The following is a 72,089-nucleotide window of genomic DNA, read 5'->3' as shown; positions in this document are numbered from 1 at the left end:
ACTTCTTTCTTTTCAAAAACGTTTGTTTCAGAAGTTTTATGAGAGGAAAAAGTGTTGGCCTCATATTTCACTTTCATCTCATAAAACGAATCTGATAACTTTTTGTACTCAATGGACATTTCATTGAGTGCATTAGTTAACTCTTTGTTTGTAAATTCTGGTGTAGAGACATCATTTACCTTAGATTGGTCGTCTGCCATCAAGCATGTAACAACTTCAGTCTCTTTTTCAACAGGAGACTCCTATGAATCGTTATCAGCCCATTTGGATTTGTTTTCAACACACATGAAAACTTTCTGATCCTTCTTTGCTTGAATGTTTCTACCATAGATCTGAGTTAGCTTATCCAATATTTCTTTAGTAGAGGAACATGACTTGATTTCATAGAATACGTTCATGTTGATCGATTGATACATAATGTTCCTGGCCACATTATCCAGGTTGTTGGTCATCTTGTCATCAGTAGTCCATTCACTTCTTGACTTCGAAATCTTTATGGGGCCATCAGTAATGACGCTCCACATATCGCAATCAAAAGCAGCCATGTGAGCTTGCATTCTCATCATCCAATATTCACAGTTGTCTCTTGACAGAATAGGGATCTCATTGATGATAGACATGATTCAGGTTCTGAAAGCTTGTGAATAGAAACAGAGCTCTGATACCAATTGATAGGATCGGCTTAATCAATAGAGACGGGGGTCTGGTAATTGATGAAGGATTAGGAAAAATGGTTTGATAGAAATCTTGTTAGGGATTTAATTCACTTTCTATTCTACACAAACCCTTGTAAACACTTGAAACAGAATCAAGTGAAAAATGTTTACTTAGGTTTGAAGCTTAGGATAAAGAATGAGAAGATGACAAAAAGGAACAACACAGCAGTTTGTTTATGGATGTTCGGAGCAAACTCTCCTACGACACCCCTTCTTCCAACCACCGGAAGGATTCATTATAATATGCTTTGAATCAAATACAGTTTGCACGAATAGTTCACTATTGAACAAAACAGACTCTGTTCAACATTCACTATGATGAATATCACTCAGCTAAAACAGTGTTTTGATTCTAACTCTCTCTTGATTAACACATAGTAAATCAGGAAAACATCTAACAGTTTGAATATTCAAAAGCTTGATTTCTCAGTAATTTCAGAGATTCTTCTTAGAATGCGAGCGAGAGATCTAGAGATTGTCCGTTGTCCTTGAGATTCTTTAAATAAGGAACAGGTACCAACGGTCGAATCTTCATAATGACACGTGGAGAACTTCCATTGGAACGCCTCCATAGTACACAGCAGACTCTAAATACAAGGATCATGGTCGTACACAACTGGTAGTGCGCCGAATAGTCTTCAGAGATGTACCTGTAAAACAAGTAATGTGAAGGATATTCGCTTGAGTGGCATTGGTTGATTGGTTGTAGCTGGTTGTCGTACTAATCTTCACTAGAAAGTGGAGCAGGAGTAGCGTACAGTTAGAGCACGTAGGTAGGCGGGTGTTAGCTTCAAGCAACTGCCTAAGCATGACATTAGACGTATTTCAATTAGACGACCTCGTCTAATGAAATCAGACATCCCCGTCTAATAATAGAATCCATTAGACCACCTGGTCTAATGGGATTAGACTTACGTCTAATTACAATCACTTTAGACTAATCTGAAGGAGTTAGACTGCACGTCTAACTTTCTTCAGTTAGACTGCACGTCTAACTTTCATATTCCATTAGACTCAACGTCTAATTACGGTTCCACTTCAGACTAGTCTGAAGGAGTTAGACTACACGTCTAACTTTCTCTTTCCATTAGACTCAACATCTAATTCAACTGGTTAGACTGCACGTCTAACTCCGTGTGTTAGACTGCACGTCTAACTCAACTAGTTAGACTGTACGTCTAACTCCGCTAGTTAGACTGCACGTCTAACTCAACCAGTTAGACTGCACGTCTAACTCCGCTAGTTAGACTGCACGTCTAACTCGGCCAGTTAGACTGCACGTCTAACTCCGCTAGTTAGACTGAACGTCTAACTCAACCATTTAGACTGCACATTTAACTCCGCTAGTTAGACTACACGTCTAACTTAACCAGTTAGAATGTACGTCTAACTCCATGCATCTAATGCTGAATCGGTCTAATGAACCTCATTAGGACCAAGTCAAATAAATTCTTATTATGATGCACCTACACCAAAGACAATTAGACGCATAGATATCCATTCATCATCAAATTTCCAATAGTCAAACTATTTCGACACTTAGTCAAAATAATTTGACCCAACATACTATGTTTTTCCCTATGTAGTTTCTCACAACTACATTTTCTCATTTCTTAATACAATTTTCCTCTACTTCAGTAAGCAATTTAAATTCAAATAGAGAATTCAGTACCTCCACTTTTGTTTGTGTATTGCCCAAGCAGATTTTCCTTTTGTAGGCATGATCTTTTGTATTTTTTGCATTGTGTTCTTCCAGACTTCATTAGTTTTCCATACCGAGTTGCTCCTAATAGTATATGACTTAGATTTGAGAGTTTTCATCGGATCCTTCATTGTAACAATTGATCATTGAACAATTTTTTCATATACTTATTTTTCAGTAGATTCTAGTTTTGAAGATAGTGGAGTTGAATTGTAATATGTTGTGCTTTCTCCTTATTAATGACAATTTCTTCCATTTTTTAATTCATAAGGAGCTTTGTAATCTAATTTTTGAGCCCAAATAGATTAGCTCTTTCATTATTGTGTATCTTCGAAACTCCTTCATTATCACCTGTTTTCTTGCATTATTTTCTATAGGAATTTTCCTAGTAGTAGTTGTAGTAGATTTCTTACTTATGTTGTTACCTTATATTCTTTGTTTGTGTTGTTACCCTGTTGTTCATAGTTGACTTCTTCAACAACTCTTTAAATTTCATTGACTACTACTTCTTTAATTCCTTCTAGCACAAACTCTCTAACATTTTTAAATTTATTACTTTTGTTCTTCCCTTCCCAATAATAGTAAAAATAGAGTAATTGAAGAAACTCTAAGAAATGATCACAGATAAACCGCAATCGATGATAAATTTCAGCAACGCTTACAAATGCACAAAAAACCCTAGACTAGCGACACTTAATTACTGACTTACGGTACAAGACAATATCGGGTCGTCCGTTTCGATCGTGATGTGTCGCATGTGCCTATCATGCCGTCCGTACCGATCGTGTTGTGTCGTCTGTGCCAATCACGCTTCCTTCGATCAATGGTAATTCCGATGTTGATTTGATGACTAACAACGTAACACAATATTGTGTCGTACGTCTCGCCCGTGTTCATCGTCCCATGCCGCCTGTGTCTATCGTGTTATACCACCTGTATCGATCGCGTTTTCTTTGATCTATGCTACTTCCAGCGTCTGATCTCTAGAGATTTTCTCTATAAGGTTAAAAAAATGGTTTTAATGTATCCTTGATTGGTCTTCTATATAATTTTGTTTGAATCTTGTTGTTTTCTTTTCATAAATTGTAAACATATATTGTGTTTAATGTTTGAGCCCATGAAAATTTAGATTTATGAGTCATTTGGCAATCTTTCGGTTAAAAGTAGGAATTTTCGGTCACTTGACCGAAAAATCTAGCCAAGCAACCAAGAAATTAAGAACAACGACCGAGACAAGAACCCAACATTTTTGTAGGTGTATCCGACTGAGAAATTCAGTGTAGCAACCGAAAAATCTAGTGTAGCGACTAAATTATGGCTTCAGTACACAACCAAGAACAGTAGCGGAGCATCCGCTTCCCCAATGCTTAAGCGAGGATCCCAACGTTTTCCTAACACATTTAGCAACGCTTCTTTCGCTTCATTTAGTTGTGCAGACGAGCAACCAAAGATTGTCGTCAAATGACCGAGAAATCAAGCCACCACTTGAGAAATCCAATGTAAGAGTTGATTCCTCTTCAGCGTCCAATTGAGAGAACGAACGATGAGTTCCCGACGCTTACAGTGTTTCCGTGCATCCTTGTTTTTGATCAACATCCGACCGAGAGCTGCTTCACATGTGACTGAATTTTCTCGGTCGCGACCCTATTTTCTGTTTTGTATATTTTGCTTCATTTTTCCTGTCATGTTTTGGTCTCTTAGGTTTATCTATGTCTTTAGTTTTTTATGGGCTGCTATTTGTAAATTTAATTTTTGCTTGATTCTAGATTAGTCTCTAAATCAAAATACAATTTAAAACTCTACAAAAAACTAAAAACTAAAATATAAAAAGTGTAAAACTTTAAAACAAAAATCTAAAAAATCCTTTTTTTTAAATTATTCATTTAATAAAAATCGTTTAAGCACAACGATAAAGCATGACATGAAAAAAAAAGTTTATGTACAAATTGATTACAATAGAATAATTAATTGACTCGAAAATCTTCAAGAAGGGAAATAAGATCTCTACACGAATCCACAAATTTTCCGGATCTAATCTCCCAATAGCCACTAACATCTTCCAGTATAACCCATTGTATTCCAGTTAAATTCCATAAAAGACTCCATATACTTGCAACAACGTGACAATGTAAAAGTAGATGAGAAGTTGTCTCAAACTCTTTATAACACATGCGACAACGACTCACAATAATCATGTTTTTTCATAAATCTATCGTTAGTGAGAATTCCGTCGTGAATAACACTCCAACCAAAAAAAGAGATTTTAGTAGGCATCTTAGACTCCTATAAATTTTCCTAACAAAGATTAATCGGGCTAACCTTATTGAACAAAGTGTAACAATGTCCCACATTAAAGTTATTCAGATCACGCCACCGCATAGAATCTCGAGAAGACGGGTTTAACCCTTTAATTCTAACCATTAACAAAAGTCTATCATTGGACATGCTTTCCTCATTGTTCAATCTTTTTCTATATCTAATATGATTAGTAAAACCACTAGACCGAATGTCAAACATATCTTTGACCGATGAATCTCTACAAATAGAGATAGAAGCAAGTTCGGGGAAAACCTTCGCCAAACATATACCACCACACCAAGTGTCGTCCCAAAAACTAATCAAACTTCCATCACTCACAATAAAAATCGAATGCTCCCGATAAACCTTCTACATGGCATAAATACCACTCCAAATGTTGCAACCCACGGGTCTATAAGAATTTTTGGTGAACCAAACAGACTTATCTTAACCATATTTACATTTAATCAATTTAGCTCAAATACTATCTTGCTCAGTTACAAATCTACTACACCATTTAGATAATAAGTCTTTATTAAAGGAAACAAGATCGAGGATTCTCATCCCCCCTACTCTTTTATTAATTTAACCTTATTCTAACTCACTAAATGAGAAAATGAGAAATCAGACGATCCCCATAAGAATTTACACATAATTCTCTTTATCTTCACGACCACAGACTTAGGGATGACAAATAGAGACATCATATTAGTTGGAATTAAAGAAAGAGCACTCTTGATAAGAACTAATCGACCTCCCTTAGAAATCATCTTACTTTTCCATATGAGGAGCTTCATTTTTATCTTACTTGTGATCGGGTCCCAAGAAGTTTTAGAGGTAGCTTTAGCCCTTAGAGGAATCCCGGGATATATAGATGGAAAAGTTCCAATTTTAAATCTCATAATACAAGCCAATCTAATCTTTCTCTTATACGAAACTGAATAAGAGAAGAAGATATCAGACTTATCCAAATTAACACGCAGTCCTGAACACGCTCTAAATAACTAAAAAATATCACAAAAGTGTTTGACATTTCTCTCAATAGCCTGAATCATGCAAAGAGTGTCATCTACAAATAATAAATGAGACACAAAGAACGGAGATCGTCTCGCACCGCACTCCACCCCACAAAACAAACCCACATCCTCAACAAACGACATCATTCTAGAAAGGCCTTCCATGACAATAATAAATAAGAAAGGGGATAAAGGGTCCCCTTGTCTTAAACCTCTTGAACTCTCAAAGAAACCATGAGAACTCCCATTTATGATAATAGAGAATTTCACCGTCGATACGCAAAATCTAATCCATCTAATCCATTTTTTTGCATACCCATTCTACCTATAATATCAAAAATGAACTCCCAATTAACATGATCATATGCTTTCTCAATATCGATTTTGACAAAAGCACATTTATCACCACTAGAGTTAGCCGAATCAATACACTCATTGGCGATTAGTGTCGCATCAAAAATTTGATGGCCTTTGATGAAAATTATTTGATTGCTAGAGACAACCGTACATAAAATTCCATGCATTCTATTTGTCAAACATCTATAGATAATCTTATAAAACGATGTAACCAAACTGATGAGTCAAAATCTTCACGTCGATAGTACTGACTGCCTTGCGAATTAGGAAAATCAACGTAGAATTCTAACTTTTCTCAAAAGATAAAAATCGATATAAGTGATTCATAGCCTCCATAATATCAGCCTTAAGGAATTCCCAAGCCTTTTTTAAAAAAAATAGAGTAAGACCGTCATTCCCGGGGTACTTATCACTACCACAGTTAATTATTGCCGCCTCCACCTCCTCGATAGAGAAATGAGCTTCTAATATGCATTTCTCATTTGAATTTATAGATGCAAAACTAGCCTAGAGGTAACAAGAGGTGGATATCACCCTAAGGTTCCGGGTTCGAGCACGTCAGGCGGCAAGTACTACGCCTAGTTAAATGGTTAAATGTGTTTATGAGTTACATGCTTAATCCGTTGTCCCATTTATAGATGTAAAACTGATGTTATTCAGCTTTGGTCTAACCTGAAATGGTTCCTGAATCTATCCGGAAATATATCCCAAAAAGACCTAAGAGTGACAAGAAAGAAGGAAAGAAAGAAAAAGGGCAAAGACAAGAGAGACGAGTCCGAAGAAATCAATCCCTATCAACTTGTTTTAGTTGATTGATTGCTAGTTTCATTCTTTATTCACTTTTAAACTTTTATTTTATCTTCGAATGTGGAAACCTTGGAGCAAAACAATGCACGATCCCCCACAAACCAACTCTTTAGCATTTTCCATAGATTTTTAAGCTTAATAAATAGTCTAGAGGATGGAGAACCAAACACGACCTCCCTCGCTCACCACCCTTCCACCTTCGAGATAAAATCATCTCTAGTAAACCACTTATTCTTAAATCTGAAAGGTCGACTAGTCGGAACCACCTCCCTTCGCTCAATGAGGATTGGACGATGATTAGAATAACACAACGGTAAGACCTTCTGAAATACATTAGATATACCATAGAAAATCAAGTTCCTCGCAAGAAATCTATCAATGTGGGATTGCACACTCCCACCATGTCCGTTACCTCTTCTAAATGTGAATTTTCCTCCTTCCAAAGGCAAATCAACGAGCTCCAAAGTTTTTATTATCTCAGAAAACTCACACATATGCCTTATGAGTCTTCGTTCCCCTTTTTTCTCGGTAGGAACTCTAACTTCATTCATATCCCCCGCAAAAATAATAGGTAGATCTTAAATATTTGTCACCTCCACAAGCTCATTGAAAAACAGGTCCGTACACTGTAGAAAATACCCAACAAAAATTATCCCCACGATTACGAAACTAATTCTAACTGAAAATTGACATATATTAACGTCAATTTTCTCAAATAAATCCTCATTCCATGTAACCAAAATTCCACTTGATGCCCCGATAGAATTAAGAGCCTCCCAACCACAAAAACTCCAATTACATAGGTCACGAATAATCCATTGATTCATGTGTTGCATCTTAGTCTCGCTGAAACAATAAATACAACAGTTCAAAGTGTCAACCAAAGACTTTATCATTTTGCGCTTTGCACTATTGTTAATCTCACAGACATTCAATGCCACAATTTTTCCAATCATTAAATAAATTAATTAGAATACGCCCTATTAGGCTTTGAAACACGTTTTCCATCAATAATATTACCATTAGGAAAAATAAGCTTCTTCATTTCACTTCGAAGATAACAATATGGAAGTGAGGGAATCTCACGAATCTCCGGCCAAACCTCATTCTCACACCTCAAAACTTCTTGCACTAGAGATCTATTCTCATTCAAAATAATATTATGAGTCGAGAACTCTACACAAACCTCCTTAATGGCATCATACTCAGGATCAGACTCAGAGGATTCTTCCTTAGAAACCTCATGAATGACCACAATCAGCTCGCCAATGGGATAAAAAAAATTTCTTGTGGTAACATTAGACGTACTAGAAAAGGAGGACCAAATATTATCCTCAACCCTTTCAACATTCTCCAAATTATCAATTAAATTTGAGGTTGGATGTGATACCGGGGGCACCCTAACATTGTATGAGACCTAATATAAATCATTTCTCATAAAGGAACTAACGAGAGAACCATGGTTAATAGTCTCAAGCATGTGTAAAAGAGGAGAAAAGTGCTCGATATTTGCCTCAACCGTGTGCATCTCAGGCAAATACTCCATAACATTGACAAGATCCTTATATGAGGCGGGACACTCATGAGAATGATGAGTCGAATATAACGGAGGAATGACCTTGGATCCAACCTCATGACCGACCTCTTCGTCTAAACACACTGTGACATCCTCGACATATAAGGCATTAAGACTCAATACCCGCTTATTATCCTCCATAACGGTTAACCATTCAACATTAGCAAGCCTAACCAAACGAATTCGATCCACATAGAAAGGATTCACCACTAATTCCTTAACACCTGCTTATAATGTCGTTGAACTCATAGGATGACTTGTCGATAAAGGTTCAATATTGGTATCATTGTTAAGATCAAAACAAGAAATATTATTCTTCGTTATTAAAATCTTAGTAGAGCGTTCTGGACAAACCATAACCTTACAATCATGTGTTCTATTATCCACAAGAAGGACTTTTGAATATTTGATGTTCAGCTCAAGAGGGGACACAAGAATTCGAACCCATCCTTCATCGTTTGTGCTTTGATAACTCTCATCACACTCAATAAACCCACCAAGATCATCCCCTGCTCTACGGAGAAGATTATAGTTTCATAATAATGTAGGCATTCCAAACAAACGAATCTTGATGTCATTTTGAGTTGAACATGGCTCAGACCTCCTAGTGACGTATTTTGTTTCATACACTTGTCTATTCATATCCACAATATTAAAAATGACACTCTTAACCTGCAATTTCTCGGTGACGATCGATTGACCATTAACAAGTCGACGAAGTCAATCATCCATCAATGGAATTACACAATTTGCAATCGACATTATAAATATTGTTTTTAACTCACGCCATAAAGTAATGTACCTTGCATGTGAAATATAGCCCGACCAAAATTCTCCATTATTAGGACCGGAACTAAGTCGCTCCTTCTTCCATGATGATGATCGAAGAGATTTATGGATCAACTTAAAGTGATTCTCATTCACTTCGATCGATATCTTTTTCCCATCTTACATTATAAAATAACCACAACTCCAGGACGATCTAATATGGTTTGAAATTCGAAACACTTACCACCGACCATTATCTTTTATGTCTAGTCCAACCATATAATGCACCTTCCTAAGCTAGCCTGAATTTCATATGACGGTGCATTGATGGTGCGGGAATTCAGCTGCGTATAGCTAGGAACTGTGTTGGTACAAAGCGGTATCTTCTCCACCTAGTATTTTCGGATTGGATGGGTTGGACGAAACCACCAAGTATTGACTCCTTCCATTCTAGCTAATAATATTTCAAATTCTTGTCTTTGATTGCTGCATATTCCCTCCAAAACCAAACCCGGTAGGTTCCCTAAGAGGTGGACGAGAAAGTTAGTTGAAGACTGACGGTTTACAAGACCCTTCAACTTCTCTTAGCCCTTTTGAGAATGCATCCTTCCTTTGGTCTCTTAAGCGAACCTGAGGTCAGTCGTCCACAAGACGGACAATGCGCCCTCCCCTACCAACCAAATATCAGTCATTCTCTTGAGTATGATTGTCGATGCGGACTCCACCCAAGAACGGTGAATTAACAGCGTCACCACTATTTCTCATAACCAATCTAAATTTATAAAAACTATAGATTCATAAACCCAACTGAATATTGACCTTACACAAAAGGTTATAATCAACTCTTTCAACGGGATGATAACTAAGATAATGAACCAAAATAAAAACTGTAGAAGAATCACTAATTCACATCATTATAAGCCAAAAAGAAGAACATTTTACCAACATGTTAGAATCTGATCTTGCAGACATTATACCAATAGATAAGGAACTGAACTAGAACGATATGAATAACAAAGTTCACATCATCAAGAACCAAAAGGAATAATCTGAAAAGAGATAAAAGAAAGAAAAACTCATCTCCAATGGCAATGTCTCTTCAGCTCCCACTTTCACTCTCTAAAAAATCAAACATGACTAGTAAAAATCTAAACACTTAATTTTGTAAACACTCATTTAAAATTTTGAAAAGATTAGTAGACTTAGTACAAATCTAAAACTTATAATCTAATCTCTATGTTTAGGATAACTTGGACCAATAAATATTAGTTCTCAAATCATCCTCATCAACCTGAATAGCATGAGAAAAAATACTATCATCAGACTTTTGTTTTTGTAAATATTCTAAAACACCTCATGTGTCCCCAACCATCATACTTTTTATTCTTTTCTAATGCAAGTAATTGATGTAATCTTCAGGAATAAAGCCTAAAAACTCATTTCCTCTCACTTGTCTCGCCATGAAATCATGAGATATTTTTGGGGGATTCCAACAATACTTGTCATCTCAATCTGTAATTTTGTCAATATAGATATTTTTCTATTACTTTTATGTATGTGTGTTTTGTTTGGACATGAAAGATGACGATTTACTCTTTTAAAAACTGCATCATAATAAACATGTCATTTGTTCGGTTACAAATATTCATTTTAGCATCACAATCAAACCTTATTTCAGAACGACTATTTTTAATAATAATTGCTCGTTATCTTTTCCCCTCTTAGATTGAGCACTAATACAGAAGACCTTATCCAATATTTTACTCAATCATCAATATGACTACTAGATCTTCTTTTGCCTAAATCGACCCTCTTAACATATGTCAAATGATAGTCATAAGCTTTTTTTCTCAAACTCTTCCTAATTGTGGTACAAAGTTTTCTATGCAAAATGAATCATTTTTGTTCAAATCTATATCAATCCCTACAAAACAATGAATAAGTTCACCTAAAACGTTGTAAGTTCAAAAAAAATATTAATATTTATCCATTGTAGTTGAATCTCAATATTATATTATAACCTTTATTGATAACATGAAAGTCATTTTCTCTATCGTATTCATTTGCTTCAAAACTCAATCGTCAATTCCTCGTAGATTCATCATCCATAAATATTATTGTTAACAAGAAAATAAATATTTTGTTGGTTAGTGAAAACCGCCTATTATGAAGGAAGAAATTCATTCAAAAAAGTAATTAATGGCCATAAACAAAAACATACGAAGATTGGATAAAAATAACATATCACAATCACAATCAGTTTCTAGTTTTTTTTCAAGTTTAATTGCAGACACAGCAGTAACGGAAGATATACCCTAAGGTTATTTCGATGGTACTTATACAGGCAGTGTTTGTATTTCACTCATAAAATGACATATATACACAAAAGTGAAGCATCACTCTCTTCATTTGTTGATTTTTTTTCTCTTTGTACAGGTGGTAGTACCTTTGTGGATACAGGCACTACATGTATTGGTAGCATCGAATTAATCTCACCTAATACGTGAATCTCACCAATTCAAACAAACAAATAAAAATAATTGATAAATACAATACAAAGAAACATACTTAATAAACATAATACCAATCAAACATATAATAAAAAGTTAGTTTTAGACTTCTAGTTACAACCAAAATAAAAATAAAAGAGATTTAGTACATAAACAAATTAGACCAAAATAAAAATAAAAGAGATTTGGTACATAAACAAATTAGACCTAGAATCCTTATAATTTGTCTTCTAACATTTTTAGAAACTAATGAAAATTAACAGACAACTATTTATACTAAATAAAGAATTTCATAATTGATGTCGGAGAGCATCGGGGCAGATTCGTTGCGATGGAGAAAGGCGGACGGATCGTTACGATGGAGAAAGGTGGATGACATGTTAATCGATTGCGACGAATAGCGGCATGCAAATCGATCACATGCGAAGATGAGGCCGGATGAACTTTTTGGAGTAAGAAAATGAGGTAAGAAGAGATTTTATTTTTTTTAGGAGATGGAGAAATAAATTTTGAATAACAATGAAATGTATAATATATACTTGCTAAAAAATTAAAATAATATAATAGATAATTTAGATTGTTAAAAAATGAAAATGTAAGTCAATTAATAAATAAAATGTTAGAATAAGAATTATTCACTAAGGGCTGGTTCTGATTGGGATTATTATTGTAACATGTAGTTTATGCAAACGAGTAATGATATAAAAACCGAGAAAAAAATTACAGTAAAAATGTAATAGTATTTTTAATTTATTCTCACATATATATTCAAATTAACCACAACTCGCGACCCGGAAATTCAGACATTTTGAAAATTAAGTATCATTATATATATAGATTAGTTAGTTAAAAATATAACTTATACTCTGCAATTCGGACACTTTGAAAATTAAACATCATATTTTATATATATATATATTATATTATAGTTAAAAAGTTGAACTTATATGGTTAAAACGTCTCGCGTTCATAAAATTTGGTGTTCAATTTAGAATATAAAGTTTTATTAGCCTAGTTGGTTAAAGGATTATACTTATTTTATTATGATACGAGTTTGAAACATACATATAGTACTTTTAATTTTATTTTAACCGTTTTAAGTTTATGGGCGGGTCAACCCATAATCCGACTCAAGTATCCATTTACTCTCACATATATATCCAAATTAACTACAGTTCTCAATTTAGTAATCCAGACACTTTGAAAATTAAGGATCATTATATATATATATATATATATATATATATATATATATATATATATATATATATATATATATATATATATATATATATATATATATATATATATATATTAATTTGAATATAATGATTGGTGATAATTTTGAGGAGATTAACAATATTTTTGATAAAAATATTTAAAAGGTATTAATATATAATAATAAAATAAAATTAATAATTTAAAATATAATGTGTTTAGTATTTTGTTTAATTAAGTTAGTGATGTTAACGGAGAAAAAAAAAAGTAAAATACTTTTTATTTTTAATTTGAATTATTTAAATAATACAAACTAAATTAGGCCAAAATTAGTAAATAATTATTATATAAAATAAATAGAAATAAAAATAAAATTGGATCATAATTGTAACATTTTCTTAAATTAAAATATAGGTATAAAAAAAATAATAATAAATTATTTTAATAAAACGACAATATCTATATAATATAAATGCACGAACAAAAATGAATATATAAATATACATAATTGAATGAGAAAACAAACTTGTACCCAACTGAAAAGGCAAAGTGCCGTACTTTGAACTATTTTCAAATATTATGAATGAACACAAATTCTAAAAAAAAAATATATTTAAAAATAGTCTAGCTTATTTTGTATTAAAATACAATAAATAAAACTGTTAGAAAAAATAAATAATTATATATCATTGATTAGAATATATATAAATAATTTTATTAATTCTCTTATAATAAAAAGTAAATATGAGACTTATAGAGATCACAAAATTAATTACACTCTTAAATTAAAATTCTTATATAAAAAATATTAATATAAGTTTAAATAAGTATTTTAAAAAACATTATCTCCAATAATACATGTTCATTCCAACTCATCGTACGGAGATCTGTGTTCAATAACACTATAATCCTCCCTGGCTGAATCAGAGTGGGTCCTGTTCTAATTCTGGCTAAAGAGAATCCCAAGCCTCACTTCAAATTAAAAATATATATTCTCCACACGAGTTACAACATTTTAATTTATTATCCTTTAACCAACTAAGGCCTTCTTTGGTTTCGTTTTTTTTTTAACTTAGAGTGAGAAAAAAAATAATGATTACTGATGATTTTGAGGAGATAATGATTATTTTTGATAAAAAAACTTAAAAGGTATTGATATATATGAATAAAATAAAAAATAATAATTTTAAATAGAGAGTATTTTAATATATTGATTAATGAAATGAGTGATGTGATTGTTGAGAAGTAATTGATTGAAAAATTGATTTTTGTTAGTTTTTTGAAAAACTGAAATAGAACCAGACGTATTACTTTTGCCTTTTAATTTAATTGAAGAGTTATTGAAATTTGAAAAATCGAATTAACTATTGTTATAAAAACATGTGTTTTATAAATTAGAGTGTTTTTACTCACAAAGCTATGATATTACTTATTAATAGAGAAAACTATCTATATTCTTTAGGAAAGATAGGATAAAAAGATAATAAATTTAAATCAAATAAGTAGAAGATTTTAGGAGATCAACCAAAAAGACTATAATATTAAGGAGTAGTGCATCCTATTTATATTTTAAAAAATAATTATATAAATAATTATATATTAAAATGTCACTATTTAAGTAAAAATATTCAACAAATAAGATAATTATATTATTACAAAATTTAACATTATCAACCCCATAATAAAACTTATTACATCCATTTCAATTGTGATAATATAATAACAATATCTATAATATATAATACAATGAATCTAAGGAATCTAAGTGTAAAACTAAATTTTAAAAAGCATATGATATGATTAAGTTGAATGGAATTACCTAAAATAATACTATTTTAGATAGAGATTTCATATGTAATAAATTTGGGTAAATTATTATGTGTTGTGTGATTTTTATAGTCGTTTTTTCAAACTCAATATCCATTTAAATTATCTTGAGAACTTTGTCATAGCGATTGACATGCATTTTTTGTCCTGTTACAAAAGTTTTAGCAATCTTCTCAAATATTCGATTTGAAATCAGAGTTTTATAAATTAATATGTCTGAGTCCTCGTCTAATTATTTTACCTATTTTATTTAATGATTAATATTTTTCTTACAGTAATATTTCCACTTGTAATTTCAAGGAGGATCACAATATTGTTAATCTATCAACCTTAAGATTATTCTATATATGTCCACACTAGAATTGATTTCAAGTTTGCTCAATACATTTATTTTAATATTCCATTCTATTGGGATAATTAAAATCTTAAATTTATTATGGCTTAATAAATAGTTGTGATAAATACACATGGTTCGTCTATATTGTTTTTGTTTTTTTTTTTTTTAGAATTTATGGGATAACTAGTATAATAAGTAATTAAGCAAATGTCATATTTAATATAAGTCAAATTAATGTGATTTAATATAAATTAAGTTTATGTCTTATGAGTGTATTTATCATTACTATAAAGTGAGAATACTTAAGTGATATTTCTAATTTCAAATTTTATGAATGACTAAACCATAATAACTGACATAATGTTTATTATTTTGTAACTGTATGGTCTCCATTTGAGAGGTATAATTAATTTTCTCTTTGTTTCCCATCAATAAAGAGATAAATTAATTTGATGTATTCATCAAATTGAAAAATTCATTCTACAACATTCAAATTTAATTTCTTATAATTTAAATTATGATCTAATTCAGATAAATCTAATCATTGGTATTAAAGTCGTCATAATTTAAATTTGTAAGAATATATATTATTTTGTGTAGATATATATATACATGGATTTATGATAATTTTAAATCATATTATTAGGTATATATATTAATTTTGATAATTTCAAACTATAAAATTATGAATATATATATATTGGTTTTGATTTTGATAATTTCAATTAATTTTAAATCATAAATCTAATTATTGGTATTAAAGTTGTCCTAATTTAATTTTGTGAGAATATATATCATTTTGTGTAGATATATATGTATGGATTTATGATAATTTTAAATCATATTATTAGGTATATATATTAATTTTGATAATTTCAAACTATAAAATTATGAATATATATATATATATATATATATATATATATATATATTGAGTTTGATTTTGATAATTTCAATTAATTTGATGAAGAATATATATATATGAAGAATATATATATATATATATATATATATATATATATATATATATATATATATATATATATATATATATATATATATATTGAGTTTGATTTTGATAATTTCAATTAATTTGATGAAGAATATATATATATATGAAGAATATATATATATATATATATATATATATATATATATATATATATTTCATTAAAATTCATATATTCTGAATTAAAATTAAATTATATAAGATTATCTATTATGAAAATTAACAATAGATTAAGAGATATTTGAATATGTATTTGAACAAGTTAAATGATTATAATTATAATTAAGATGTTAAAATTTAGGATATTTAGATTCTCTCATTAAGATTGAAATAATATATATATATATATATATATATATATATATATATATATATATATATATATATATATATATATATATATATATATATTATCAATTAAAGAGATAGTTAAGGAGTGTTTAAATTAAGAAAATATTTGAATGTACTCTTTATTTGAGAATTAAAAGATTATGTGAAAAATCATTTAATAAATTTAGAATTAATAAAGAGAAATTTAAGTTTGTATGTATATGGATATAAAAAAAATTAAAATTTGGTTAAGTAAATCTTAAATATTTATTATTTATTATTTATTTTATTCTTATATAAGTGGTAGTATATTAAGTAGTCCATTTATTTTGTGTAATTAATGTGAGACATCATAAATTTTAAATTCAAGAATTAAGATTTGGCTTAGAAGATCATTTTATTTTTTATAATAAAATAAATTTAATATTTTTTAGTAAACTATATATTATTGATTTGTGTTATACAACAATATAAAATTTAAATTAATAATATTATTGTTAATTATTTGTATTTGGATTGTATTGACTGGTACAAATAATCACCAAAGTGACAAAATTTGTTTAAATTTATTCAAGAAAATTTTGAATGGTAGTATTATTTAATTATATTATTTAACTAAAAATCTGATAATTAATTGACCGAATTGCATAAATACCTATGATTAAACATGTAATAATTGTACTGTTTATGTGAATAATTAATCCATTCAAAGATAGATCATTATTTGACATGTTTGATTATTAATGTTTGATCATTACAACAAAGTACTATTAACATTAATATTATTATCTAAAGACTTGATATTAATATTGTATTAGGTATTTTGAGATGAGATAAATCATTATTTAAATTTAGTTATTACTTAAATTTATAAGTATGAGTAGTTACTGTATTTATTTTAATGTATTTATTTTAAGTGATTAATGGCTATAATTTGTATGATGTCAAGTTAAAGATAATTTTTTTTTAGACGTGACTATATTATATTTGTGAGGATATTGAGTTTGAGGAGAAAATTTATTATCTTTGAAAATGATTTAGATCAATATTTTCTATTAAAGAATATTTGACTCATTTCTCAAGTGATTTTTTACATTGATAAGGATTTTATTCTTATTGATGATAAAGTTCAAAAATCAAGAGTAACAAGACATGTTGATCAAATTTATTAAGTACAAACTCAACAACCTCAAAATCAAGTGTTTTTGCAACAATCAAGTTTAATTGAATGACTCTTTAAGGACAATTTATGGCACTCATTGCATATTTTGATATCCAATTTCATCAAAATAGATGTTAAGATGTTTCTCAATGGAAACATTGAAAAATAATTTGGTACAAAGAATAAACTTTGCGTCGAGAGACCAAATTAATATAGTTTTCAAATTAAAGAAATTCATCTATGGACTTAAAAAAGCATCTCATCAGTGGTACCATAAATTTTACAAAATAATAATTCTCTCTTTTGGTTTTGAGGTGAATGTAATTGATCATTTATGTATCACAAGTTTAGTTGGAGTAAACACATTATGGTTTTATATGTGGGCGGCATTTTATTTGTCACAAAGTTTGGTTGACATTAAGTAGTCAAATAGTTATGAGATATTTGAAAAGAATTAAGAATTAAATGATCATTTAATTTATAGGAGGTCAGGTAGTCTTGAAATCATTGGGTATTCTAACCCCGATCTTACGGGATGCCAAAATAGTATAAAATCCACTTCGGGTACATTCTTCGCTAGTTGGTTTAGTCGTTTCTTGAAAAGTATCAAGCAAACACTTACAGCTTAATCCACTATTACAGCGGAATTTGTGACATGTTACCATGTATAGAATTATGTGATATTGACATCAAGTTTCTTGTTATGAAATAAATAATACAAAATGGATAGATTTCTATAAAATATTTATATACAAACTCTATGATTATGAACTCTTGACAATATGTTTATCGCCTAATGTCTTTCATGAGAATATTGTTCGTATGAATGTCGTAGATATCGACGATTTCTAACTTAATTTAGTGGGAGTTTTGTAGTTTGATTGTCTTTTAGTTTAGTTATTTTATATATATTTATGAAGTTTTTATTCTAATTAGAAATTAAGTATTATTCAGTTCATTACACTTTATATAATTATATTTAAAGTATGATCTCACTAAAATCAAATATGATCGGTTGAAAATTGACATGAAAAAATCACCTTACAATAAAATTTTTTTCCTTATATTCATTGTATGATTGTCAATTAATTGTATTGATTTATGTGATCACAATTGGGTTTATTTGTGCTTAAATACAACAACGAGCTCTTTGATCATATATTGATATAATTAATTCATAAAACTGTTTATACAACATATGATTGAGATGACACAAAACTTTGAGCGCATTATTATTGACACATTTATTATTTGTACATACGTGACCCAACGTGAGATTGTTAGAATTTATGGGATCACTGGTATAATAAATAATTGTGAAAATATCATATTTAATATAAGTCAAAATAATGTGATTTAATGTGAAATTAAGTTTATAGTTTATACGTGTATTTGTCATGAATATAAAATGAAAAATACTTAATTGACATTTATAATTTTATAAAGGAGCTAAATTATAAATGATCAAATAATAATAACTGACATAATGTTGGTTATTTTGTAACGGTATGGTCCCCATTTGAGGTACAATCAATTTTCTCTTTGCGTCCTCATCAATAAAGAAATAAACTAATTTGACGTACTCATCAAATTGGAAAAACCATTTCATCTAAGTAAAGTTTGAGAAAAAAGAAGATTAAAGATTATTTATATTATAAGAAAGAGAAGATTCGAAAAATGAATTATAACATTCATCTAATTTCTCACAATTTAAATTAGAATATAATTCGAATAATTATAACAATTTTTTCATATTGAAAAGATTTTAATAGGAAACTTCTTCAAATTATCTAGAATCACGCTATAATATATTACAATGTCATTCAAGCACTTACCAAATTTTGGTGGAAGTTTATAGCAGCTCTAAGAAATGTTTTTAGTAGAAATAAAATATTACACATAAAAATGGATGGTTTGACAACATTGAAATTGAAGTTTTCATATTTCTATTCTAAGAAAATTATTTTAGTAAAACTAAAAATATTACACGGAAAAATTGATGGTTTGAGAACATTGAAATTGGAGTTTTCAAATTTCTATTTTATTTCCCATCAACCCATTTTTTCCTTTTTACTTTCTTTAAAAAAACTGAAAAAAAATTGAAAAGTTATTTTTTTTACTCATCTCATAATTTTTTTTATTGGAGTGTGCCTCGTTTCTCTTTCCACAACGCAGGTTTGAGCTGTTGTTGTTATGTTTTATTTGATGTGGTATATTGTTTAGTCAGATCGAATTCTTCGTTGCGAATTTTCTAATCCAAATAATACTTTAAGCAATTGGTGAGTCATTTGAATGCTCATATATATCATTTGAAATTGTTACTCTTTTCTCAAATATATGTATTTCTCATTTTTAGCACTAAAAGATAAAATTATCGGATATTACTATTCATAATATTTTTTAAACAACATACTAAAACCACATATTAAGATTTAATAAATTAAGTTAGAAATTAAATATTGTCATTCTACCATATATGGCATTCAATTTATATTATGTGAAGCAAAGACAATTTTGGTTGGTTTTGTAGCTAAACAAACCTGAATTGTGGGCTTGAATGAGGTTTCATTTTGATTTTATTTTTAACGCTTCTTTATACTTATATGCTTGATTCTTTTGTAATCTATATAATGTTATTTCGATAAATATATATATATATATATATATATATATAATTTTTATTTGAATACATATGTAAGCATTATATTTATATTAAAATAAATTTTATGGCCTATTTATATAGTGTTCTTAAGGGTAATATCATTTTTTTATACTATGAAGTAGATAAATAAAATAGTTTTTTTTTTGAGAACGCTGGGTTCCGCTACTCCTATGGAGTGCGAGTAATCCCCACGGGTTAAGTAAATAGTCCGCAAACATACTTAACCAATTAATCAGGCGCAGAATTTGCCGCCTGACGGGCTCGAACCCAGGGCTTCATGGAGGGGGATATACACCTCTAGTTTTCTAGTTTATAAATGTCTTATTATGAATCAACTTTGTAGTCAAATAAAATACTATTCTTATTTGGTCTCTTAGACCAGCCGCAGCAGGGGAGCAAATCAGGTGTTATTTGGGTGTCAAAAGAGGAGGGTGGGAGGCAGCAGGGGGGCAAAAATGGGGATCAAATTTTGGGTGTCAAAATTTGATACGGGTGTCAAATTTTGTTTGGCCAATGAGACGCTGCCATGTGGCAGTTTAATATTTACTTTTGATTTTAATTTTCTTATTTTAAAAATACATTTTAATAATAAGTGATCAATAAAAAAAAAAAAAAATTATATCAATATTTTTTATTTTTCACGATCTATAAATAGAGACTTGGTTTGTGTCATTTGGACACCAAAAAATTTCAGAAATTTTCTACCATATTATCATCCTTGTTTGTATCACCTTTCTTTTGAAATCTTCAAACTCTTTCATGGATCTTTCACAAAACCACAACTTCTATATGTTTGTATGTTGATGAATAATATTGTTTGTGGTTAAAAAAAATAAAATTATGTATATGTTTAAATGATGTGGAAGTGAGAGAAAGTGAAAAAGTAATTTTGATACCTTGAATAACACACTGCTGTATGACATGTTAAAAAGTGGGTGTTAAAAGAGGTGTTAAGCTGACGTGGCAGGGTGTTAAATGAAAAAATTTGACACCCTGCTGTGGGTAGTCTTATAAATCAACTTTTTGGTCAATTTATAGAAACAAACAGCGTCAATCTGACATAGAAACGTATTGAGTCAATAACAGACTTCCCAGCTGTCACCCTAACTAAAAAAACAAATGGAATCTGAGCTCGTTTGATATGGATTAAGGGTTTGTTTAGGATTTTATTTAGAGCTTATTTGAGTATGGACAGATCCAGAAATTGAGTTGTTTGAGTTTCAAAATATTTGAATTCAGATGATAGTATTTTGGTTAATAAATTTAGTAATATAATTAATGAGAGTATAAACGAATAAAAATATTTGATTATAGTTAATTTTAAAAAATACAACAAAACAAGGTTATTTTAACCTTTTCTCTGTATATCACATTAATATTTTTTTAAACATCAAATAAGTCATTTCATTTATTAAATATTAAAATATTTTCATTTTATTGCTATTGAATATTGAATTGAAATATTAAATTATTTTTATTTTATTGTTATTAAAATAAAATTTTAAATACAACTTTTTTATAGTAATTAAAATTTAAATAATATATTTTTTTTCAAATAAGATTAGTTTTTAATAAAATATCATAAAAAATAGTTTTTAACTTAAAAGTATTAATTTTTTTTTTAAAAGGTCTAAGTATATTAAATATGATGAAAATCGTTTAAATATAACGATAAAAGCATAACATGAAGTAAAAATAAATAAATAATAAAAAAATAAAATTAAAAAATAAAAACGCTAGCCTATAGGTTATTGAGTTCGTAAGTTCTCGAGAAGAACGTTTAACTCCCTGACAGACTCTACCGCTACCGGTTTTTCGGAATGAATCTCAAATAACATTATAATAATATCATTAAGAATGATACATATCAAACGACTACAATTAGTGAAAATTTAACGATTTCTCTAACTTAAAAATATTAATATTTAATAAATTATATTTTTTTTTTATAAATTAATAGCTCAATTTTATAAATTTAAATTGTTAGGGGAATGAAAATTTTGAATTGTTTTTATAAGATTTTGTAACTTTGAATTAGTCTAAGGATCTATTTGAATTAATGAAACTAAAATTAGAATAAACATTTGAATTATAATTCTAATTACATTATAATTGGGATTGAATTCAATAATTCAATTTTTATGTTAAAATTATAAAATATAAAATATTAATTTGAGACAACCAATTATGATAACTCAAGTGTTCCACATTTAATTTCCTAAATTTAAAAACATAATTTCGATTTTAAGTTTTAACTTTATATATATATATATATTCAAAATATTAATTTGTTAAACTAAAAAAATATCGGTTCGAAATTTTAACATTAAAATTAAAATATATATATATATATATATATATTAATTGAACACTAATAATTATAAATTTGTTTAAAACACAAATAAAACATAAATATTAAAATTCTAATTTTAAAATTCTAATTCTAATTCTAATTCTAATTCTAATTTTAATTCTAATTATAATTATAATTATAATTATAATCTTAATCACAATCTCAATTTCAATCTCAATTTTAATTCCAATTTCAATTCTAGTTTTAATTTTAATTTTATTCCAATTTCAATTCCAATTTAACACCATAATTACCTTCTGAAACTGATATTTCATTCTAATTTATATATAACTGATTTTTATTTTCTTTTATAAAAGAATGGATGTGATTATATATATAAAAAAAATCTTATAATATATATAAACTTTTATCCGAAAAAAATATGTAAATTAAGATTTTAAAATCAAAAATATATTTTAACTATTTACTACATTTAGATTATCTAGATTTTATGAAAATAGTAACCATTTTCCATGTCTTTTTCTTCTTGGGTTCTTTGAAATTAATATGAATAATTATTATATAATTTATACCTATTATTAATTATATCATTCAATTATTAATTAAAATATTATTTATTTAAAAAATATTTATATTTCAAAAGCATTTTAAATTATATAATACACATCTCAATACCCAAAAATAAAATTATTTGAAAACCAAGTTATCCAAATACTCAAGTTATCTTAAACTAGCTAATCAAATTCCATTAAAATTAGATATTTACTACAATCCTGAGTGAATACGGTTTATTGTTTAAAATAAATGTAAATGGTTGAATTTTAATTATTTCTATCTCACATAAAAAATAACCATCCTAAATTAACAAAAAAATATCAAATGTTCTTAACTAATTTAAATTGATTTTACATGTTTTCAACTATAGTAATGTTAATTTGATTTAATAATTTTAGGTTAATAAATTTATAATGATTGTCAAACTAGTGATATTCTTTTGATTCATTAATTCAAAAATATTTTATAAAATAATTGATTTATGATTATATTGATGTTATATTGTAAGATTGTTTTATGGAAAAAAAAACTCATTTTTTAGACGTATATATTACTTAGTTTCTTAATTTTAAAATTATTATAAATGTTAATTTTCTCTATCTCTATCTCTATCTCTATCTCTATCTCTATCTCTATCTCTATCTCTATCTCTATCTCTATCTCTATCTCTATCTTAAACACATATCTTTCTTCTCTTACATCTTTCATCCCTCATCTCAATTATTCATATTCAATTTATATTTTATTAATTTGATTGTTATAATATATTTCTATATTTTATAGTATTAACAAATATTATCTTTCATTAACAATATTTAACCTTATATTTATAAATTATTTAAATTTAAACCAATTTAATTTTTTTACAATATAAAGAGCTAGTCCCAAAACTAATTTAATATTATTTCATTAAATATTATTAAATATTTTAATAAATTATTAGTTGATTACAATTTAATAAGAACATTGATCTATTAATTATTAAATTTAAATTTAATATATTTTTTAATTAGTTAAATTTTATTTTTTATTAACTATTTTCTCATTAATAATTTTCAAATAAAATTATCAAAAAAAATTATAATTATATAATATATATATATTATAATTATTATATATATTCACCCAACTTATTTATATGAGAAATGATATCTAAAGATTTTGAATAGAGAATAACGTTTCTTATCTAATTAGTTGAAAAAATAATAATTTATTTTTTTATTTTTTATTCCATTTATGTCTTTTCTTTTTCCAATTTTTAAAATAAAATAAATAAGATAAATTATATATTTTAAAAATTATTTAAAGTTAATAAATAAATACTATTAAATTATATAATTCACACATTTATATATCTAAATATATTTATATTTGTGATATATATATATATATATATATATATATATATATATATATATATATATATATATATATATATAAATGAATTAAATTTGAATAATTAAAATGAGGTAGGAGAAAAAAAGAGGTGATATAGGTAAGAATGTAGAGAAAAGATTAATAATAAATAAAATAATTTTTATAATACATGATAAATTTTTAATAATTATTATTTGTGATATAATATAATATATTATATTATATTTATATATATATAATTTTTTTTCTTATTTTATTAATAACATAAAAAGGATCTCGTGAAATATAAACAAACGCATACAAATATAAACAAAAAAAAAATTAACAAAAAAATTATAATAACATGTATTTCATGTTTAAATTTTTTAATAAATCATAAATAATATATTAAAATATAAAATATAACACTCTTATTTCACATTTTATTCATTTTGGTAAACAACTCATTTTCTTACCAATCTTATCACATAGTTTTTTCCAATGAACATTTTATCGTGTGACTTTACACTTTCACTTTAGAGTATCTTCAACCGATACCTAAACTCAAACTCAAACCACCTTTTTTCTCCAACCGACACCCAAACTCAAAATGAGTTTTTCATCATTTTCTCTTTCTTGCAAACGCATACTGTTCATCAATCTTAAAAGTTTTTTTTCTTCTAATTCAACCCCTAAACTTAATTTAAGTATGTTTTATACATTAAGCTTATTTATATAATTTTATTCATTTATATAATATTTTTTATATAACATAAATTTATAATAATGTTTAAAATTAATAATAATGTTAAAAAAATTATAATAATGTTTAAAATATTATAATAATGCTAAATCGTTTTTTTTAGTTTGTGTATGATAAATTTTGAATATTAATGACTTTTTTTTAATTAATTTACAAATAAATTTAAAACAATGTGGTGATATTAAAATATTTTAATTTAATTTATAAATTGTAAAATATACGGGTGATATTAAAAAGTTATAAAAGTTGATGTAAGGAAGAATATTATAAGAATATTCTTTTGGTTTTGAGAATGAGTTTTTCAGTTGGAGAAGAATTACTGTTGGATGAGACATTTATACCAAAATGAGTTTGAAAATGAGTTTTTCGGTTGGAGATGGTCTTAGTCAATCAAATATTTTTTAACATTTAGCATTGTGACCTCACAATTTTGTTAATCAAATATTTGATTCATATTTTTTAACCACTTTCAATTTTTACCGGTTTATTATCTCTCGACAAACCATATCTCAATCACACTTGTTTAAAATGTTGTACTTATTTTGTTAGGTTCCAAGTTCGAAACATACATATAGCATTTTTAATTTTATTTTTAACCTTTTTATATTTTTAGGCGAATCAACTCACAATTTGACTCAAATATACATTTACTCATATATATATATATCCAAATTAACCACCGCTCTCGACCCGACAATTCGGATACTTTAAAATTAAGCATCATTATATATATAAATTAGTTAGTTAAAATATTAAACTTAAATTTTTAAGAATGTCTCGCGTTTATAAAATTTGGTATTGAATTTAAAATTTAAAATCTTATTAGTCTAGTCGGTAAAAATATTGTACTTGTTTTTGTTAGATTGTAAATTTAAAATATACTTATAGTATTTTTAATTTTATTTTTAACCGTTTAAACCATCTAATTCAAAAATATCAATTTACTCTTCAAGTTAAATTTTAACCTATATATAATAATAGGTATTGTTCTTTATTAATCAAATATTTAACTAAATAATTAAAAGTTGGATATAAGTGTTTTTATAATACTTATCAATTCTTTACTATCCAATTAATATTTAGATTGAAATAAATAGTTTTTTTTTAAAAAAAAGCTAATATGTTTATTTATAGATTTTATTTTAATTTTTAGAAATTATTTTTCTATTATATTATTATCAAATTACTTAATTTATCATGTTTTATTTTATTAATTTTAAATACAAAATAATAATTTAATAATTAAATTAATTAGAACTCAAATAAAAAGTATAAAAAACCCTCAAATAACCAAAATATCAAACAAGTTTTCAATTTTTAGCTTTATTAATTAAATATAGAAACAATTAAAATAAGTGAAGTATCTTAGGCCTAAGTGTGTTTGTTAGCTCTAATTTGTATTAGAATTGAAATTGGGGTAAAATTTCAATTTTGAAGTTGGTAAACTTTTAAATATTAAGAATTAAAATTAAAATTATGAAAGAATTTTAATTTAATTTAATTTTATGGTTCTTAATTCTTTTTTTTTTTGAAATTGTAATTTCAAATTTAATTTAATTTAATTTTTTATGTTTTTTCAAACAAAATAATTTATTATTTTAATTTAAAACAAGATTTAAAATTTTAAATCTATAATTTTTTTTTAATTTAGGATGTTAAAATATAGGTGACTTTTATTTTATTTAGCCCGTTATTTTATTTTTAATTTAAAAAATAAAATATAGAACCAATATATTTATAATTTATTAAATTGATGAAGTTAACTTATTGAACAAATACTTTTAATAAAAATCAAAATTTATAATAAAAAAATTAACACTTAAACTATTTTAATTGGCTATATTAAATTAATATTTTAATAATATATATATATATATATATATATATATATTAAAATGATTTTTATTATATATATATATTTTCAAAATATAAAATTTAGAATTGATTTATAATTTTTTAAAAATAAAAATTGTATTATAATTTAATATGAATTTTTATATTGAAACAAAAATTTCATTGTCATATATTAAGGTAGCGTTGGTATGTGGTACAAATTATATAGTTGTATAGATGTATAAGTTGTATAGAGGTATAAATTATATATGATAGTATAAGTTGAATAGGTTTTTAATGTTTGATATAAATTATAAGAAAATGTATAAATTGTATGTGATTTATAATTTTGTGTTTAATATATAGTATAAGAATGTAGTATAAGTTATATAAATATAAATTTAAAATAATAATTATTATTATTTATATTATCTATATAAAAATAATATTGTTTATTATTATAAATTATTATATTGTTATTATTTAATAATTAATATAAATTTTAATTAAATTATAAAAAATTAATTATAATATATACGGTAAATTATATTTAATTAATTTGAATATTATTAATAAATTTAATAAAATAAAATTAATATATAAAATAAAACAATATTATTTATAATAAGTAAATATATAAAATAATAATTAATAAAATTAACATTATAAAAATAAATATATATTTTTTAATTAAAATATTGAATTATTTAAAAAAATATATTAAATATAATTATGTATAATAATAATATTAAAACTAAATAAAATATATTTTATATTTTATATAATAATAAGTTATATATAATATGTTAGGATCTAGGTCGCGGCTGGAGGACCGGGGTCTGGGCCGGTTAGCGCGTCTCACTCAAAGGGTGGTGATTAATCCGGTTAGAGATTAACACCGGGGTTTCAATACTACACAAACTGTCACAAACCCTTGAACCAGGTTCAAGCGCGGAAGAGGTTTGTTTCAGGTTGAAGCAGCACACTTACAGGATAGACAGAACCGGTTTTTAGATAAGACAGGTTTAGAAGTTGCTGGGTCGGTTTTTGGATCTTGGTGATTCGATTTAGGTAATGTAGAGTCGGTTATAGCGGTGTAAATGAGTTAGTACAGGTCGGTTAAAATGTAGAACCGACAGAAAGTAAATAGCAAGACAGGTTTTTATGGATGTTTAGAGATAAAACTCCTACGTCACCCCTTCCTCTCGAAACCGCGAGAAGAATATTCACTAAGGAATACAAATACAATCCGATCGAGACTTATTTCCTGCTCGATAACACCCGTACAATTTACACCGAAATTGTAAATACACACTTCAACTTAGCACTTAAGCTTTTCTAGAGATAGAATACAATCTTATCACTTGTAAATTAATTGTCCACTGTGTCCCGCCTTTACTCCTCTTCAGCTGCTCCTTTTATAGGTGAAATATGTCAAAGGACATATTTCATTTCCTTGAATTTGATTGGTTGAGCAGAGGTTCAGTGATTCAGACCTGGCGGTCAACTTTTCAGGCCTGGCAATCTGTTCTTCCAGTATGTAGGACAAACCGGCTCGGTTCGTCTTTTACTCAATGTGGTAACTGTCGGTTGGACAGTTGTCTGTACTTGGAAGATTGCCTTTCTGATTTATCCTGAAGTGGAAAGATCTTGTAGGACGGTTTTCTGCAGCCTGCAGACTGTCCTCAGACTTGTATGAATATGGAAATGTTCAGTATGTTCCTTTGGTATCATTCTCAACAGATACCCGAAGTATCTTCTTATGCTGGTTAGTTATTTGTCTTAACCGGATGGCTTTCTGGGATGGTCAGTTATTTATCTTTACCGGATGGCTTCCGGTCTGATCGGTTTAACCGAATGGCTTCTAGTTATTCCTTTGGCTTCTAACTGACCGGCTGTCTGGTGTTTAATCAGGAGTTTAGTTTTGACCGATCTTGCCTTCTTTGTGCGGTCATGTTTCTGGTCAGTTTAAGTGTTTGACCGGTTGAGCTTCTTAACCGGTTCATTGGTTTGACCGGTCCGGTTCTTTGTCTGTTCCTGCATAGGAGGTTTATTTGTGTTAAGTTTTATTAACCGGTCTAATTTTATCTAACATAATATTAATAAAGGGTATAATGTTAAATTATAAATTAAATGATATAAGAAAAGTGAGGTATAAATTTTATAAAAATAGTAAAATTTTAATAAACACTATTTAAAAACACTATTTATTGATATAGTTTATATTATACCAATAATGTTATACCCTTGTTACCCCTTAAAAAAAAGTATAAAAATTTTATAAAAGAAAAATAGAGAAAAATATATGACATAATTTAATTATTTAAAAGAAATATTTTTTTATTTTCTCTCTTAATTTTTTTTTTAATTTTTTAAAAAACCAATAATGATGCTCTTATCCCCTCTTTAATTTATCTCCCTCCATCCATCCCTTCTGATAATTTAATAATATTATTATGTATGATTAAGACAAACAAATCAGCTAGCATGCCAGGCTGTTGCCCGCAATCTCTATGTATGATTCCAGCACATACTTTCACACACTCAACAGCTTCTTCTTCTTCATTCAATCAAAGCAGTTTACTATATTACATATAGCAATTATCTCCAAAACCATTTAGGAGAAAGAGAGAGAAGCCAGTCTCTTCTCACAGATCTCTGACAACTAGCTTAATTAGGCTGCCATGGATCCATGTTCATTTGTTCGTATTGTAGTCAGAAATTTATTCCTCAAATTCCCTTCATCCACCACCACCACCATCATCTCTTCCTCTTTCTTCTGCAAGATCAAGTTCAACGGTTTTCCTTCACAAATCGTTTCTCTCCCACTCGACGATTGCTCTCCCTCCGCGGCCGCCGCCGCCGCTTGCTTCACATTAACCAGACCTCAGTTCGATAACCTATTCTCTAATTCATCTAAATCCTGCTGTTTGAAGGTTGAGGTCTTTTCTTCTTCTCGCAGAGGGTTGTTTTGTTCGAGGAAACTGTTAGGCTCAGTTTCAATTCCCTTGGATCTCAAAGGAAATGATAATTCGATGTCAAGAACAACTGTGATTCACAACGGCTGTGCCTCGATTAATGGATCAAAAACCTTGTTGAATCTCAGAGTACAGGCAGACCCAGATCCCAGATTCGTTTTTCAATTTGAGGGACAACCCGAATGTAGCCCCCAAATCTTTCAAATTAATGATAAGATTCGCCAACCTGTATTCACTTGTAAATTCGCTCTAAGAAACGCCGCTGATCGCGACCTCAAATCAAGATCAATTTCAGAGACGACAACCAAATCAAAGAGGAGGAACTGGCTAAGATTGAATTCATTGAGAAATCAGGATCGTAAGAATCGCCGTAAGGAACAACGTAAGGGATGGACTATCACTATTCATGACCTCTCAGGTTCACCGGTTGCCGCCGCGTCGATGGTGACCCCATTCGTCCCTTCGCCGGGATCCGATCGGGTCAACAAGTCCAATCCAGGAGCCTGGCTTATTCTACTTCCCGGCGACGGTACTTGGAAGCCATGGGGCCGGCTTGAGGCTTGGAGAGAGAGCGGGGATGATCGGATCGGGTACCGGTTCGAACTCCTTCCGGACCCAACCATGACCTCGATTTCAGAACCAGTAATTCTTCATCAGTCCACGATTAGCACCAAAAGTGGTGGGAAATTCGCCATAGACATTTGCTCAGGGGCGTCGCCGGCGTCGACGCCCGGGAGCAGTTGCGACTTCGGATCGGGTTATGGATCGGGATCCGAATCTGGGTCGTGGTTGCAGTTCTTGTACAACGGGTTCGTGATGTCGTCGACAGTGAAGGGAGAAGGGAAACGGTCGGCGGCGGTGCCGAGAGTGGAGGTGGGAGTGAGGCACGTGACCTGCACGGAGGATGCAGCAGGATTCGTGGCTTTAGCTGCGGCGTTGAATCTCACCGTCGATACTTGCCGGCCGTTCTCGAAGAAGCTCCGGAAAGAGCTCACGCGCCGGGGGAATCGCGACCACATCGTTTGAATCTGATATTTTTTTTTTGCTTTATTTGTTTATTTAATTTATTTTATGCAGTGTGTTGTATTTTTTTAATAAGATGCACTGTTATGTATCTCACTGTTGATGTACTGTACAGTTTATTTGATTATTAAATTCTTTTATTTGATTTTAAATAAAAAATATTACAATAATTCAAAATTTTGTCTCTTTCAAGACATTTTATTTGCATTCATTTCATCTCCAATCATCCAACCATGACCCATCTTTACATCTCAAAGCTTCCACTAACATAATTTCTTCCAATCATTCATCATTTCATCCTTCATAAATTTACTTTAAAAACCAAACAAAATTTCAAAATACATTCATCACCCTAAAATCTTAAAAATGATTTAAAATATCTTATCTACACTTTTAAACCTTAAATTTTTTTCAAGGCATTAATCTAGTCAAACTTAACATTTTTACATTTGTGTGAGTTGATGCCTTCACATTAACCTTCAATCGAAAACTAATTAATGCTACTTACATAAGTCAAATCCTTAAAAATGATAAGATCTTAAATGGAAAAGAAAAGTCACGGAATATATCAAATGCTCCCTCTTCCCTCTTAAAGAAAAAGAACCAGAGCATTCCTTACAAGTGAACATGTATGTGAACCCAATTCTCACTACTCCAGCTTGCTCCCAAGTCATATTTTATGCTGCTCGTTCCTCCGAAGAAGCCTCTCCTGGAGGAGCAACCTTTTGCAATGCAATTATGGATGCATTAAGTTCGATGTAGCAGAATATAATGGACATGTCGTCCAGATTGGAAAATCTAGAGAAGGGGTCTGCATCAAGTAAAGATGATGGCTCTTCCATTCTTACCACTCAAAAGGAAACTGATAAAACATTGAAGCGAAATACATACGAAGTCAACCTCTTTCATACTCAGTATAAGAAGTTGAAAAAGAACTTCTTTCAACGAAAGTCGGATCATCTTGCTGAATCTAAAAATTTCAACCTGGAGCTTCACCAAGAGACAAAGTCCATAATTGAACTTATTCAATCCCAAGTAATGGAGGTGTCAAACTCATTAAATAGGGCAGAGGCTGAGCGATTAGAGCAGGCTGATACCTTTGCAAGGAAATTTTAAGCTGAAGAAGAAGCTGCAGCTACTGCTAAGAAAGAAAGAGCTCTTATTGCTGCCAACCCTGATAATGTTAGAAAGGGGGAAGGAAGCAAAAGAGGGGGGTCAACTTCTGCTCAAGGAACTCGATTAAAATCTAAACGAAAAGCTGCTGAAGGAGGCGGAGGCAGTTGTGCACCACAAAGAAGAGGCCAAGGTCGTGGAGGCGACATAGGAGGTGGCAGTGGAGGTCGAGCGATCAGTCGATTCCAGAACCTCTTAACTAGAGAATCAATTTCCCAAAGCGGCGCAGATCCAAGAGTAAAAAAGGAAGGACACTAAATCTTTCTCCTTGTGTTTTTCTTTGTTTTGTACTTTAAAATTATGTTTTAAAAACCTTGGTGAATTACTTTGATCTTAATCTTATTTGATGGGTGTTTATTTTGCTTGATAAAAGTTGCATATTCTTAACATCATCAAAAAGGGGGAAATTGTTGGGAAAAATTAAAATAGAGTAAAGAAAAGAGTTAATTAAGTGAGAAATAATTAACTTGAAATAGAAATAAATAAAAACTATGATCTGAAACATTATCTTAACAATGTAATTTTGATGATGTCTAAATAGAATAAATCTAAGTTGTCTATTTATTTTATACAGGTGCATATAAGTATATGCTACTTTAGACGTGGTCTAAAGTAGGCTATCTTAGACGTCATACGTAGTTAGACGTGGTAGTCCAACTCCTTTAGACGTGGTAGTCTAAATTTTTTAGACGTGGTCTAAAGGGAAACATAGTTAGACAAGGTCGTTTAACTTCTTTAGACGAGGTCTAAAGGGATGCGTAGTTAAACGAGGACGTCTAACTCCTTTAGACGAGGTCTAAAGGAATGCATAGTTAGACGAGGACATCTAACTCTTTTAGACAAGGTCTAAAGGGAAACGTAGTTAGACGAGTTCGTCTAACTCCTTTAGACGAGGTCTAAATGGATGCGTAGTTAGACGAGGACGTCTAACTCCTTTAGACGAGGTCTAAAGGAACACGCCTAATGCCTTGCTTTAACAGCCGTCTGAAGAAAGCATATGTCTAACCACGATCAACTAGTTGTCTTCTACTCATACTCCACTCACTTCTGTGTAGTCTGACAAGCCATCTAATTATATCAAATGAATGAACGCTACGTACGCGAATATCTTTCCAACTATTTGTCAAGTACAAGACAATATTAGAGGATATTCGGAGCACTACCAGTTCGGTACGGCCACAATCCAATTTCTCAAAGTCTGTTGTACTCTAGTACTATAGGCGGCCGTCCAACAGACACATGCCACGTGTCCATTAAGAAGATTCGACCGTTGGTGTCCTTCTACTACAAATAGATGCTCAAGGACAATGGAAAAATCACCCAGTTATGAAAAACACTTGAACAAAGAGAACTTACGAACACTCGACTTACTACTTTGCTCTTGCTCTTACTGACTTCTTACATCCTTCAAGATCAAGAGAGAAATTCAATTACTGTCTAGCTGTGAGAACATTGTAACTTGAACATATGGTTGTTCTATTCAACAGAGAGTTAGTTATCTCAGTAAATTGTATTCGATTCAAAGTATTTAGTGGATATCCTTCCGGTTGTGAAGAAGGTGTGACATATGAGTTTTATCTCCGAACATCCATAAAACTCATTGTGTTCTTCACTCTCTTCCCTTTACATTCGATTGTTCAAAGCGTCAAATCCGATGAACACTTCCGCACTTGAATCTGTTTCAAGAGTTTAGAGGATTTGTGAAGAATAGAAACATATATTAATTCCTCACATGATTATTATCTAAGAATATATCGTTAGCTGTTAACAATAGTTAGACCCTAGTCTCTATTGGTAGCACCTATCCAAACAATCTTCATGACATTGTGCTTTCCTTTACTGTCAATAATTGCCATTTTCATTGGCAGAAGACTCTTACGATGCACTTCAATGCTAATTCTAACAAATGACAAGTGCTCTCCTCTTTCAGTTATTGGGGTCCACATATAATGGTTTCCTAATTGTACCTACAAAATGACTAATTGCTTCAGCATTGTACATGTGGGTTGGAATGTTCCAAAGCTTGAACCAAATCTGGGTTGTTTCCTTTGGTCTTCTTTGTAGATTAATCTCTTCCGACCACTGTTCCATCTTCATGCAATTATATCCTATGTAAGTATGCCCTTTCTCCAAGATTTCTTTCAGACTTGAGCCCTTTTTGAACTGTCGAAAGTAGAGGTCATGTATGTTTACAGAAACTTTTTCAAGCCCCTTTTCTCCCCCACTATTTAATTAGAGCTTCTTTGGGAATGATACTCTATTTTTCCCAATTAAGTTTCCAACCACCACAAACTTCCAGTCTTCAATACATTTCTCCTTTACTCTAGAAGGAAGTTTGAATTGAAAGTAGAGTTGAGTATCTTTACCTTTGTTTGGATATCCCCCAAGTAGACTTTTCCTTTGTAGGCATGGTCTTCAGATTTCTTTTCTGTTTTATTCTTCCATACCTCGTTGACTTTCCATGCTGAATTACTCCTGATAGTGTAGGTCTTAGATTTGGGAGTCTTCATCAATTCATTCATTGTATCAACTGACCATTTAACTATCTCCTTATATTCTACTTTCTTCAACAAATTCCAGTCCTAGAGATAATAAATATTGAGTTGGACTTTTATTTGTTGAACTTTCTATTTATTAATTGATTGTGATTTCTCCCTTCTTAGCATGCATCAGGAGTTTGGTAATCTGGTTTTTAAGACCAAACAAGTTGGCTCTTTCATTATAACCAACTTTCCATACTCCCTCTTTGTTGCCTTGTTTTCCTGCATTCTTCTCTACAAAAATTTCTGTAGGATCCGTTGATTTAACATTGCTTTCCTCCTTCTTTTCTAGGATAACTTCATCAACTATCCTCTCAATCTCTTTTCCTACAACATTTTTAATTTCTTCCAGAATAATCTTCCTTACTTTTGTTCTTCCCTTTTCCCCATGATGAAAGAAATAGAGTAATATAATAAGTAATTATAGAAATCCTAAGAGATGATCACAGATAAACTACAATTGAGAGAAAATTCCAGCGGCGCTAACAAATGCACAAGAAACCCTAGATCAACTTTTTGTGTTACATTGTGGGATTTATTACACGTAACAAAGGATGATTCAACAAGATCAATTTTCTTAGATTTCTTACAATGTACAACATTTAATATCTCTCTACATATGAGAGGAGAAAGAGTTATATTTTCGTTGATCACATTATCGACGGATGAAAGAGAATGGGTTTCTTGGGAACCGAGAGAGATAGATTCTTGAGCTAGATTAGTTATCTTGGGAATCCGAGCCAAGTTTTCCAGGGCGTCGCACAAATACTCTGTTCTTTTCCTAATCATGCAAATAGAAAGGTTAAGATTATGAGGACAATTTGAAAATGTTTTGAGACTTGGAAAACGTCTTTATAAATTTGGATTGGTAAAGGGTTCGGGGAAGTCAAAACATATGGTGCTTTTTCCCTCGCGGATGAACTGTTCATTCAAGGCTGGGGGGACAACTATGCGTCGTTTGTATATCCTTCCCTTGTGGATTTCTTTGAATTCTGTAGGGATGTATCCTAGACCGTGACGAATCATGTTACTGTTGTTTTTGATTAGGTTTATGTGCGGAAATTTTAGATCTAATCTAAAATACCTAATCATTGATATAAAAGCATAACTGATAGAATAAACATACAGCTTGAAATGGTATACCTTTGATGCGTGAATTTGACAGATCTGGTTGATTGGATCAGGATCAGAGCCCCACTTGTTGCTCCTCTATTTGGTCCACACGAGTTCCAATAGATCCGGTTACCGTCGATTGCTAGATCGTAGGATAACCAAAGGAAACAATCTGATTGCTTGCTTTCAGAATCAAGAGCACCATTTGTTCTAAAGAACTTCTCTCCAGCTATAGAAAAAGGGGGATGGGGAAGTTTTTGTGTGTCACATTGATTATCGAATAATCATCCTTTTAAATGCCCTTCTCACCTAGGAAAATTTATTTCCCTTTTAATTGTCATGTAAGAAACCTTCCACCTTCCTTTTTGATAAACCGTAACATATTTATGACAATAAAATATGTTATAATTTTATCTTTCATAAATATATCCTCAATATATATATTTATTTCTTTCTTGCTTAAACGTCTTTAACAATATCTAATATATTGTTTATCCACAAAGTTACTCTTTTATTTCAAAATAAAAGGAATAATATATATTACTAATATCTAATATATTAGTAATATAATCATTCTCATTTCATCTATTGGTAAACCCTATATGTGTGACCTCGTAGGACCCAATTATAATAGCTGTAGGTATTACCCTATTAATCATAGTTGGCTTCTAGCAAAGCACTACGACTCCTAAAATAATTGGATTAAATTAATTTTCTTAATTGTCCTATTCACATTTAGTCATTGCACATTGAATTAAAGGACATAATTCCTTCAATCTCCCACTTGTCCTTAAACAAGTGTGCAATATAAGATACCTTGTCTCTTAGTGTCTTATTCGATGATATGATGACATCCATATCCTTTATCAAATATGTTTCTTGAACTCTGAGTTCGAACTGTAAATAAAACGGATGATTCAAATAATCCATCCGAGCATGGCCATTCATTTTCAGTTCTCACTCTTCAAGTGGCCGAGACACCATTCCCTTTTCAATGTATCGGAGTATACACGAAATAGGAGGACTATTCCAGTCTTGTATGACTATGGCTCCCACTCAACTTTTAGCAATCCTAACAATTGCCTTTATAACTCCCTTTTACGGAAAGCGTTTAACAATGTCAAAGAAATACTAATTATCCAGTGAGACCATAACATACTCATGTCTGAGGAATCTACTAAATATGGTTTAATTTTAAAACTCTATAATATTGAAGAGTATTAAAGCAGGTCAGTCTTATATGTATCATCTATACACATATATGTATATGACTAGACATCTCTATGTCCCTATAGCTCATGAAACCTGACGCTATCAGTCAACATACAATATAGTAACATATAAAATCATCTATGTCCATTTGATGATTTCGAACTATAGACTTTTAATAATTCAAAACTTCATTTCACTTAATGGGGTTTCATTCACCAGAACACTTAAGGTGATCCCATTTGTTAATAATGAATTATTTGGACATATTATTTAATATTTGTTAAGAACAATGTATAAATAAATATGAAATATCATATATCTCAAAATCATCAAGTCAAACTTAAACAAGTGTTTAATACTCATAAACAAAAAAAAAAAAATTTAAAGCCATTCTCCAATATGTTTGAGGCCCTTAGCCCTAGTGTGACTCTCATGCTTGGGCCGAGGCATAGGTTTGGTCAATGGATCAGCAATGTTGTCATTTGTATGCACTTTACACATCCTAATATCACCCATATTAATGATGTGTCGAATAAGGTGATACTTCCTCATAACATGTCTGGATTTTGAGCTCGAACTTGGTTCCTTAGCCTGGGCTATGGCACCATTGTTGTCACAATAGATATCAATAGGCATTGAAATGCTAGGAACAACACCGAGTTCATCCAAAAATTTCCTTATCCAAACAGCTTCTTTTGCTGCTTCACTAGCAGCAATATACTCAGCTTCTGTTGTAGAATCTGCTACTGTATCCTGTTTGGAGCTTCTCCAGCTCACAGCTCCTCCATTAAGGATGAAGACATAACCCGATTGTGACTCAAAGCCATCTCGGTCAGTCTGAAAACTTGCATCAGTATAGCCATATACGATTAATTTTTCATCTCCCCCATATATTAAGAAATCATCCTTGGTCCTTCTCAAGTACTTCAGGATATTCTTAGCTGCACTCCAATGTGCTTCTCCAGGACTTGATTGGTATCTGCTACACATGCTCAATGCATATGCAACATCTGGACGTGTACATACCATGGCATACATGATAGATCCTATGGCAGAGGCATAAGGGATCTTGCTCATTTTCTCAAGTTCATCAGATGTTTTAGGACACTGCGTCTTGCTGAGATATACACCATGTTGAACGGGTAAAAATCCCTTTTTAGAATCTTGCATCTTGAATCTTTTAAGAATCTTATCAATATAAATTCCTTGACTCAGTCCAAGTAGCCTTTTAGATCTATCTCTATAGATCTTGATTCCAAGAATGTACTCAGCATTTCCTAAGTCTTTCATTGAGAAGCATTTCATCAGCCATTCTTTGACGGACTCTAGCATCGGAATGTCATTCCCAATAAGTAGTATGTCATCCACATATAATACTAGGAAATTTATCTTACTCCCACTAAACCTTTTGTAAACACAAGGATCCTCTTCGCATCTAATGAATTCAAACTCTTTGATCTTTTCATCAAATCGAAAGTTCCAACTCCTGGATGCTTGCTTAAGTCCATAAATTGACTTCTTGAGCTTACATACTTTCCCAGCATAATTCGGATCTACAAAACCTTCAGGTTGTGTCATGTACACATCCTCTTCCAAAAAACCATTTAGAAAGGCTGTTTTGACATCCATTTGCCATATCTCATAGTCATAATATGCAGCAATAGCTAGGATTATCCTAATGGATCTAATCATAACAACTGGTGAAAATGTCTCATCATAGTCTATACCATGAATTTGTCTATAACCTTTGGCAACTAATCTTGCCTTGTGAATAGATTTATTTCCATCTTTGTCATTTTTGAGTTTGAAGATCCATTTGCACCCTATGGGTTTGACCCCATTTGGCAAATTTATCAAGTCCCATACTTGATTTTCAAACATCGAATCCATTTCGGACCTCATGGCTTCAAGCCATTTATTGGAGTCTGGACCCATCATTGCTTGATTATAGGTGGAAGGCTCATTATGTTCTAACATAAGAACATCAAGGCTTGCATTTAAGATGAAATCATTATAACGTCTTGGCATAACCCTTGGCCTTTCCGATCTACGAGTGGGTTCAACTTGTTCAATGACTGAATCCGGAATATGATCCACAACAGTTTGTAGATCCTCTTGTTCAGGTTCTTGGATGATCTGAGTCCTTATCCCTTCATAAGTATTTATCTCATCATTGACATCATCCATGACATCATCCATGTCATCTTGTTGTTGAGTTTGTTGCTCATCATCATTTTGACATGATTCAAGATGAATATTTCTCCCACTTGACTTGTTGGAAAGAAACTCTCTTTCCAAAAAGACACTATCCCTTGCAACGAATATCTTTTGCTGTGTTGGATTGTAGAAATAATATCCAAAACTCCCTTTTGGATACCCTATAAAGAAACATTTATCTGACTTGGGGGCAAGTTTATCTGTCTGTAAACGTTTTACATAAGCTTCACATCCCCATATTTTCAGAAAAGACAACTTTGGAACTTTTCCAGTCCATATCTCATATGGAGTTTTGTCTATAGTTTTTGACGGAGTCCTATTTAGTGTCAGTACAGCGGTAGTAAGGGCATATCCCCAGAAGGAAATCGGAAGATTGACAAAACTCATCATTGATCGGACCATGTCTAACAAGGTCCTGTTTCTCCTTTCAGATACACCATTTAGCTGTGGTGTTCCTGGGGTTGACAATTGTGTTACTATACCACAATTTTTCAAATGATGATCAAAATCATGGCTCATGTATTCACCACCACGATCAGATCGAAGTGCTTTGATTTTCTTGCCACATTGAGTCTCTACTTCATATTGAAATTCTTTGAACTTTTCAAAGGATTCTGATTTATGTGACATAAGGTAAACATACCCATATCTACTCATGTCATCAGTAAATGTGATGAAGTACTTATAACCACCTTTAGCTTCTGTACTCATTGGCCCACATACATCAGTATGTATTATATTCAATAGTTCAGTAGCCCTTTCAAAATTTCTTTTGAAAGGTGACCTTGTCATTTTACCCATCAGACACGATTCACATGTTATAATGGATTCATAATCCATATCTTTTAAAATTCCATCTCTATGGAGCTTCTTCATGCGATTCATACTAATGTGACCTAATCGACAATGCCATAGATAGGTTTCACTCAAATTATTTGGTTTTTGTCTTTTGTTATTTATGTTATATAATTCTGATTTAAGATCTATTTCAAAAATCCCATTATTCATATGAGCAGTTGTATAGAAAATATTATTCTTAGAAACAGAAATACACCCATTCTTAAGGCTAAAATCAAAACCATCATAATGCAATGCACCAACCGAAACAAGGTTCTTGGTAATACACGGAACATGATAACAATTATTAAGTTCAAATGTTAAACCGGAAGGTAGAGACAGACAAAAAACTCCTACAGTAAGTGCAGCAACACTTTCTCCATTTGCAACGCGCAAGTCTATCTCCCCTTTCTTCACCCGCCTTCTATTTCTTAGTCCCTGCACATTTGAAATAATGTGAACACCACATGCTGTATCAAATACCCAAGTGGGACCATTATCTAATGTATGGACATTGGTTGTCATTATATCAATAACATAAATACCTGAAGTGGAACTCACAGTTCCGTTCTTCTTATCTTCAAGATATTTGGGACAGTTTCTCTTCCAGTGACCCTTGGCCTTACAATAAAAACAATCATGTTCAGAAGCTACTCTTGGCTTCTCATCACCCTTGGGTTTTGCAACTTGTTTACCTTTTCTTTGGTAATTGTTTTTATTCTTAGCCATTTTCTTAAAACCCTTCCCACTATTGACATTCAGAACTTCCTTCCTCTTGTCATCAGTGATATTGCCTTCTGCATTTTTAAGCAGGTTGTGGAGTTCATTTAGATCATGCTTTAGTCCATTCATATGGTATTGCATTCTAAAAGGTGCAAAACCATCGTGTAAGGATCTAAGAACGATATCCGTGTCCAACTCTTGGTCATAAGGGGTCCCCAAATCTTCCATCCTCTTGAACAGCCCAGTTAGACTAATCACATGAGGACTTATGGGTTTCCCTTTCACAAGTCTGCTATCAAGTATAGCCTTGTGAGTTTCATATCGTTCAATCCTTGCCTGATCCTGAAACAGAGTTTTCAGCTCAGTTGTGATGGTATAAGCATCGGAACTCAAAAACCTCTTCTGCAAATCAGGTTCCATTGCAGCAAGCATTAAGCAAGTGACAGGTAAAGCCTCAGTTTTCAATTGGGTTGCTGTTGCCTTCTCCTCGTCAGACGAGGTATCAGTCACTTTTGGAATAGGGGTAGTAAGAACGTCCTCACGTCCCTCGGACCTCAGAATTATCCTCAGATTCCTTTCCCAATCTAGGAAATTAGTCCCATTTAACTTGTTTTTCTCAATAATGGAGCGCAGGGAGAATTTCAAATTATCGTTTGCCATTATCTACAATATGTTATTTAAATACAACTTAATTAGTTTATGTATTGACAATGCAAACACTTGTGATAAACAATTTAACAGGAGTGAATGCGCATTTTATTCAAATTATTATAGTTCCTTTCTGAACAAAATGATTCCAAGATCCCATTTGATAAAAGTCTAACGTACTTTTGCACTGCCTTAGACCTTGTATATTCAGGGTAAGTAAACAATATTTACTAATCATAACTTCTTTATAATTCTTGGTTGATAATCTAAATCCAATTTAGAGTCATCCCTATACCTCAAGATCCAAGACTTGGTATTGGTCTCTTGTTGGGTACAACCATATCAATGTTTATGAATCCCTTATATAGATTCACCCTCAAGAGTATACAGTAGAGGAAAGACACAATCGCTTTTGCGAAACCCATCTAACCAAAATAATACCGTAAATTGCTTGGGTTATGATGTGGAAAGGTATTTTCCCAATTTCTTTAGGAACTAAAATCTTTCATTGGTTTTATTTTAAAAGTGAAAAAAAAAATAGTTATAAATAAAACCAAAACAATGTATATTAAAACATGTAATCTTTTCTACGGATCACTATCCTTCAAGGTTCAACATGTAGTAACTTTCAAGAGTATTAATCTTGAACTTGCATTTTCTTTTCTTAACTTTTGAGAAAAAGTAAATAATATAAATCATATTTATATATTTTAATTCTAAACAAAACTTATTATATTTCATAACAAGATCAATTAACTGTATATTACGAATAATATCATCATATTATAATTAATCATTAACTTGTTAGATTATTATTCAGATTGCATCAAATAGTTCTATCAGTTTATGCCACCTGGCTCTGATACCATTGTTGTTTTAGATTAGGTTTATGTGCGGAAATTTTAGATCTAATCTAAAATACCTAATCATTGATATAAAAGCATAACTGATAGAATAAACATACAGCTTGAAATGGTATACCTTTGATGCGTGAATTTGACAGATCTGGTTGATTGGATCAGGATCAGAGCCCCACTTGTTGCTCCTCTATTTGGTCCACACGAGTTCCAATAGATCCGGTTACCGTCGATTGCTAGATCGTAGGATAACCAAAGGAAACAATCTGATTGCTTGCTTTCAGAATCAAGAGCACCCTTTGTTCTAAAGAACTTCTCTCCAACTATAGAAAAAGGGGGATGGGGAAGTTTTTGTGTGTCACATTGATTATCGAATAATCATCCTTTTAAATGCCCTTCTCACCTAGGAAAATTTATTTCCCTTTTAATTGTCATGTAAGAAACCTTCCACCTTCCTTTTTGATAAACCGTAACATATTTATGACAATAAAATATGTTATAATTTTATCTTTCATAAATATATCCTCAATATATATATTTATTTCTTTCTTGCTTAAACGTCTTTAACAATATCTAATATATTGTTTATCCACAAAGTTACTCTTTTATTTCAAAATAAAAGGAATAATTTATATTACTAATATCTAATATATTAGTAATATAATCATTCTCATTTCATCTATTGGTAAACCCTATATGTGTGACCTCGTAGGACCCAATTATAATAGCTGTAGGTATTACCCTATTAATCATAGTTGGCTTCTAGCAAAGCACTACGACTCCTAAAATAATTGGATTAAATTAATTTTCTTAATTGTCCTATTCACATTTAGTCATTGCACATTGAATTAAAGGACATAATTCCTTCAGTTACAACATGGTTGCGAAAATGATGGCATGTCATTGACATTCGGGCCTAAGCCCATGTTAGGGAAATATGTCATTATGCGCATCATTCTTATGGAGGGGAGGCTAAAAATACTAAAGTTAAAGTGTTTAGATGAGTCGATACCTTTTGAGAGGATTGGACATATCTTGAACCTTCTTAGTTCAACCTTAGGGGCGTCAATAAGTGTAAACCCAATGACTACTACAGTGTCAGTTTCACCGTTAACTATGATAACTTGGTCGTTGGAAATGAACCTCAGCTTTTGGTGCAATGTAGAAGATAAAGCCTTGTCTTGATGCAACCATGGTCTTCCTAAGATCAAGTTATAGGAAGGTTGCATTTTGATGACACAAAAGTCAACTTAAAAGGGTATACCAGCCACTTGGATGGTGCACTTGAGGAAACTCATTATCTCACGGACTGAGCTGTCGAAGCCACTAACACAAAGGTTAGATGGTATGATCATGTCTCAGGATATACCTATCCTCTCAAGAATCCTCCAAGGACATACGTTGAGGTAGGATCCATTGTCTATTAAGAACTTCAAAATGGTCTTTCCCTCTATTTGCACAGGAATATAGAGGTCTTTATCATGGTTTGATTCGACTGATGTAAGATCATTGTCTTCAAATCCAATCATGTTATGTTGCAAACTAGTGGATATGATCCCTACTAGTTCTTCAGGGTGTTAGTAAAGACATTAACCTTGCTTAACTCATTGAGGACTACTTTCTTGTTCTCGCTAGAGTACATCAGGATTTCCCATATGAAAATGCTAGCATTTGTTCCTTTCAGTTGACTTAGGAGGCGACCTAGGTTAAGAGCTCTAGGCTCATTTTTCCTTTTGGTTTCTGCAGGAAGTTGGGAAGTGGATGGCACATTGACGATGTAGTTTTCATGAAACTAGGTTGAAAATTTGTTCCACCATGTGCTGTTGCGATTTCTATCAGGGCGTAGACGTAGGCAGCAATTTTTTAATTCCACCATTTAGAAGACTTACCAGAACAAGTTTTGGAATTCTTTTTGGGTAAAAGATCAATCATGTTGATCTCTAGGTCATGGATCAGGTCTAGTAACGTGTCGGTGTCAGGGGATGATTCGTCGATGGTGAGTATATTGACTTGATGATCTAGTAGCGAATTCTTTGCTATTTCTGGCTTGGCGATCATGTTCTGATCGATAAAGTCTTGGAACAGTTGTCGGTAGCATGGCCCTTTGCTTGGTGGTGGTCGCACTAAGTGTTCTCATATTTTCCCATGAATGGTTTATTTGTGCTTGGGGAGTGGGGTTTGATGAGATAATTTCTTGAAGAATCTTCATCACTTGACTTAGAGGCATTCCTAGCTTGTCAAAGACTCTAGGAGGTCTAAGTGCCTTTGGAGGTGTGGTTTTGGTAGGAGTGATTGTACCTACCTTAGGCTGTGGATGCTTACTTGGGCTCGTCTTTTGAGGCAATTGCTCCTATCAAGTAGTGGTTACCTAGTGTACTTCTGTCTTTTCCTTTCTTGGGAAACGACTTGGAAGTGGGGTAGCTTTGAATAATTTTTGCTCTCTCCTTTCTTTCCCGATGGCGTCATCGAGATTATTTCTGATTTTCAATAATTTCTTCATATTTTGAAAGGTCTTGGCGACAATTCCAACAGAATATCATCCATTAACTCTTTCCAAGATTATATCGATTTGTCGTTGTTCGCTTGGGAGAGAATCGATTTCCTCGGCGACAGCTTTTCATCTTTCGATAAACAAAGATAATTTCTCATTTTCTCATTGTTTGATGTTTTTCAACCTCTTTTCTAATTGTTCGAGGTTGAAATGTATTGAGAAGCGTTCTTTGAACGCTGAAACTAGTTCATATATGCTCTGTAGATAGAATATCTTTTGCTGGTGATACAAGCATAGAGTACTGACATCGAGGTACTAGGGGAATAAGTGGAGAACATCCGGTTCTTCATGTCATAATGGTGTCATTGCAGAAGTGTTCATTTTGAAAAAGACTGATAGGTTGCTTTTTCCGATGTACTTGGATATGGATGGAAGTTTGATGCCTAAAGGAATAACTACTCGTTCGGAAGCTTTCATAGCGTCTTTCTAGTCATAGTGTTCCTTAGTGCTTTTTCTCTTAGTTAGCTTGTTTAGATGGGTTTGTATTTCTGCCTGCATGTCTTGAACTTAATCCATCTAGCGTTCATAATCCGTTAGCGGTGGTTGGTCAGCCGCTGGAATTTTTTTTTCTTATGATACCAGGAGTTAATTACCTCCTCATGTTGTACCAGTGTAGTTAGGTTGATATCCTCTTCGGAGTCTTCGTAGAGAGAGATTTACTCTTGAGTTTGTTGACTAGTAGGATAGGGGTTATTAGGGGTGAACATAAACGGGAATGCCTGGTTAGGAAATCGAGAAGAAAAATGTATGTTTTGGGATGTAGACGTGATTTGTTGATTAACTAAAGAAGTTGTGATCAATGCGAGTTGTTCCATCACATGTTGCAAAGATGCCTTCATTTCCCTAAATTTGGTCATAGAGACCATTTCAGGTACTAGGAGTTCTTCGTATATCTGGTGGCGTATAAAATGTTCGGTTTTTTAATCTATCTTTCTAGGGGATGTGTCGACTGTCGCAATCGTGGACTGTTGCGAAAAGAAAGAGATGAGAGTTTGCAGTTGTAACAATGTATAATACAAATGCAAATGCACATAAGATGAATCCTAGAGAGTGAGCATTTCCTTTGTGATTTGATAAGAAAACATAGAGTTGTTATATAAACATACATCGTTAAGTTTGTTACAAAAAGAGCTCTTTTGTTGATATTTTATAGAGAGAGTCAAAAAGGGGGAAATTGTTGATTGAGGTCACAGGCTTTAGGTCCAATTGTAGCCTATTCCCACTCTAGAAACCTCCTCCTCTTCCTTTTCCTAGATATGCTTGTATTCTTAGAGAATGACATTCAAGTGCTTCCTTCACTTTGTAGGATATTCATTTTAAAGGTGTTGTGTCATTTCTCTCGATATCCCACATATGCCTTGTGGTCGATTGGCTTGTCTATAACAAATGTGGCTTCTATGTAACTATAGTCGAATTGTTTGAATAGGCTATGGGTGTAATAATAGGTAACTTATTCCAAGTCTAGAAGCATGAGAGTATTTCCCTGATTTAATTGATGGGATATCATGGGAGTATTTCCCTAATTTCGTCATTGCTTTGTACAATAGGTCTAGGCAACGCTTCCTTCATTCTTCGATACTAAAGAGAAGGGGACATGATGTCTCCAGAACATATTGGCGGAAAACGTTTAAACTTGTTGAGCAGCAAGATGTAGATAATCAAAGGTGGACCTCTTTTTCTCATAGTGGAAGATAGGCATGAACTATTTAAACCCATGATCATTTCTGTCAAAATAATACATGAGGGGTCTTTGTTTCCCCTTTGCATATGGTATGCTACCTCCAGGATTCTTAAAGAGGGCTTACCATTTGCTTTTATTATGAAAAAATGAGCTAGTAGGATTGTCATTATTATCATGGATGATCCTAGAGTCAAAGGAATTTTTCCATTCTTTATTTCCATCTTGATCCATATTTGGAAGTCGATGTATGTACTTGCGAGGATAGTATCAGATGTTACCTTAGAGTATATTTATTCATCTTGTAAGATCTTCCTTAAGGACATTGATTCTACAAATGCTTTCAGATGCAGAATATTTTTGTTGTTCATCATTAGGATAGATCGAAGTTCTTCTATGGTTGGGCACATGTGCCTTTCTCCCATGAAGTAGGCCTGTTTTACGGAGTTCCACCTTCTTTGTATTTCCATCAAGAAGGTGGAGTTTATTTCAAAGTTTATGAACCTCATGATGGGAGCCATAGGATCGGTAGTTCCACTCGTTTGCATGGAAAACATCAATCCATGGAACTATTGCGAGATCTATTAGCATGGACATCGTCTGTGATTGGAAATTCAAAACATTTACAAAAATGTATTCGTTTTGAAAAGAAGGAACATGTTTGAGAAGCTCACTTAGACTATACATGCGTACACATAATACATATATAGTAGTCACATAGGGGTTATAGTGACAAGGTTTTGGTTGTCTAGGCACGACAAACAATTAGCTTGGTGATAGTATCTGAGTTTTTTTATTCTAAGGGGAATCATAAGAGAGTATCATTCCCCGATAGTGGAGGGGGTAAAACTGCTATTATAAACCAGGGAATATCAACTCAATTTGGAATTTCCCCCACCTCCACAATTCCTACGTCCTATCAAACGACACATCGCTAGAGGGTGTGGTCGATCCCGTGCATTTTAGTTTTACCTCTCGCAACATCACTTGGTTTATAACAAGTTGTCATTCCTCATTGACAATCTTTGCACATAGGTGAAAAGTTTTGATCCTAGTCGTATACTTTTTTGCAAGTAAGAAGAGGGTGATATACCATTTACATGTAAAGGCTTTAAAATAGGGTAAAACTAATGTGTCTCTTAGGTGTTGTACCTTTTAAGACAAATCTATTAAGTTGAAAATGTGATACAAGCGTTTCAAAAGCCATATTTTATGTTTTCGAGTTAAACATTTAATCCTCAGCAGAGTCTCTGAAAGTTGTAACCCCCAAAACACCCTTTGTTTCAGTTTTCTTGAAAAGCTTAAGGAACGAGAATTTTAACTTCAGTTTGTCTGTCATGAATTTTCTTTTAAATTACAACATTATTTTTTTAAAAGATATTTATGATCCCTGATATCTTTTGAAATTAACTAGAAATAATTAATTCGGGGTTTAATTTTAAATAATCTAGAGATTTGCGATAATCAAATTACTATTTGAATTTTTAGAAATTTTTTGTTTAAATTAATTAAACCTAATTAATTTAAAAGATTATTTGTTTTTAAATAGAGTCGTCAATTGATTTTTTTGAAATCAATAAATATTGAAATACGTGTACAAACGTATTAGTCAGAGTTTCTTTTAGTTCGTAGTTTGGTGATACTAGCTAGTTATAAATTTGGCTTTTGAAAATCGGTTGTATAACGTTTTATTTTACCAATTATTCTTTCGTCCTAAGCATGCAAAAGGTTTATGCGTTATTTAAAATAATGTAGCAACAGTATTTAAATGTATGTACCTCTTGCTGATGACGTTGACTTAGGGAGGAAATACCTGAACAAAATAAGTTTTTAAAAGTATTAGGGTGTCAACATAAATCACAAACAAGCCTTTATCAAAATAATTTTGCGTGGAAACATCCCAAAAATATTTTGAAAACTTTTTTTTAATTTTTTGGATTTTTAGAAAATAGTTTGAGGTTTCAAAATTACAAAAATAATTTTGAAGTTTTGAAAAGAGAACCAAATAGGCCTTAGGACCGAAGTCTTAGGCCTTGAGTCCTTTTTTGTCGGTTGGGGTCTAAAAACCCTTGATCTAGGTCGAGGAGCCTCTCGGGTGGGGTTCGGAATCTTTGGTTGGGGTGCCAAAGTCGCTCGGTCGAGGTGCTAAAGACTCTCGGTCATTAGCTTAAATCATCGGTCAGGGTGTATAAATCCACCGGTCATGGGTTAGCTCTCTACTAACCTCAATGCTCCTAGGTTCGGGAACTCTTGGTTAGGTCAAGATTCATTGGTCCTAGGTTTACACTTGTTGGTCCTAGGTTAGTCATTTCGGTCTTGGATATAAAAGTTCTCGGTCAGATCTCTCGTCCTAGCTTAAGAACATCGATCGGACCTCTAGGTCCTATTGAATTTCTCGGTCAGACCACTTGGTTTTGGGTTTGAATTTCTCGGTCCGAACCGATGGTTGTCGGTCGGCCCTCTCGGTCCTCAAGAATATAAAAGTTGTAGGTTTTACAATTTTGATTTAAGCTTGAATTTTTTTTATCCAAGACCATGGGTAGCTTCACAAAGCTCCCAGGAACATGTTGATCATCATCTCAAGGTATCAATCGACCTAGATGATGATCAAATCGTTAAAAACAGTTTATGATCAAAAATTGGATTTTTTGTTTTAAAACTGTTTAGAGGAGAAATGAGCTATCAAATAACTTCCTTATATCTCATATACTTAATTGGTACCAAAACAATAACTCTAACTGTTTGTTTTGACCAAATTGAGAACTCAAAAATTTTCAATTATTTTTAAAATTTTTAATTTTGATCAAACATGATCGGGATGGATCAAACATGATCTAAATAGTTGTCCAACATGATAATAATCATGTTGGGAAGCTTTCTGGGTTTTGATTTTCAAAGATTAGCTCAAGAATAACAAATTTGATATTTTTTAAATTAAAATTTGGATTTTTTTATTTAAGGTTGATTAATTGACTCTAACTTATACATAAAGTTTATAAATGATCCTAATATTGATTTCTAAACATAAAACACCATAAACAGCTCGTATACAAGTTTATGTAATTTAAAATATAAAATTTCAAATTCAAATTGTAAATATAAAAATATGAATTAGAGTGTGATTGAAATCATACCAAGGATGGAGAACACTCTTAGGATAAGAGGAAAACTTTTGGTATGCTCAGGTCCAAGCTTTAAGGCCTTATACGAAGTTTTTAAAAAATCCGAAAGCTTGAAGCTTTAATGGAAAATTTATGAATTTTATCGATTTGAAGCTAGAGAGTGGATCTCTTGACTTCAGATTTGTTCAGGGAAGCTATTTATAGTTGTCTGGAGTTGATTGATACATTCAAATGGATTGAATTAGCCAAAAACTATTAGTGGTGTTTTGGCTGTTCTAGAGCCAAATTGGCCAAAATAAGAATGATTCATTTGTATTTTCGTATGAGAAATGATCACCGAAGTAGGTTGATCATTTTAGCTTTTGAATCAGCCGTTTTGTTTGACTGTGGAGGAAGTTTCACTTTTGAAAAATCAAAAGTTGATATGTTCTTATCCTTTCGGCGATCGGGAAGGAGAAGATGGTTGGGGCTCCAAAATAGCGTCATTTTGTGCGTGTTTGGGCATTCCGTTAAAGATTCAGCTAATGGGTGTTAGTCAATTTGGTGCTTCTCGGGCGCGCGCTTCTTTGACTGCAGCGGGCTACGCGGGCGCGTCTAGAGCGTTGGATTAAAATCCAATGCTCATCTGATGGTTGCGGTTTCGGCTGTAGTCATTCTATAAAATTTCGACTACACCCGATTACGAATTTTATATTTTATTTATAACCTTAAGTGATTGTTTGAAATTATTTTTTCCTTCAAACTTTTGGTTTTAGTTTTAATCTTTTTAAATACACAAAATATCAAAATAAATATGACAATTTTTTTTAATTTTTTTTACAGGTTTTAGGGTAAAATAAATAATTTTGAGGATGACATGGGTACCTCATTTAATCTTTACCTAATTTCATCTTTAATTATTTATTTTAATCCCTTTATTTTTTCTAAAATTATTTTAGGATAAAATAAGTAAAATATTAATCTCAAATAATTTTATTTTTATTTTGGCCATTTTCTTATATTAGTCTTTAATTATCCAATAATTAATCTAATTAATTGTTTTAAATCGATTATTGATTTGGAATTAATTATTTTGATTTTATTTATTCAAAAATAAATCAAATAATTTTTGTAATTTTATAAATTGGTGTTTATATTTTTAGTACTTACATGAATAAATACCCAAAAGAAATTTAAAACTATTTTAGTAGTGAATCTTAATCAACAATTTAAATTTAAAAAAATTAAACTTTAATTAAAATATACAAAACTCCAATATTAATGAAATTAAAATTTATAAATGGAATTGAAACAAATGAGAACTTATAATAAGCCTTAAATGCTTCATAGAAATTGCTGAAGTATTTGAACACCTCACTAAACAATCAAACAACATAAATATAAAATTTGAACAAAAAGTTGTAAAACAAACAAATGATAAATCAGTTGTCCTTTTTAGTGTCCGATTTTCCTTGTCTTAAGAAGCTAATTATAGTAATTATAGTGGTCTCAATGTCTTAGTTTCTCATTTTTTTCAGTCAATATTCAATTGTTTATTTATTTTTCTTTAACTACTAAAAATCCACCAAATTTTCATATTTATTATTTTATTTTGTCTATTTATTTATATAAATAAACCAACATTAATATATATTTATTTTATTTAGCCTATTTATTTCATTACTTATTATATATATATATATATATATATATATATATATATATATTTTCAAATATATAATATTGATATCAATAAATATCTTAATTATTATTATTTCTAAACTAGCTACCAAATTAAATAATAAATAATAATAATAGATTTATTTTCATTAACTAATTATTCACTCTAATTATTCATTTGTGACATTTTAATTTTATTATTTAAAATAGATAAGTCTGGAATTAATTATTTTGGTATCCATTCGACATTGCTCCAAAAAATAATTATATATTTTTTAAATTTCATTGTAATTAGCTCGTATATAATTAAAAAATAATTTATAAGCTCAGAATTAAAAAAATAAATTGAGGGAGGGAAAATGAGTGCCTATCCTAGGCCCGAAAAAAATTAAAAATATGCGAAAAGTACACCGACATTTAGGGATTCGAACCCTAACCCTGGCCTCTCAGCTTCAAGCCAAGTAAGGAGCCCAAGCCACTTACGAGCATGTCGTGTCCCGACTCCCGACCCTACTTCCAGGCCTCTCTAACCTCCTATAGTCCTCATCTAGGAACAGTTTCCCAAAGTAACCTTATTTGGCGTTCACTTTCCTAAAGTAACTTAGTTTGTTCATTCATTCCCAAATTAACCTAGTTTACTATTCAAATTCAGTTTTATTTTATTTTTATTTTTATTTACATTTAAAATTTATTATATATAAAATTTATATTTTGATATATATTTTAAATTATTATTTATATAAACTAAATTATTTATATTTTGATATATATTTTAAATTATTATTTTTATAAATTAGATTATTTATATTTTGATATATAATTTAAATATAATTATTTTTTATAAATTTGATTATTTGTATTTTAATATATATATATATATATATATATATTTATATTTCAATTATTATTTATATAGTATAATAAATATTAAATAATTCTAATAAATAATTGATGGATACTAATAAATTTAAAATATTTTAACCATAACAATATAATAATTAAATATTCGCGTTTTTAAATTTATCAATTATTTATTAAATATAATAAAAAGATTACCATATCTTTAAGGTTAAAATATTAATTAAAAATGTTATTATATTTAATAAATAATTGATAAATTTAAAAACGTTTTTATGATTATATAATTATTATATTATTATAGTTAAAATATTTTAAATTTATTAGTATTTATCAATTATTTATTAGAAGGTTAAAGGGAATATTTATTATATATATAAATAATAATTAAAATGTAAATATATATATATATATATATATATTAAAATATAAATAATCAAATTTATAAAAATAATTAAATTTAAATTATATATCAAAATATAAATAATTAAATTTTTAAAAATAATAATTTAAAATATATATCAAAATATAAATAATTTAATTTATAAAAATAATAATTTAAATTATATATCAAAATATATAAGTAATTTAGTTTTATATATAATGAATTTTAATTGTAAAAAGAATAAATAAATAAATAAAAATTGAGTTTGAATATTAAACTAGGTTAATTTGGGAATAAATAAACAAACTAGATTAGTTTGGAAAAGTGAACGCCAAACAAACAAGGTTACTTTGGAAACTGTTCCCTCATCTAGCCCGAACCTAGCTTCATACTTAAGCCTAAGCCTAAGCCTGACTTAGGTCCTGTTTGTTTTCCAAATTTTATTTTCTAACCATTTTTTATTTATAAACTCTCTAAACAATTTGATAAATTGCAAAAAAATAGAAAATTGTTGTAAATAGGTTTATACATAATTCCTAGATTTAAAACCAATAAAAATTATGTAGGATTTTTTATTATGTAAGAATTTTTCTCCTATTCTATAGCTCTAAAAAAGAAAATTCCTACATAATTCTTATATTTTTCTTGACCATTTCATGTGCTTACAATCATTTTTGGAATAGTTTAAGTTTCAACTATTTTCTGTCCTCTCTCGCAATATATGCACATATTGCTTTTAATTATGCTTATTATAGTTACGAATATCATTGACCTAAATTAGCATGTCCCTTAATCATAGGCCAAAAATTATGTTTTTAGTTATAGTTAATATAAATTACTTGTTTAGTGTAAAATTGTCATGTCTTTAATAAAACAACAATAGTTTCGAAGTAAAGACTTTCTTTATAGACGGGCACATGAGGGTAGAGTGATAAGGCCATTTTTCACGTGTAACTATGTACCAGACTCCAACAACAACAAATTTCCGTAAATTCTTTTTTAATTTTTTAAAGAGCAAATTAAGTTGCGACTCTTGATAAAATAGCTAAGGACATATATGTTCGATTTTAAGGCGTACAAAAAAATTGCAATTTTGTTATGGACGTGATAATTAGCTAGGAACAAACTATTGTCTCTAGAAGCATGACCCTTTTACACCAAAAAAAACTAATGAGAGGGTATATAACCTAAAACATACTTGCTTATACGAGTTCTACATTCTAAGCACATCGTATTTTTTTACAGTAGTGTAGACTGTTCATGCTAAGATGTGCCAACCAGACTCAGTGATCTGTTGCTGAGAGATGATTTGAGAGACATAACTAGGATACATTGGGATATGTGCTTATTCTTGTGAGTCTTCCTTTGGAAAGGGGTTCATAGGTACGGTGCGGTGAAATTCTCAACTGAGTTAGCGCATTCTTACTAAGGTGGTTTCGGCTGCCAGTTGGACTCTCTCTTTTACCTTTGGAAGCCTAGACATAAAATCTGGTCACAATCCCAAGACTCGTCGTTCTTGCGATAGAACCTCATCAAAAAATTGTACCCGAACGGGGATTAGTCGCACTCCGGAACTCATCGTTCTCATAAAAAGCACTCTTAACTGTTATTACATTTTTGTCTATAACAATTGCTTAAATCCAACAAGAAACCATTGTAGACTCTTATAGTTATAAGATTTGACTAAGTAATGCTCTATAATTTGGAATTGAGCATTTTGATTATAAACTATTTCAATGTAAAAGATAAATTGTTCTACATTATATTTATAAAAAATAGTATAGAAAAAGGTATCTAGGTATTTCAAATGGTGATTGTAATGATTTAATTAGATAATAATTGATATGAATTAGTTTAAGAATATTTAATAATTTAATCATATTTATTATATCTTATTATTATATATAATTAAATATAACATTAATTTAAAAAACAATCATAAACAAGTAATAACTAAAAATTATAATTACATATGTTTGACTAAGTTATAATTTTATTTTAAATATATAAATATAAATTCATTTTATTTCTGTAAAATCATATAAAATTATAAAATAAAAATAATTTATAAACTCATAAATTTAAATAATAAGAGTTTAATTACTTTAAAAATTTATATATAACCGAAATGGCTAACCTCTCATAAAATTTTACTGAGTTAAATTAAAATATTAATTGTCTTGATCAACAGTAACCCATATCAAAATCCAGGTAAGGTACACAAAATATATATTGAGAAAGAGAAAGAATTGAGGTTCATTTGAAAAAGAAGTATATAATATATGATTGAGCCTGGATTTACTAGTGCATACAAGATAAAGTAAAACAAACTCATCTTTTACAAAAGAAAAACATGTGCATATTTTCTATATGGGATGAAGAAGCAGATTCTGAAGAAGATAAAAAGCTAATCTTAAGGAAATTAAAAGGTCAAACCTAGGACATGATGGAGCCTGGGAGGAAGAAGTTTAAGATTAAATTAAGAGTAGAAGGAGAAGAGAGTTATGAAACATAGGGTAGGGAAGGGAAGGGAGTATGTATCTTATGATCATATGTCAGTCAAAATGATTGATGAGAGAACGACAACATAAGCCAGAAAGAAGAAAATGGCTATCTGTATCAGCAACTTTGGGTTTTCCCTCATGTTTGGTGAAGTCACTGCCCTACAAATCATAAAACCGTTTTTATGTTATAATCATTTCCCATTTTCAAGTCAAGCCCAATAATACAACAACAATTCAAATGAAGAAATCGCCCATACCTGGCAATGCGTTGAGAAAGTCGATGAAATGGTAGGCTCTGAATGAATACAATCCCAGGTCCCGTAAGAACTGCTGTCACTGAATTGTCTCCCTGCATTTATCACAACATCAACCAATTCAATTGTATTAAATAAGAAGCTTTAATTTGGTAATCAGCATTGAATTAATCAAATTAACATATTATAAAAAAAGTTACCCCAAATACAGTCTTCCTCATAGGACCATTGTACTTTACTTGGACATTGACTGTAGATGATGCAATGACAATGCAGGAGACATCAACACTAAGAACTTCACCCACCTCCAGATTCTTCTGTACCACTGAATTGGAGACGAGTAAAACAAACATACACTGATAAATCAACGACTATTCATTCTCAAAGCATAACTCGTTTGGAAACACTTGTTATTTTTGTTTATGTATAAATTTGGGTCTCGTTTTTCACATGCAGATCTGATGCATACAAAATGAATTAAGTGTTGGGACGAACTTGTATTTTAGCAAATGAGAATCAGCAAAATTAACTGAGTCCTAAACCTTCTCATTTTTCAACAATTCTATAATATGCAAGAAGATTGTAACATAGGTCGTAACAGAACAATGATAGAAATAAATACCAGAACCACCAGCAACTACAAATGCAAGTCCTTGACCAGTCAGCTTTTGTCTCAGGAATGCCTATCATTGAAATATAGCAGTCAAGGTTCATAGAATTTGCCCGATAAATAGTTCATATGATATTAACCCAGAAATGAAAAGTTAAAAATGCAGGGAGTACTACGCATCATCTTACCTCTGGACCAACAACAACATTGCGTGCTCTTGGATCAATAGTATTGTTTACTTTAACATCATTGATGGAACAAAGGAATGCATCTGCCTAACGGTATTGACAAAGTTAGATAAAAACAGAAAAAAAACGTAGACAAGAAGTTCAAAAGTTATGCCTTGGAAGAAGTTAGCACCCAATAAGTGATAAATTCTTATGTTTGGTTGAGGTTGAATTGGAATTAGGAGTCTAATTCTAATTTTGCTTTTTTGTTTAATCATTTAAACTAATCCCCTCTTCTAGCCTAACGGCAACACGAAGTGGATATCCCCATCCTCCTTGAGAGGTCCTAGGTTTAGTGTGGCCACATTTTTAATCATTTAAACTAAGGATTTCAAATTCTAATAAAATTTAAATATAGATGAGTTTTTAACCTTCAATTCTATCCTTCCCACTTAAATTTTTTAATTCTATGTTATTTTTATGTTGGTGGTACGTCCTGTTAAGCTTTGGACCACCTCAATGCCAATAGACCTTGTTAGAGTTACACATTTTTTAAATCAATAGGCCCTTATAACGCCTGTACAACATTGCCAACAGTTTTTTTCAAAGTCAGTACTTCCGATTAAAGTATTTTATTAATTTTGTGATTTGTACATATTAAGATTAATATAAAATTAAATAAATTTCTAAAGAATTATAAGTTCTATGTTTTTCCAAACATAAGAGTTTGAATTTTAATTCTAATTTTAACTTAAAATTCCCATAGCCTTTAGGCCCTCAGGGATTCCCTAGAGAATCTTCATCTCTCTTACATATAAAAAACAGAAAGAGGAGTGAACTAGCTGTACCTGACATAATACTTCCCCACCAAACATTGCCAAATCAATCTACAAATATCAAATTTTCAAGCAAAATGAGTTTGTGACTAAAAAGCATTCTTGATGGATTAAAAAACAAGAAACATTTAATTTAAGATTAAAAAGGATACTTATAAATCAAAAGAACTAGAACTGATAACAAACCGGAAGAATTCTGGCTAATGAAGGTGCAGCAATTCCAATAAATCCATCACTTGTACCAGTATTAGAGAGAACTATATTGGTAACACTTTTGCCAAACAGCCACTGCAATATTCCTACTTCGTGTTCAGGGGAATACATATTTTCCATTTGTATGGACCCCGACATGTAGCACATGGAACCTGAAGTCCAATCAAAGATAATTCAATGTATTTGAGGCGTTACATATATTCTGAATAATTCATAGCAGAACTTATTTAGGCATCTATAAATATACAAAAACCCCAAAAAAACTCATCATATAATATTAGTTACACTCCATCTATTAAGGGAATTTAGACAATGCATCAAAGCACTCAAACTAAAAAGGATTTCTTGATCCTTGTATAGACCTTCAATAGTAAGTAATGATTATGTGTTTTCTATAATATTCAGATTAAGTGATTAGCATCAAAATTAATTAGATTATTTGAATTTTATATTGGTTGCAGAATGAGTAGGAGACTCCCATATAGATAAACCAACAAAAATCCATTCTCCGGATGAATTACTTATATTCAGGCTTTCTCCTATAAGCACACCCCCATGCGTCAAGGTATAATCATGTGTTCCTAATATCTATAACATGTTTCATTTTTGGGGGGGTGAAGGCAAGATTTATAAATGGAAGCAGAATAACACATCATGTAAATAAATTGGATACATGTAATATAAAATATTAAAGTACAATGTAGCATAAACTTGATTCCTCACGAAAAAATAAAAAAATAAAAATAACACATCATGAAAAAACCAAAAACCAAAATCAACCTTTTTCACATTAAGAAGTCTTCAACAAACAACAGCACACAACCTCAAACATTAACAATTACATTCCTGAATAGACTTAAAATTCCTTGGCTGAAATCCATGAATGTCTAAAATGTTGAAGACAAAAAGATCTATAATAATTATGTTTGAAAAGCCTATAAACGGGAAACAACAAGAGCCAACAGTTAACAGACACCAAAAGAGAGGCCAGCAATGTGACAAATTCCATAACCAATAGCCATGTTATCCTTTATGTTTTTAAATGACCTCTCGCTAAACTAAATCATCTACAATTTCCCCTAGCAAAGAAAAAGGAATAATTCAAACAAAACTAGCAACTTTGCATCAATCATGTTAAGTCTATGGTCAAATCCAAATTTCTAATCCACATACCAGGCTTTGCAAAAATCTTTTCTTGAGGCTTTAGCATAATCTGTCATTAAAACAAGAAAAAACATATTAAACAGGAAAAAGGAAAAAAGTTGTCTTTAGTCTTTACTGTTATATGTTGTTGAGGTTATGAAAGCACTAAATATACCTGAACTATCTGAGCCTCACTACCCAAGATTTGAAATGGTGTCATGGAATCTTGTGGACTCTGCAATTTGTCAACAGACCATGAAATCATCATGATACATAAGGAAGCTTTTTCCCATCACAAGATGAAAGCAGACAGTTTTAAGTTGCAAAAAAGTTGACTAGGAATGCAATCATACAAAATGATACATGGAGTGAAAATCTCTAGCAAAACAGCTCTTTGTTCATTCAAGAGACATGCATGTTATGAATGCCTGAAGAAACTTGAAAAAATTGGGACCTTTTCAATATTTTTTCGAGGATTGTTCCATAGGTGTTCTTAGCATAGCATAACAATTGCACCAGTTCATACAGCCATAACTACACCAGCCTAGAAATTCAAAAGGAATTACCTTTTCATATCCCAATAAAGTCAAACTTGGTTAACTAAAAAGTAGAGCAAACTCTAAAGAATATTTTATTCGCACTACCAGAAGCAGCTGTGTCCCTAAAGCTTCTGGTGCATGTCTATTCTCCTTTGTTGTCCTCTCTAGCAACATCCCAGACGGGAAAGATGGAACCTAGTCAAGTAGAATGCAAAATCAAAGAATTGCATAGAGGTGTAGAAATGATCCGAGGCCTAGTTAAGGGCAGAGATTTTAAAGGAACTGCACCCAACAGTTTGAAATACATATTTTCACTTCTCTTATTGACTTGTCGCCTTATGTTTCCTTTGTGTGCTTCCAGAACATCTGATCTCCAATGTCATTTTATTAATGACACTACAGAGTTGAATTTCTTAACCAAAGCAGTAGCCCATAATCTGATACTTTTGGCTTAATGATTCATGACTAGCTTCCATCTAGAAAAAATAACTTTGTAAACCTAAATTCTCCAAGTGAATTATTCTCTCTAGCGCCAGCAGAGTTTAGCACATCCATGGATCAACAGAAAATGCTAGAACAGTCACTCTTACACCTAAATCATTATTATTCTCACCAGCACCATCCATAGACCTGAGAAACCTTAAAGCAACCCCCGAACTACTATCCTTTCTTATTATACAATGGAAGTACTGAAAAAAAGTATCTTCAATTCGCAAAGCTAACCGGTCGTCTATCATGGATCAAGCAAAAAAGAGAGCTAAACCCTTAATCACACGGACAAATTCAAGAATTCATAAAGACAAAAAAGATATAGCACCTGATAAACGTAAGGCTGCATCGGAGTTGAGAAGAAAGGGGCAGCCATGATAGATTAATAAGTCCGTGCGTCTTCCTTGATTGTGATCCACTGAATTGGATCGAAGAGCTATCAAGCGAGAAGAATCAGTAATCGTAATCGAAATCGAAATCGTGTTGTTGAATGAGGGTTAGGGTTTTAATAAATTCTAATTTGCAAATTGGCCTGATCTGATACACTTGAGATAATTGGGTTGATGTGGATGTAGCTTTGAGGGTCTCATTTGTAACATTACAGGTCACAATGTTGACGTGGAACATTGTTATTGGTTACATCATTTCTCTCTACGTGTCCCTACAGTTTTGGCTTTAAAGAACCCACCCACCTCTTTAGTTTGGGAAATTTGATGAATGGCCCCATACCAGGTGTAATTCCAAAAAAGGCCTTTGCTTGATAAAGTTGATAAAAAGAACTTTTTGTCCCGCGAAAAGTCAGAAATATTCCTCGCGCGTCTGATTTGCCGCTTATTTACGAAAAATGTCATTCACGCATTTTCATCTAAAATGCGTGAGTTGATTAACGCGTTTTAGATGAAACGCGTGAATGACACTTCTCGTTTTTCAATTTACGAGAAGTATCATTCACGCATTTCATCTAAAAAGCGTTAATCAACTTACGCATTTTAGATAAAACGCGTGAATGATACTTCTCGTCTTTCATCGTATATATAATTTTTTTGTCCTAATTTTCTAAAAAACTATTTCCGTCTCTCGCCTCTCGACGAGTCTACTCTCCAACCCCCTAAACCCTATCCCTCCCTATTTCTACCTCTCGCCTCTCGACGAGTCTACTCTCCCTTTGGTTCGTTCAAGATCAGGAGCTGCCACGACCGCCACCACAATCGGGTTGCTCCGTTCGTTCAACAAAATGGTACGTGCAATAAAATCCTAGTTAGGAAACCACAAACCTTAAACCCTAGTTCGTTCAATAAAATGGTCGTTATGTTGAATTGAAATGTTCATATTTATGTTTTTTTACAAACCCTAGTTAAAATAATGTGATGAAATTGTTCGTATTTAATAACAAAACTCATTTTTTTTATGATATGCACGCAACAAATACTGTTATGACCTTATGTCCCAATCAATTATCTTGTGAAGATAATGTACTATTCTCTCTACTATGTCCATATAATCTAGTTTTGAATGTAATGACCATTATATTATTTTTTGACGCAGTTCTTGATAGTGCAATTTGCTCGCACTTTTGGTGCAAGGGTGTCTATGAAGTGGAGAGATGATGTTACTCATCTTATAGCTTACACTGATGTTAATGGTGCATGCGGCCAAACTCTAAAACTAATGAAGGCAATATTGAACGGGAGATGGGTCATTACGATTGATTGTGAGTCTCTCTTAACACGATTTGTTTCATACATATGTTCTGTTAAATTAACATTGTTTTTGTGCAGGGATAAAAGCATCAATGAAAGCCACAAACTATGTTGATGAGGAACCGTATGAGGTTAAGCAAGATAATATTGGGGCCCAAGGTGGTCCTTGTTGGGTTTTGCAACAACAAAACTATGGATCTTCTTAGAAATCAAAACCTGTAGCAAATCAGATTCCAAATCGTCTATGACGATAAACAGATTACCAAGAACTGAAATAGCACAAAGCAATAAACGACAACACAATATACGTGGTTCGGTCAAAATCGACCTACGTCCACGGGAGGGATAAGTTTCACTAAATCAAACAAATGTCAATAGTAGAAACTTACAGCTCTGCTCTCAAATGAAAGAAGTGATTACACTAGGAATGATTGGACTACTCCACAATCAAAAGCTCCCCCAATCTCTCACTCTAGATCAGCCAAAGAACAAGAAGAAGAAGGAAACCAGAAAACCCTAGATCTGTAATTCACTCTCTCTCTATTTGCTCAGTTATGAGAAAAATACCCAAAAAAAGTATTTATACTCTAACCCGTTTTCTAAAAAGAAAACCCTGACCCGTTTACCCGGAATTTAAAAAAAACCCCCCCGTAATGGCAAGGAACACCAACAATTCTCCCCCTTCCGAGCCATGGGAGAATGTTGCTATCAACATTTATCATCGTGACGCTTTTGCCAGAACCATTCCGGCTTTGGCACAACATATCTCATGCTTTCCTCTTGGCAAGCCCTTTGTCATCATATCTGACCCGTTCTCATCTGTATGCACTTTCTCCAAGTATAACTCCTTCTTCTCGAGCACTTCACGGATCCAATGGTACCTTCTTTGGATGTGTTTTGAACGTGAATGGAAACTTGGATTCTTGCTCACATGTATAGCACTCTGTGAGTCACTAAACACCACAAACCTGTCTTGTGCAATGCCAATTTCTTTCAACAATTCTTTCATCCATCTCATTTCTTTACAACATTCAGTAATGGCAATATATTCAGCTTCTGTAGTAGACAAAGCAACACATTTCTGTAGACGAGACTGCCATGATACAGCTCCTCCTCCAAAAGTAAACAAATACCCTGAAGTTGATCTCATTGTGTCAATATCACCACTCATATCTGAATCAGAAAACCCTTCAACATGTGACTTTCCAGTACCATAACACAAAGCGTATTTGGAGGTCCCTCGAAGATATCTCATTAGCCACTTAACTACTTCCCAGTGTGTCTTATCAGGATTTGAAAGAAAACGACTAAGTACTCCAACCGCATGAGCTATATCCGGTCTTGTAAAGACCATTACATACATCAGACTGCCTATTGCTGAAGCATATGGAACACTACACATTTCTTGTCTTTCTTCTTCATCCTTGGGAGACATTGTCTTGTTTATTTTCAAGTGTGTAGCCAATGGACAAGCAACTGGCTTTGCCTTGTCCATACAGAATCGTTTTAGAATCTTCTCAATATATCTCTCTTGAGATAACCATAGCCTTTTCTTCACCCGATCACGAATGACCTGCATTCCAAGAATTTGTCTTGCTTGACCCAAGTCTTTCATCTCAAAAGACTTAGCCAAATCCTTTTTCAACTTGGCAATCTTGAGCTTGTCTCTCCCAACAATCAGAATGTCATCAACATAAAGGAGAAGTATAATAAAATCATTAGAAGCAAACTTTTGCACAAAGACACAGTGATCTGTAGACGTCTTCATGTACCCATGGATGGTCATGAACGACTCAAACTTAAGATACCACTGCCTTGGTGCTTGCTTCAAACCGTACAGACTTTTGACAAGTTTGCACACCTTGCTTTCCTCACCTTTCTTATTATAACCTTCAGGTTGCTCCATATAAACATCTTCATCCAAATCACCATGGAGAAATGCAGTCTTGACATCAAGTTGTTCAACCTCAAGATCCATACAAGCAGCTAAACTTAACACCACCCGCATAGAAGTCATCTTCACTACCGGTGAGAAAATCTCATCATAATCGATTCCATGCCTCTGGCCAAAACCTTTGACAACCAGCCTAGCCTTGTATCTTGTCTTGCTATCATCACCTTCTTGCTTGATCTTGTACACCCATTTATTTTGTAATATTTTTATGTTCTCTGGTCTTTCAACTAGATCATATGTGCCATTTTTCAGCAATGACTTTATCTCTTCATCCATGGCAGCTAGCCATTCTTTCTTATGAGCATCCTCAATAGCCTCCTTATAGCATATAGGCTCCCCACAATCTGTTAGAAGAACATACTCTGTAGCAGGATACTTAGAACTTGATCTTTTCTCCCTAGTAGACCTCCGAAGTACCTCTGTTTGTTGATTCTGTTGATTTCCATCTTCTTGTTGAACTTCAAAATCAACCTCAACATTATCACCAAGATCAGTTTCAGTATTAGTAGCATTTCCATGGCCTACAGCTTGACCCTGAGGAACATCATCATCACTATCTGAGTCTGAAGCTACATGTGGCTTTGTCTCCTCAACATCATGAGACAACTCAAGACCAGAAAGGTCACGTATATATGCATCAAGCTTTTCACCATCTTCAAAATTCTCAATAGTCTGATCTTCAAGGAATACCACATCTCGGCTTCTCAAAACCTTCTTATCAACTGGGTCATAACACCTGTATCCCCACTTTTCATCACCATACCCCCAAAAATATGCATTGTCTGGTTTTTGAATCTAGCTTAGACCTCTCATCTTTTGGAACATGCACAAAAGCTCTGCAACCAAAAACACGTAAATAGTCATAATTAACATCTTTACCTGACCAGACGCTTTCTGCACACTTATTATTCAATGGCTTGGAGGGAGAACGGTTGATCACATACACTGCAGTGCTCATGGCTTCAGCCCAGAAATGCTTAGCCAACCTGGCATGGGAGAGCATACTCCTCATCCGTTCCAACATTGTTCTGTTCATCCTCTCTGCCACACCATTTTGTTGTGGAGTCTTGGGCACAGTCTGTTCATGTCGAATACCCTACTCTTTGCAATAATCATCAAATGAGCCTATGTACTCTCCCCCATTATCTGACCGCACCCTCATCAGTTTTCTTCCTGTCTCTCTTTCAACCAGCTTGTGAAAGACCTCAAACCTTGTTGCAACCTCATCCTTGGACTTTATAGCATAGGCCCAAACCTTCCTAGATGCATCGTCTATGAAGGTTACAAAATAGGAAGCACCACCTATGGATTTAATCTTCATAGGACCACAAACATCTGTATGGACCAGTTCAAGGACATTCTTCTTCAGTTCCACTTTTGACTTACTGAAGGAGACTCTGTTCTGCTTACCCTTCAAGCAATGCTCACAATTTTCAAGATGAGCATCCTTGAGATTCAGCAGCTCATTCCTCTTGATCAAAACATTCAGCCCCTTTTCACTAATGTGACCTAATCTCTTGTGCCACAACTCAGAGGATGATTCCATCAAAACAGAATATGATGCATCATAGACAATTTTCAAATTTGTCTTGTATAAGGAACAACATTTCTTACCCCGTGCAACAACCAATGAACCCTTGCTTAACTTCCATGCTCCACCACTGAAAACATTATGGTAGCCTCCATCATCAAGCATACCTACTGAAATCAAATTCATTCTTAAATCAGGAACATGTCTTACATCTCTCAATGTCAGGAAACAACCCATGTTTGTCTCAATTCTAACATCACCAAGACCAACTATCTTGGACACACCACTGTTACCCATGCGAACCTCACCATAATCACCAGCTTTGTAAGACTGGAAGTAACCTTTGTGTGGAGTAATATGGAATGAGGCACCTGTGTCAACAATCCATGTTGTTTCATTTGAAGATGTGCTAAGACAGGAGTCTTGACAGTTAGAAGCATATGTCAGTTCACCATCTGAAGCATAAGCATATGTATCTGCACTCTGTTCTTTCTTTTCTCTGGGCTTCACTGTACCCTTAGCTTTATCATTTTTAAATTTCCAGCACTCATTTTTCCAGTGACCCATTTTGCCACAGTAATGGCAAGCACCATCCTTCTTTGGAGCTCTAGACTTGCTTCTAGACTTTCCCCTGCTCGAACCACTTCTATTATCTTTTGATCTTCCTCTATCAGCCACCAACATATCAGACTTAGAGGGTTTATCCCCCTTTCGATTCTCCTCATCAAGTAAGGAACTGGTGACAAATGCCATGTTGACTTTACCATTTGGTGCTGAGTTGCTGAGAGTGATAATAAGTGTCTCCCAACTTGCAGGCAAAGATCCAAGGACTAAAAGTGCTTGCACCTCATCATCAAAGTTTATCTTCATACTACTCAGCTGATTCAAAATATTTTGAAATTCATTCAAGTGCTCAACAATTGATTTATTATCAATGTACTTCAGATTCACCAGCCTTCGTACCAGTGCTGCTTTATTCCCTGCTGACCTCCTAGCATAGAGAGCTTCAAGTTTGCTCCACACACCATACGCTGTAGTCTCATTCTCAACATGGTGCACAACATTTACACCAACCCAGGAACGAATAAAGCTGCAGGCCTTTCTATCTATCTTTTTCCAATCAGCCTCTTTTGTAGTCTCAAGTCTAACACCCTCATTTTCAATTGCTTCATTCAAATCATCTGAAACTAACAGATCACTAATCATCAGTTTCCATTGTCTGTAGTTTGTACCATTCAGACTCACCATATCAGGTCTAGATTTCCCCATTATTACTGCCTTAACAACTGACAAAAACACCAGCAGAGAAACCAATTGATCTCTTCTATGAATTTCGCCAAATAACCAGCAAAGCACTATGCCAGCCCTGCTCTAATGTTAAAACAGATAACCAATTAATACTGCTCTGATACCACTGTTGGGTTTTGCAACAGCAAAACTATGGATCTTCTTAGAAATCAAAACCTGTAGCAAATCAGATTCCAAGTCGTCTATGACGATAAACAGATTACCAAGAACTGAAATAGCACAAAGCAATAAACGACAACACAATATACGTGGTTCGGTCAAAATCGACCTACGTCCACGGGAGGGATAAGTTTCACTAAATCAAACAAATGTCAATAGTAGAAACTTACAGCCCTGCTCTCAAATGAAAGAAGTGATTACACTAGGAATGATTGGACTACTCCACAATCAAAAGCTCCCCCAATCTCTCACTCTGGATCAGCCAAAGAACAAGAAGAAGAAGGAAACCAGAAAACCCTAGATCTGTAATTCACTCTCTCTCTATTTGCTCAGTTATGAGAAAAATACCCAAAAAAAGTATTTATACTCTAACCCGTTTTCTAAAAAGAAAACCCTGACCTGTTTACCCGGAATTTAAAAAAAAACCCGCCCGTAATGGCAAGGAACACCAACAGTCCTAGAGTTGGGAGACTTCGGAACAATGTAAGTTTGGTCTGATTCCTCCTATGTGTATCTTCATTATCTTGTTTGATAACTGAAATTGTTTTGTTTGTTTGTTTTTCAGCTTTCGAAACTGTTCAACAGTTACATTTTTATTTTTGTAGGGAATTTCTTCCCACCTTACAAATAAGATCTCATAGAGTTGATAATTGCTGGAGGAGGTAGCACTAAAGAAATGGATAATCCATTTGCTGAGCCAAGGGACGAAAAACCTATAATAGTATATTTGGAGATAGATAGCAGGAATCGACCAATGGAAAATGATTTTTGATGTTTTTCCCGACAATTGTCTATTTGAGACAGTGGCTGTTGTGTCATCAATATTGGATAAACATGTTGTTCCTCACACAAGGTTGCTTGAATCTATTGCTGCTTGTGATTTGCAGCATATGCTTACTTAATTTCTCATTGTTTAGACTTTTGTTAACAATACTGAATATTATGGTTTATCATCATTATTTATGTAATACTGAATATTCTTCTATTTGTGGTTTGTTGATTTATTACAATACACATTAGTTATTGTCATATGCGTTAGTGGATGTAATGGAGGGTTATTACATGTGTTGGCTTTCTTGTAATTTAGGTGAGTTAATCGATTTGATGATACACCATACTACAACATAACTCACGTATGTTGTAAACTCATGTATGTTGTAATATGCGTGAGTTATGTTGTAGAATGTAGTATCATAACTCATGCATATTAAGAACAATCCAACACACGCATATTGTGTATCATCAACTCACGCGGTTCACAACAAAACTCACGAATATTAAACATATTACAATATTCGTGAGTTGATTAACGTCTTTAAATGAAACGCGTGAATGGAACTTCTTGTTTTTCAATTTACGAGAAGTGTCATTCACGCATTTTATCTAAAACGCATTAATCAACTCACGCATTTTATATTAAATGCGTGAATGATACTTCTCGTCTTTCATCATATATATAACTTTTTTGCCCTAATTTAAAACAAAACCCCGATTCACGATTCACGAATTTCCTTTTCCCCACCCCGACTCGACTCTCAAACCCTACTCCACTAAAGACCACAACCACGACCACGAGCAGCAGCTGACGACGACGACCACCACGACCTCTCTGTTTGAATTCGTGACCCACTACTCTTCGTTCTAAAAAATGGGTATGTTTATTTTATGTTTTTTGTGATTATGAACACAAGGTTAGTTATATTATAGTATATCTAGGTTGTATTTGATAACTCCTGAATTGAATGTGAATCAATACTATGTTATACTAGATTTTACTCATATTTTAGGTTGTATTTCACTCACGCGTATTTCACTCACGCGTATTGTTTCCCACTCACGAGAAATTCTCACTGAAGAGGAGTTTGCTGGTATGTTTCATGGAGATACAATGTGACAAGAATTGTCCACAAGTTTGCTTCAATGGACCTATTGGATAGGGGGCTCCTATCCCATTAGATTTATTGAAGCAAACTTATGGAAAAGTTGTTGCATTGGATTTCTTAAAACTCTACCAGCAAACACCTCCTCGGTTATGGTTCACACCATCTTTCAAAAGAAACAACCGAAGTAATACTTGTAATATTGTTAAACTGTTTTCAATTGCAGCTCAAGTACTTCTTTACTTTAATGGAGAGTGGAAAACTACGGATGATGTTACTCATTTTTCTGCAAAGCCAAACAACGGTATGATTGTTCCCAAAAATTCTACTTATGCCCAATTAGTTGATCTTATTTATTCTTCTACCGATGTTGACAAATCTAGATATGATTTATTACTTCAAGCCAAGTATAATGCTCCTGGCATGAATGCCAAATTTTCTTATATAACCGATATAAAAAAGATGTGGATGTGGAGTTCTTTTTATATGAAGCAGTTTCAGTCCATAACCGCACTCTATTGTGTGTATCCTTAGTAGAGAAGTCACTACATACAACAAACTCAACTTAAGAAAGTGTAATGGTTCCAGAAATTGATGATCTTGACGTATTCCCGAACCAACGCGAGGTTTTCTTTGAAAATGAAAATGACATTGAAGATGAACCATGTTTGCATCTGAATGAGGTGGATGATGATTGGGTTCCTATTACCCAACCTAGTACTTCTCATTAGGTTCCTAGTATCAATCCAAATAGTGCTTGGGTTCCTATTACACAACCAAACAATGTTGTTGTTCGTACCCAACCAAGCTGTAGTGATTGGGTTGCTAGTAACATACCAAGTAGTGAAAATCATATACACGGTGCATTAACTTGCGAAATCGGATTGGAAGTCAGTTCGTTGTTTGAGAATAAAAAAGAACTTCAACTGAGGTTACATAAATATGCAATGGCTAATCATTTTGAATTCAAAGTGGTGAAGTAAAAAAAAAGAACTTTGGTGTGTGAAATGTTTGGATAAGAATTGCAAGTGGAGATTGCGTGTTGTGAAAGGGAAATCCTCGGAGATGTTTGAGATTCGTAATTTTTTAAAAGATCATACATGTTCAATTGTGACAAGGCAAGAGAATCAAAGGCAAGCACCGACATGGGTTTTTGGGGAATGCATGAAGAGCAAGTACATGGACCATCACCATGACCACATGCCCAAGAAAATAATCGAAGACATACAAAGAACTTATGAAATAAAGATGTCTTATAATAAGGCTTGGAGGTCTAGAGAAAAGGCCCTAATGGCGGTGCGAGGAACTATAGAAGATTCCTATGGTAAATTGCCATCATACCTATACATGTTGGAAAAGAAGAATCCGGGTACCATAATAGACATCCAAACGGATTAGCACGGTCATTTCAGGTATATGTTCATGTCCCTAGGCTGCTCAATTAGGGGTTTCAAAAACTGTTGTCGTCCGGTATTGTGCGTCGATGCCAATTTTCTTAAGCACAAGGTTGGAGGTCAACTATTGGTGGCGATAACATTAAATGCGAATGAACAACTCTATCCTGTTGTATTCGGCGTTGTTGATTCAGAGAATAACAACTCTTGGACTTATTTAATGCAAAAACTTAGAGATGCAATTGGATTAGTTGATGATCTCGTCTTCGTATCCGATAGACACCCAAGCATCGTCAATGCCTTGTGTGCTGTTTTTCCAAAAGCTAACCACGGTGCGTGCACATATCACATCAAGGTGAATATTATGGCCAAATTCAAAACCGATCACTGTCACGCCGAGTTTGGTTTGGCTTCTCAAGCATACACAATCTTGAAGTTTAATCAGCATTTTGACAAGATCAATGCTAAGGACCCTCGTATTGCCATGTATTTGGCAGATATTGGGTTTAAGAGATGGAGTCGTGCCTTTTTCCCTAGTAAACGATACAATCAAACGACAATCAATTACGCTGAGAGCTTTGATAGTCAAAGCTGGGAAGCTAGAAAGTATCCCATATCAATTTTAGTTGATTATTTAAGATTAACAATAAAAGATTGATTTAATATTAGAAGAGAAAAAGCGTCTAATCACAAGGAACGTTTAACTCATTATTATGAAAAGTTCTTACGTGATCAAGCTGAGAAGGCCAGATTATATAACGTCCATCCACTTAAGCAATTCGAGTTTTATGTGCATGACCGTGAATCTGATTTTAAAGTTGACTTGAAAGGATTGAGTTGTAGTTGTAGGGTATTTGATATATCTGATCTTCCTTGCACTCATGCCCTGACTATTGCCCGTACCCATAGATTGGATGCCTATGAGTTCTGCTCAAGGTTACTTTATTTGCTCTTTAATCTATCTAACTAACTAACCAATTGCTCACATGTTCAATTGTTTATCTTTCAGGTATTAATCAACTGATTTGTTGATCAATGCATATGCGAAGACATGCTATCCAGTTTGTCATTAAGACTATTGGGACATTCCAGAACATATCAAGCAACGAGTGTGCCTTAAACCACCTGTTAAGGTTAAGAAAGAGCGGACTCAAACAAAGCGTAGGTCATCCCAAGGTGAAATTCGTAAGGTACCGAGAAGATGTAGCTCATGTGGTGGTCAAGGTCATAACAGGGTAACATGCAAATCAGTGATGCATGAACCCTCTACTACAAGAGCTGCAAGAGCATCATCTCAGCAACCATCAGCTCAACCGCCATCATCTCAGCAGCCATCGTCTCTTCCTTGAACAAATGTTGGTTTTGTTTTATGAATATTGTCAATCGTTTTTGTGTTTGAATAGTTTTTGTGTGTAAGTTTATCAAGTATCATTATTTCTGTTTTTGTGTGTGACTTGTTTAATTCAATATTAGTTTTTATTATCCAACATTGTCTGATAGCTTAGTAGTGAAACAAACAAGTATATGGAAACTTCTACAATGATTTGTTATTGTGTTGTCATTACAGATTCTTATGTGTTGAAATACAGGGGAAATCTACACCAACTGTGATAAATCAACTAACAGTGAGAAATCCACCAACAGTGAGAAATCCATCAACTACGAGAATTATACCAACGGTGAGAAATCCATCAACTGCGAGAAATCCACCAACCGCGAGAAATATATCAACCGCGAGAAATCCATCAACTACGAGAAAAGCACCAACCGCGAGAAATGCACCAAATGCAGAAAATATGGCAACATGACACCCACATTGAGACGTATTTTAAATAATTAAGATTTATTAAATAAACAAAACATAAAGTTTCAGTAAAAGTGATGAAAATTTATCAATGATCAATTCTAAAATGAAAAATATACCAACGGCGAGAAATAGATCAACTGCGAGAAATAGATCAACTGCGAGAAATAGATCAACTACGAGAAATATAACAACTGCGAGAAATATATCAACTGCGATAAATACACCATAACTTATGTTACAACAAAAATATTCAGTATTACACACATTACAACTTCATGGCTCTAAAATCTGGTGGAACAACCTGACTGTCCACTTTTCTCTATATAATTTCATCTTATCTGATATGCAATTTTCTAGACCAAGTTTAGCAGTCAGGTACTCTATACACATTAATACAAAAATGCCACAGTCCCCACACTCCATGTTACTTTTGGTACTTCTGGATGTGGGATTCTCTGAAATTTTAAAGTCTCATTTGTCATGTTAGGACACCTGGCCATTTCAAATTCAGACATTGCTTTATGAATGAAGGGCGACAACATTTCACAAAGGGGTATCATGAAATTTCCAAAATCGTCGGCATTGTAAATTGTCTGATTGCAATCATAAACATCAATTCTCCATTCCTGCAATCGAAGAACACACAATACCCAGTGTTTGAGCTCGAGGTTGAGGGAAAGTAAATGTCATCAACAGTGCTCCATTTGAGCATATGTTTATCTTCTCTACCCCAGTAGTAGTGGTAAATGGATTCATTGAAAATGTGGCCTCCTGGTTTAGAAGGATCAGCCGAGTCAGCAATAAAATCGTCATAGTATGATGTAATCAAAGGGACAAACTGACAATCTAAGACGGCAAAATCCGACGGGTACGTCTTAGGGTAGGTGAATGCTCTTGCACTTAGTAGAGAA

The 72,089-nt window shown here is 31.9% G+C and overlaps 3 protein-coding genes across 3 annotated transcripts; 1 reads left to right on the top strand and 2 right to left on the bottom strand.

The window, feature by feature from the left end:
- The first annotated feature begins 29,656 nt into the window (after nucleotides 1–29,656).
- Nucleotides 29,657–31,294, top strand: LOC124938326. Its single transcript, XM_047478748.1, has one exon. The coding sequence runs from the start codon at nucleotides 29,801–29,803 to the stop codon at nucleotides 31,118–31,120; it is 1,320 nt and encodes a 439-aa protein (XP_047334704.1). The 5' UTR covers nucleotides 29,657–29,800; the 3' UTR covers nucleotides 31,121–31,294.
- Nucleotides 31,295–40,625: 9,331 nt separating this feature from the next.
- LOC124937531 lies at nucleotides 40,626–41,103 on the bottom strand. Its single transcript, XM_047477807.1, has 2 exons — nucleotides 40,755–41,103; nucleotides 40,626–40,647 (listed from the first exon to the last, which is right to left on the bottom strand). The coding sequence occupies exons 1-2, from the start codon at nucleotides 41,071–41,073 to the stop codon at nucleotides 40,634–40,636; spliced, it is 333 nt and encodes a 110-aa protein (XP_047333763.1). The 5' UTR covers nucleotides 41,074–41,103; the 3' UTR covers nucleotides 40,626–40,633.
- Nucleotides 41,104–54,956: 13,853 nt separating this feature from the next.
- Nucleotides 54,957–59,983, bottom strand: LOC124940326. Its single transcript, XM_047480837.1, has 10 exons — nucleotides 59,774–59,983; nucleotides 58,593–58,652; nucleotides 58,448–58,487; nucleotides 57,248–57,426; nucleotides 57,074–57,112; nucleotides 56,247–56,333; nucleotides 56,071–56,131; nucleotides 55,649–55,773; nucleotides 55,452–55,543; nucleotides 54,957–55,353 (listed from the first exon to the last, which is right to left on the bottom strand). Exons 1-10 carry the CDS (start codon nucleotides 59,819–59,821, stop codon nucleotides 55,239–55,241), a joined length of 846 nt encoding a protein of 281 aa, XP_047336793.1. The 5' UTR covers nucleotides 59,822–59,983; the 3' UTR covers nucleotides 54,957–55,238.
- Between the last annotated feature and the right edge of the window lie 12,106 nt (nucleotides 59,984–72,089).

This window comes from Impatiens glandulifera, chromosome 5 (assembly GCF_907164915.1).
Source record: "Impatiens glandulifera chromosome 5, dImpGla2.1, whole genome shotgun sequence".
NCBI classification, from domain to species: Eukaryota; Viridiplantae; Streptophyta; class Magnoliopsida; order Ericales; family Balsaminaceae; genus Impatiens; species Impatiens glandulifera.
This window is presented reverse-complemented; position numbering and strand designations above follow the sequence as displayed.

Excerpts from the sequence above, each read along its gene's own strand:
- LOC124937531 (XM_047477807.1), bottom strand. The coding sequence starts at position 41,073 with ATGCAATACCATATGAATGGACTAAAGCATGATCTAAATGAACTCCAC.
- LOC124938326 (XM_047478748.1), top strand. The coding sequence starts at position 29,801 with ATGGATCCATGTTCATTTGTTCGTATTGTAGTCAGAAATTTATTCCTC.
- LOC124940326 (XM_047480837.1), bottom strand. The coding sequence starts at position 59,821 with ATGGCTGCCCCTTTCTTCTCAACTCCGATGCAGCCTTACGTTTATCAG. Across the intron at positions 55,544-55,648 it reads TGAGGAAGACTGTATTTGGG|GGAGACAATTCAGTGACAGC; the intron begins GTAACTTTTTTT and ends TGATAAATGCAG. Across the intron at positions 55,354-55,451 it reads CTTTCTCAACGCATTGCCAG|GGCAGTGACTTCACCAAACA; the intron begins GTATGGGCGATT and ends TATGATTTGTAG.